This window comes from Lathyrus oleraceus, chromosome 7, assembly GCF_024323335.1.
Source record: "Lathyrus oleraceus cultivar Zhongwan6 chromosome 7, CAAS_Psat_ZW6_1.0, whole genome shotgun sequence".
In the NCBI taxonomy this organism is placed as follows: domain Eukaryota; kingdom Viridiplantae; phylum Streptophyta; class Magnoliopsida; order Fabales; family Fabaceae; genus Lathyrus; species Lathyrus oleraceus.
Window position 1 is genome coordinate 62,983,562 of NC_066585.1, and position 60,948 is coordinate 63,044,509.

General features: G+C 35.8%; 1 pseudogene; it reads right to left on the reverse strand.

Annotated features, from left to right (window-relative positions):
• Window positions 1-36,832: 36,832 nt before the first annotated feature.
• LOC127102033 (probable CCR4-associated factor 1 homolog 11) lies at window positions 36,833-60,573 on the reverse strand (annotated as a pseudogene).
• Between the last annotated feature and the right edge of the window lie 375 nt (window positions 60,574-60,948).

Here is a 60,948-nt window from a genome sequence, read left to right on the forward strand (position 1 = left end):
CTTCTTCATAAACTTGCAACAGTCAGATTCCATTGTCAGCCAATAGTAACCTGCTCGCAACATCTTCTTTGCCATTGCATGTCCATTGGAATGAGTACCAAAGGAACCTTCATGCACTTCGGTCATCAACAAGTATGCTTCGTGTCTATCCACGCATTTGAGCAAAACCATGTTGAAGTTTCTCTTGTACAGTACATCACTATTCAAGTAGAAATTACCGGCTAATCTTCTCAAAGTCTTCTTGTCTTTCAAATATGCCCCAGACGGGTAAATTTGACTTTGGAGGAAACACTTGATGTCGTAATACCACGGCTTCTCGTCTTTGATCTCTTCAAAAGAAAAGACATGAGCTGGCCTATCAAGACGCATCACAGAAAAATTGGGAACATCATTCCAATACTTCACTACAATTATTGATGCCAACGCTGCAAGAGCATCTGTCATCCGGTTTTCATCTCGAGGGATATGATGAAACTCAACCTTTGTAAAGAAAGTTGAAATCATCCTCGCATAATCTCTATACGGTATCAAATTGGGTTGATTTGTCTCCCATTCTTCTTTGATTTGATTCACAACCAAAGCGGAATCGCCAAAGACATCCAAATACTTGATTCTGAGATTCATAGCCTCTTCAATCCCCATAATGCAAGCTTCATATTCTGCCATGTTGTTTGTACACTTGAAAGTCAATTTGGCTGTAAATGGTAAATGCGTGCCTTGAGGAGTAATAATCATTGCCCCAATGCCATTTCCATATTGATTAACAGCTCCATCAAATACCATGCCCCAACGGGAACCAGGTTTTGGCCCTTCTTCAAGCAATGGTTCATCAGAAGCCTTCATTTTCAAGTATAAAATCTCTTCATCAAGAAAGTCATACTACACTGACTGATAATCTTCAATTGGTTGGTGAGCCAAATGGTCAGCCAAGATACTACCTTTGATCGCTTTCTGAGATCGGTATTCAATATCATACTCTGATAACAGCATCTGTCTGTAGCGGTGTATTCGTCGCTATATGATTTATTGGTTAAACCATAAGCAAAGCATACAATGAATTCGAGTCGCCACCGCACTTTTATTTATCCAAAGGACTGGCTAAAAAGCGAACAAAAGCCTAAGAAGTTTTACGCGTAGAAAACTAATAAAAAGATCAGAGAGTCTGGGTAAGGGGTAAATTACGCAATGGGAAGGTGTTAGGCACCCACTACGTCCTAGGTACTCCTAGGGAGCCCTTTTCACACTTGTTGTATAAAATTGTTATTTGTTATGACATAAGTATTGTGCAAACATGACTGGGATGATGAGAAAAGAATATACAATTTTATTGTTTTTGTGTTCGAACGGATGAACCCGTTGCCTACGTACCTCCCATCAAAGGTAAGGATCAAAACGCCGTAGTTCGGCTAAAAGATTTCCAAAGGTTTGTGAGTTCAATTTTAAACAATAGCACTGAGGCTTTTCATTATCAATGGGAGAAAACTCGACCAAGACCAACATCCACCATGCGAGGATAGCTTCGACGTACTAGAGGGGTTAACCCTGTTTTCAGTACGGAAGTCTTATAGTCGACTCACTAAGGATAAGGTGAGGTTTACATCAACCACAATGATAATTGAAACCTATGGCTAATGTGTGAAAAGATTAACAATGGACAAAGCCAAAACAATTGAATGGGTGAAGTTAATTGATTGTGATTATGAAAGTAGGGTCAAAGTATGATTAAGATTGATTCAAAAGAAGTGTTATGAAATGGAGTTTGAAAAAAAAGTCAAGGACTTGGGGTCCAGGTTTTTTGATTTGAAAGCATGAAGATGTTTGCACAATATCTATCTCAAGTTTGAAAGTAAGGTGTGAAAAGGTTTAGGACAAAATGGATGAATGGATGAGGATGGATTGTAAAACTTCCTAGAAGGTTCACTTCTTGAAATCATATAGAAGATGATTCACGTGTGTCCTTTGGAATAGGCAATGAACAATAGCAAAATAAGCAAACAAATGATACCGGATGCCACTCAATGGTCTTACTCCAATCTCACAAACAAAGTCGGATACCGGATACCAATAGATGGATTTACACCAATCTCCTAAACAAAGAAACAAGGATGTCGGAAGCCAATAGATGGACTTATTCCAATCTCCTAAAACAAAATGAAACTTGGATACCGGATGCCAATCTGTCTGGGCTTATACCAATATCCAACATATGATCATAGGAAAGCAAAGGCCAACTTGCAGGGACTTACAATTGCATCCTCACATAAACAAACAAAAGCAAAACATGGATGTCAGATGCCAATCTATCTGGGCTTACTCTAACCTCCACAGTATGGTCCTAGGAATACAAATGCCAACTTGCAGGGACTTACAATTGCATCCTCACATACAACAAACAAATGCATCAAGCAAAGAGAAGATGAGTGGCCAATGAGATGGTCTTATACTCACTTCCATATCATAGGAACAATGGCCAATGGATGGTCTTACAATCGTCCTCAATGGACAAACAACAAGGATATGTCACAGAGACAAATGAAATGATCATGCATTAATGAGCAATTAATGATGGTGAATGCACAAAGCATGCAAGCAGACATGTGTATATGAGATAAGCAATCAATCAATGAAGTCATTCAGCACACACTATAACCAAACAATCAGGCTCACACAAAGGGTTAGGAATTGAAGCCAACTGGAATAGGGTTAATGGTGCTCTTAACCTTGCCATTGAGGGGCTAAGGTGAAGCAGATGAAAAGATATGAGGGGTGTGCCTCATTGCTCTTATCCCTGGTCAGGGAGAGCATTTGAATGATAAAAGGTGTGGGAGTTCAGAAAGTAGGAACTCTCTCCACAGATTATTGACTCGATAGATCTTGGGTTTTTACTCACTATGCATCAACACAAGTAGTGTGAGCAAGGTGAGTGACACACAGAATAGTAGGAGATAGGTTGCATATCTCTTGGGTTCTACCAATTGCCTTATTCAAAGGACTTTTCCTGCTTGGGGCAAATGTAAACACACACAAGCATTGCCTCTTAAGGAGGACTTCAGACAGTTACCTGGCCAAGTAACAGGCCAGGTCTTCCAGACTACATGAAGATAAGGAATTATACCTCAATGCAAATTGCTATTAAGCAAAGCAAAGCAAGTTCTTAAAAGAACTGAGCAACTAAAGGTACCTGAAACCAGTCAAACAGAATCAGTACACAACTTAAAGTCAAATCAAAATGAGATATAGATCAACAGTCAACACAAATAGTTAAATGTGCAATGCACAAAGCTCAAAGCATGGGGGCCAAGCAACCTACAAAACAAACAAGTTAGTCATGATAATCAATCAAGCTCAATCAATTTGTATTGGTCTCTTTGGGAATTTGTTGCTTAACCTGAAACAACAAACTTAAACATGAGCAACATGACCACTAGGACAAGCCTAGGGTCAAAAAGAGATAAGAAAATCAAAACAGCAAGTGACAAGTGTCCAAAATCAAGTTCAAACAATCAAGAAACAAACTCATTTGGTTTCATGTTCATATAATTCGCCATCATCATTTCAGAAGCAAATTAGGTCAAGGCATGGCATATAGAAGCTCATAGAAGTCAACAGCAAGACTTAACTCAAAACCAATCATGAACATTTCAATAAATTAATAAATAATTCATGATCAAACATAATCCATAACATGATAAGCATATCAAATTTCAGCTCATTTGGATCAAGGGAAGTAGGTCAATGAAAATCAGAAAGGCAAGGCAAGTTCAAGCAAGCTCAACGAAGTCAACCAAACATACACCAACTTCAATAAATCATAAATCAGTGACAACATATTAGAAATGAATGGGATCAAAACCATGACAAAGCTTAAGATGTCTACTAATCACATGTCAAATTTCATGTTCATCCAATAATGCATGAGAATTTCACAAAGCAAATGAGAACATGTGTCACAAAAAGTCAACATATGACCAAACAGGGGAGAAAAATCCCAAACAATTGGGAAATGCCGTCAATAATTCCAAGAAAATTCACATGTAAACTAGATATCCACAAGTACATTCATGCAAAAATTCAAGCCAATTTGAGTTCAAGAAGCATGGTAAATAAAATCATGAAGTTGGACATCAATGGTGTGACACAAATTGTCACACCCTAATTCAAAAAATCATAACTCACAAACCAGCAATGATAAATTCACAAACTCTACACCAAAATCACCATGAATGTGTCTAGTTTAAGCACAAAAAATTTGAGAGTCATTGGATAAGGCATCATCATTTCACAATTGATTTGGCAAAACATACATAAAATGGACACATGAACAAAACCCTAGCACAATTAAACATCCACTCATCCAAAAAATCTGGAAAAATCATGTTAAAAAACTAGAGATCAAGATGAACAATTTGCAAAAAGTCCCATGAATTTTGGATCAAAAATGAGTGTGTTATGATTTTTGTAAGTTTGTGTTCAAAATGAAATAAATATTGTGAAATAACATGATTTAATGGGACAAATAGGCACGGCAGTGGCATTTTTGAAAATACTTGGAATTTAAATGGAACGCTGCGTTCCACTTATCCTGCGTGTCACATGCTGATACGCTACATGGCAATGGAACAGTAGTAACATGCAAACAAACATTTTCAAAAGCCAAAATACGATTTTATGGGTTTGCACTTAGGGTTTTGGTTAGCTACAGTACATCATCATCTTGTTCATCAATGGCTGATGAACTTTTCTCCCAGAATTTACAATCAAATACACCATTCGACTCAGCAAGCAACATACATTCATAATCTAACATCCATTTTCATTAAAACGAGCCAACAAAGAGGAATCATGCGAAAACATATTAGAACATCAAATTTCATTTCAGCATAACTTTCAAATTACTCAACCATTTTCATTGATTCAAAGCTCATTGTGACCAGCAAAGTAAGATCTATCTAGAGTATAACATGATTTGGCAAATAGAGAGATTCGAAAACTCACTTGGTTTGAAGTGCAGTGGTGATGCAGTAATTGTTTGGTCGTGTAAAGCTGAAACAGGTGCTCTACAAGCTTCCAGATGATGAATGAGTGAAGGAATTTGGCTCAACTACCTTGGGTTTTGCTCAAATCAAAATCTGCCATGGGAGAGCTTCTTCAAAACAGTCCATGAAAAAGGCTTTACAGTTGAGACGTGAGGCTGGCAAATGGTTCCAAATGGTTTGTATGTGATGGCACCAACAAGCAATGCACGAGTTCTTTGAGGTTTTCAGCAGAATTTTCAAAATGAAGAAATGGATGTTTTTCAGAACAAGAGAGTTTTGGTCTGTTTGTGAGAGTTGTGGCTAGGGCTTTTCAGCAGAAAAAGTGATATATGTACTCTGTTTAAGGTTTGTTAATCATGGTTAATGGAAAATGTAATCTCAATTTGCTAATTGGAGTGTTTTTGCTAATTGATGGATTTTACTCAAATGGCAAGGTGTATGTGCTGCAGCTGCGAATTGGGCCTTTAGACACATCCAAAATGTGATTTCTGAGCATTTTCAATTGGCAAAATATGTTGGAAAGGCTTAATTTGCAAAGTCACTTTTTCACCTCACTTAATTAAATTCAAGCCACTTTAAAAATGCCATTTTGCTTGGTTGAGTTTTGGTAAAATGTGATGAAAGATTTGGATAGAGCACATCAAATAGGACTTGTAGCAAAAAACCCCACCCAATTTGGCCAAATGGTTTGGAAGATATGCCACTTTGAAGTTCAAAAATTTTTGAGAATGATTTGATCATAACTTGCCAACCATAAATGAGAAATGAGTGTTCTTGGACTTTTTGGAAATGGGAGAACAAGATCTTAAACTTTCATGTTGGGCAAAAATTCATTTTAAGCTTGTATAATGAATTAATGTTGGGGAGAAGAAGTTTCCATTTTTGGCAAATTCCAATTACAGGTCAACTTTCTATTTTGGGAAATTTCTTGTCTGACTTTATTTTCTTCACTGTGGATGCTTGACATGTTATATGAGGCTTATATGGACATGAATGAGGCCTCTCAGACCAATTCCCACCATCAAATCACTGATTAAATGCACAGTTGACCAAGGTTGACTTCAGTTGACTTTGCTAGGGTTTTGCTTGACTGAACCATGTTCTGATGAATTCCAAGCCCCTACCACTTGATATCTTGATCCAAAATGATGTCACAACTCAAATGAACTCTTGATGAATGATCATGGTGCCCAAATTCTGCAAGAATGGCCACCATCTATCTTAATGACTAACTTTGACTGATTTGACCTAATTTGCTTCATCTGCAAGCAACATGGTTAGATGACAATATTTTTGCACTTTTGGTTGATAAACAGATGAAAAGCAATGATATACAAATGCAATACATGCTTGGTGATCAAGAACCACACTCACAAGATACCCACCCACTAGGAGGGAAACAAAGGTATGCAATGATCCTTGAGGCCATGATATGATATGATATAGGCCATGAGGGATCTTAGGGCCAAAATTGGGGTCTTACAGATGCCCCTATTTAAGGTCATTCTAGCCGGAGAAGTGAAGTTTAGAAATCTTCATCTCGACGCGGTAGAATGGGCTTAAATAACAGTAATGAGACAAATTTTGGTCCCTAAGAGACCTCATGATGCAAATGTATGCATGCCAAAGACACAAACTCTGTGGGGAATATGATTCACACAGAAGAAAAGGCGATCCATCGGAGTAATACACTCACCAGGCACAGAGACTCTAACAAAACTCTTGTTAGGGATAAACAAAACTGACACAGCGTGAACAAGACATGACTCTGATTAGGGAAACAGAAATCAGATTGGAGGCCTCACTGGGGAGTGAAGGACTCACACTGGGGAAAAGAAAATTCCAAAGGAGAAACATCCATTGGAGAGACACAAGCTGACTCCTGGGAAGAAGCAAAAGGAAATTCCACTGAGGAAGCAACAAAGAAAGAGATGTTACCGGTATAAGGGTAACAAACTCAGGAAGAATGAATATCTAAGACCGGTATAAGGGTGAGAGATATCAATCAACCAAACATCTGAGAAAGACCTGGAAAAGGTACATAAACTCAGGAAAATCTGACTCCACAAGGGACCGAGGTCATAATAGGGAGCAGAAAGGAAGGAACACCAAGGATACCAGGTTGTAGGTATGTAACAGGTGACCGACCAAAGCGTGAGTTGGTGTGTGTTCCAAAACACTCATCATCCTGAAGAGAGCGAAAGCAAACTTGTTTATAGGATGGATATTTGATTCTATAAAGAATGCAAATCTTACTCAGTTGGGGAAACAAACAAAGTGTTCGACAAAAGAGTGCATGAGATATATTATCTATAGCCGTCAAAACGTAGATAATGTACTCGCATGGAAAGTTATCCTGAACCGGGTTGTAGGTTGTTTATAGGATAAGATCCGAAATCGTGAATTGGTTTGTGTTCCAAAACACTCATCATCCTGAAGAAAGCTAGAACAGCAGACTTGTTTATAGGACGGATATTCGATTCCACAAGGAATACGAACCTTACTCTGCGGAGAAAACAATCAAGAGATTGACCCAAGAGTGAACGAGATATAATATCCATTGCCGTCAGAACGTGGATAGAATACTCACATGGAAGACTATCCTGAACCGGGTTGTAGGTTGTTTATAGGATAAAATCCGAAGACGTGAATTGGTTTGTGTTCCAAAACACTCATCATTCTGAAGAAAGCTAGAACAGCAGACTTGTTTATAGGATGGACGTTCGATTCCACAAGGAATACGAAACTTACTCGACTGGGGAAGATCAACAAAGGACTCCAACCAAAGAGCCCATGATACATATTGTTCATTACCGGCAAACCGTGAATAATATACTCGAAAGGAAGAGACACCAGAGATACCGAAGTATATAATAGGTGACTAACCAAAAAGAGAGACAATCGATACCAAGCATCCGGGTAAACGAAAGACAATCTCAAAGGATAAATTGCAAGCATCCGGCAATTATCCGACAACAAAGAAATATCCGATTCCGCAAAGGGAAAAAGCGAATCTTACTCGACCAGGGAAACACGAAAGGCTTCGACTGAAGAGTACATGAGATATATTATTCATAGCCGTCAAAACGTGAATAATAACCTCGCATGGAAGATTATCCTTAACCGGGTTGTAGGTTGTTTATAGGATAAAATCCGAAAAGAAAGGCATCGGGATACCAAACTAGGTATATAATGATGAACAATCAAAGGGAGCAACAGACATTACCAACAAGAGGGTAAATGAAAGAAGGCTCGCTGGGAATGCATTGATGAAGATTAATGATCCGGGGAACAGAATCACTGACAAAAGGTGAAAGGACCCGCTGGGAATAAAATTGCTAGCATACGACAATTATCCACAAAAGACTTGCTAGGGATATAAGTGCTTATCTGAGCAACTTATCCAAGCGAAAGGAAGATCAACATCAAGTATTGAATGAAGATAACCACAAAGAGGGGATTGTCATCGGTTGGGATGAACAACAAAATTAACTCTGTAAGTGGAGAAAACAGGGTTTATGACTACCGGTTCGTAGGTAGAAAAACCGCAAAGATAGGACTTACGACTGCTGGTTTGTAGGCAGAGGGCCAAACTCTGGTGAGGAACAGAGTGAGAAAAAGGATTTACAACTACCGGGTAGTAGGTAGAAGACCGCAAAGGTAGGACTTACAGCTGCTGGTTTGTAGGCAGAGGCCAAACTCTGGTGGGGATAACCACAAAATTAGGGTTTACATCTACCGAATACGGGGTAGAAAACCAAAACTACTCCGCTGGGGAACAACCCACTGGGAAGCACAAGACTTTTGACAAATAGCCAGTTCGGGAGCAATCCGAAAAGGCAGACTGAATCAAGACATGTCCTAATGAGGATGTAACTCAAATAGGAAAATTCGTCCCAATATATGTGTTGGGAGGAAACGGAAGAAACCGTCATCCACGAGGATATATCTCAGTGGGGAACTGCAGAAGGACAGACAACAGACACTTTCTGCTTACGGGGCTGACTCTATATGGAGAGATTTAGACACCCGACATCTGCTAGGGGAGATCTATTAGGGATCTGCATCACCCGTTGCAGGAGACACAACAATCAAAAGATATATGGCAAACAATGCAACATGAATATCTGAATGTTTATGAATATGCATGAATATGCGTGATTTATGTTTGATGAATGCTGACAAAACAGACAATTCTAACACAAACAGGTCCAGGAATCAAACGCCCGGTATTATACTTCCAGGGGAAAACCAACTGGAAAGCTAATCTGCTGGAGATCTATATGCTGAGAAACAAAGATCTGCGGGTACTGCTGAGGAAGCAGAGAATCAGAGATATCAGGAAACCAAATCTCTGAGTGACAGATCAACAAACAAACCGATCAGGGCACAGAAAGTCACAACAGGCAAAACAGCCACCAAGATGAATCTGTTGGAGAACAAGAGAAAACCCAAGATATCTGCAGGGGATCCCGGTGTCAACTGAGAAACAAAAGGTGCATTGCACAAGCACGAACTGCTGTAGAAGCAACTCCACATAACTCCGCTGGGGAACAACCCACTGAGGGAGAATGTACCACACAAGTAGATTCTGCAACAAGCCACTCTACTTGGGGAGAATACACAAAGCAAACTGATCGCAACAAGTAGATTCTGCAATATAAGCCACTCTACTGGGGATCACAAGCAGTCAGGAAATCAATCCGTTCTCTGAATGCTAGAGCCATCATCCGACCGTACTGGGGATTGAAGGGGTATTCAACAGGCGAAACTGCCACAACAAACGTTCTGCAGACTATGCCGAGGAAAAGATGGTTGAAATACTGGGATGTCAACCCAATCAACCACTGAATAAGAAAATAAATCCTGCTCTGCTGAGGAGAACAAACACTCTGATGGAGAGACAGCAACAACTCTACAGACGACTTCGCCGGGGAAAAGGTAAAGTACCGGGTATCAAACCGCCGACTTACCGAGTCTTTTAAAAGGAAAACGACCGTGCTGAGGAAACAGACAACTCTGCTGGCACCTGTATTGGGGAGAGTGACAACAACTCTGCTTGCGAACGTGCTGAGGAGACAAATAAAGTCTGGGGATGTCGACCCACTGGAGAAAGTGACGGGGAGCCAGGATGACAAACCAATCAACCGCTGAAACTCACAAGGGAACATCCATGCTAGGGAAGATTGCTGCTGGAGAAAACGAAGTCTTCAACAACACTCTGCTTGCGACTATACTGGGGGAACAACCCCAACAACAACTCTGTTTGAGGAACAACCCCAACAAAGATCTGAAGAAAGAAGATACAACCAAACCAGGAATATGAACAAATGTCTTACCTGTTGGAAATCATGCAACCCTCGGGAGAGCACTGAGATATTCTTGAGTATCCTTTCAATCTTGTGAATGTTCACTTCGTTTAAAACAACAATTTTGAAAAATTTGATTTGTTTAAAAATAATGATATTTTATCAATTTAAAACATGCAAAACATTTGTTGAATTGAAACAAATAAGAGTGCAAATAATTGGATAAAAAGCTCGAATTGATTTGATGGAATGGTAGCCTGCAAATGGCAAGACTCTATAGATCTGTACAAATTTGAAATCAGTGATATATATTGGAAGAGGGCTACATTGAACATAATGATCCTTTCTCTACCAATTTGAATCTCGATGTATCCGAAGCTTTGGTTGACGACGAATCGAGAATCTTCTGGCGAAATGACGACTGGTGAATAGAAAGTCTTGTCAGGATGCAGTTACTTGCCAAATCCCTAATTTTTGCCTAGATTGCCCCAGGGTGAGGTACTCAATCTAGCGGGATGCAAATATTCTTCTTTTTTTTTCAAGTCTCTAATTTTTGCCTGGATTACCCTTGCGGGTTCTCCACCGAGACGCTCATTTTTGCCTAAGCCGCCCTTTCGGGTTTTCAACTTAGTGAGCTATTCTGTTTTTCATTTGCATATATTTTTTTCTAGGCAAAGTATCTCTTGACTGCATCTGAATTCACAGGACGAGTGAAATCCTCCCCATCCATTGTTGTAAGCATCAAAGCTCCGCCTGAAAAGGCTCTCTTGACAACATATGGACCCTCGTAGTTTGGAGTCCACTTGCCCCTGGAATCGGGCGCGAAAGACAAAACTTTCTTGAGCACGAGGTCACCTTCTCGGAACACACGAGGCTTGACCTTCTTGTCGAATGCTTTCTTCATTCTCTGCTGATATAACTGACCATGACACATGGCAGTTAATCGCTTCTCTTCAATCAAATTCAACTGGTCATAACGACTCTGGATCCATTCAGCATCAGTCAACTAGGGACTTGAGGTATAATTTTTCTTTTTTCTTTTGAAAAATTTTGAAAAAATTTTGCTGATTTTTTGATTTTTTCATCTTTTTCACCCTCCTTTTTTTTTCTTCTTCTTTTTTTTTTTCGATTTTTTTTTCGATTGCATTTGCAATGCCCCAGTTTGACTGTTTTGCTGATTCTCATGATACAGCTGAATGAGCTTCTTTGGTGCTCAAGAAGGCGGGTAATCTCGTCAGGAATCCCCTTCAACATCATCTTCCTCTGCCTCAAATACAGGGAATTCAAAATTGGGAGATGACGTTGGATCATTATGTTCAATGGGTTTAGAAATCCCTGCATAATGATTCTGGATAATGAAAAGCTTTTGAATTTAAACAAGCAAATCATTTATGCAGATGAAAAAGTTGTTTTTGTTTTTCATGGTTTTTTTTTATCACTGATTTCATGCAAAAGCAAAAAGTGAAAACAAAAGGAAAAACAAATGTTTAACAATGCATTAATTGAATGAAAACATCATCGTATATATGCTGCCAACAATGTCCTCACTTCTCCTTTTGGCATGGGAGAAGGGTTTTAAACAAAATGAACAATTACTCTGATCTATGGATGACTGTAGGAACATCTACAGCGACCCAATTGTGGCAGACACCACCAGGAATGAGGAAATTGCTCAGGTCCTCTGTATCCTCTTCCAAGATAGCAGCAGCTTCTTCTTCAGGCTGATCATGATGGATGAATCCTCCACTCGTGAACAGACCTTGCTCATTACACGCCCCAGAACAGTAGCCAATGCCAGCCCGGGATTGGTTAATCAGGAATAAATCTATCAACAGCACTCTGTCTGACAAATTCCTCCTCTGAGTCCACAATTTTCTTGCTCAGGATGATCCATCAATCTGGCAGAGTTGGCTCTGGTATAGTACCGGCGAAGTGCGTCTTCAAAATAAATGAAGATCGCAGGGTCAGACCACGGGACGGGAGACCGGAACAAAACACCCGCTTATGCAAATGATGCATGAAGTGTTTGTGCATATGCTTGTTTTTTTTTATTTCAAAGGAACTCAAAGGTTTTATTTGCAAACTTTGAAATATTTAAGCATTTTGATTGTATATGAGAATATCTCATCAGATATATCAGGTGAAAAAAATTTCCCGGTTTTTTCATGTTTGAAATTTTTTGCAAATAAACTCCTTTGAGTTCCTTGAAAATTTCCTTTTTATCTGATGATATGGATGCGGATGAATGTATGAATGCATGAATGCAACGATCACACTCAAGGATCAAGCAAAGCACACCAGACAAAGGTCATGGGAAAGCTCATTATATCCCTAATATCAATCATCCATTTTGGTGGATTTAGGTTTTCACCTTATCAACACCCAAGTTCCATTGATATTAACGGTACATGAACCGGCTCTGACATCCTTAATATCAACCATCCTTTTTTGGGGGATTTAGGTTTTATACCTGATCAACACCCAGGTTCCATTGATATTAAGGTTGTCTGAACGACTCAACCACGAATCACGGGTTTGCTGAGAGTCACGAGCATGGAGTCTCGGTTAAGAACCACCCAAAGGGAGTGTACTAGGGTTTAAACCTGCCAGACATGTTCTATCAGAGGTTCCCATAATCATCGTTCCATCTTTCGAATATTATCGGAGGAACGAATACTCGTATTCCAAGAATATTCTCAAGAGAAACTCTTATGAGTGTAGTATCGCGTAACAATCGTATCAGAACTGACATCTGAACGATCTCCGCACTAGGTTCCTAAAAAATAGGCCAAGATGGGTTTGGTAAACTAAGGTCTTTGGCTTCTGCGGCACATGATTGAAAGAATAATGCCTAACCACAAATAACTTGTGTGACATTATTAATTCAACATGACCTCCACCAAGTGAATGGACTCGCAAGTCAACTGGCTAAGGAATACTCCACACCAGTCAACAAGACTACGCCATTCTCCTATCCTAGAGTGGGCTCGAGTTCGGGTATAGAACTCATCTCACAGAGATCACCAAAGCAAACAGCAATTGTATATCAAGCAATTCAGACATTACAATCAATACAGTTATCCCAAACTGTACAAAAATATGTCAAATAACAAATAATAATATAGCACAACAAGGGTGAAAAGTAGGCAATAACACCAAGGATCGATGTATCCCCAGCAGAGTCGCCACTTTTCTGTAGCGGTGTATTCGTCGCTATATGATTTATTGGTTAAACCATAAGCAAAGCATACAATGAATTCGAGTCGCCACCGCACTTTTATTTATCCAAAGGACTGGCTAAAAAGCGAACAAAAGCCTAAGAAGTTTTACGCTTAGAAAACTAATAAAAAGATCAGAGAGTCTGGGTAAGGGGTAAATTACGCAATGGGAAGGTGTTAGGCACCCACTACGTCCTAGGGAGCCCTTTTCACACTTGTTGTATAAAATTGTTATTTGTTATGACATAAGTATTGTGCAAACATGACTGGGATGATGAGAAAAGAATATACAATTTTATTGTTTTTGTGTTCGAACGGATGAACCCGTTGCCTACGTACCTCCCATCAAAGGTAAGGATCAAAACGCCGTAGTTCGGCTAAAAGATTTCCAAAGGTTTGTGAGTTCAATTTTAAACAATAGCACTGAGGCTTTTCATTATCAATGGGAGAAAACTCGACCAAGACCAACATCCACCATGCGAGGATAGCTTCGACGTACTAGAGGGGTTAACCCTGTTTTCAGTACGGAAGTCTTATAGTCGACTCACTAAGGATAAGGTGAGGTTTACATCAACCACAATGATAATTGAAACCTATGGCTAATGTGTGAAAAGATTAACAATGGACAAAGCCAAAACAATTGAATGGGTGAAGTTAATTGATTATGATTATGAAAGTAGGGTCAAAGTATGATTAAGATTGATTCAAAAGAAGTGTTATGAAATGGAGTTTGAAAAAAAAGTCAAGGACTTGGGGTCCAGGTTTTTTGATTTGAAAGCATGAAGATGTTTGCACAATATCTATCTCAAGTTTGAAAGTAAGGTGTGAAAAGGTTTAGGACAAAATGGATGAATGGATGAGGATGTATTGTAAAACTTCCTAGAAGGTTCACTTCTTGAAATCATATAGAAGATGATTCAAGTGTGTCCTTTGGAATAGGCAATGAGCAATAGCAAAATAAGCAAACAAATGATACCGGATGCCACTCAATGGTCTTACTCCAATCTCACAAACAAAGTCGGATACCGGATACCAATAGATGGATTTACACCAATCTCCTAAACAAATAAACAAGGATGTCGGAAGCCAATAGATGGACTTATTCCAATCTCCTAAAACAAAATGAAACTTGGATACCGGATGCCAATCTGTCTGGGCTTATACCAATATCCAACATATGATCATAGGAAAGCAAAGGCCAACTTACAGGGACTTACAATTGCATCCTCACATAAACAAACAAAAGCAAAACATGGATGTCAGATGCCAATCTATCTGGCTTACTCTAACCTCCACAGTATGGTCCTAGGAATACAAATGCCAACTTGCTGGGACTTACAATTGCATCCTCACATACAACAAACAAATGCATCAAGCAAAGAGAAGATGAGTGGCCAATGAGATGGTCTTATACTCACTTCCATATCATAGGAACAATGGCCAATGGATGGTCTTACAATCGTCCTCAATGGGCAAACAACAAGGATATGTCACAGAGACAAATGAAATGATCATGCATTAATGAGCAATTAATGATGGTGAATGCACAAAGCATGCAAGCAGGCATGTGTATATGAGATAAGCAATCAATCAATGAAGTCATTCAGCATACACTATAACCAAACAATCAGGCTCACACAAAGGGTTAGGCATTGAAGCCAACTGGAATAGGGTTAATGGTGCTCTTAACCTTGTCATTGAGGGGCTAAGGTGAAGCAGGTGAAAAGATATGAGGGGTGTGCCTCATTGCTCTTATCCCTGGTCAGGGAGAGCATTTGAATGATAGAAGGTGTGGGAGTTCAGAAAGTAGGAACTCTCTCCACAGATTATTGACTCGATAGATCTTGGGTTTTTACTCACTATGCATCAACACAAGTAGTGTGAGCAAGGTGAGTGACACACAAAATAGTAGGAGATAGGTTGCATATCTCTTGGGTTCTACCAATTGCCTTATTCAAAGGACTTTTCCTGCTTGGGGCAAATGCAAACACACACAAGCATTGCCTCTTAAGGAGGACTTCAGACAGTTGCCTGGCCAAGTAACAGGCCAGGTCTTCCAGACTACATGAAGATAAGGAATTATACCTTAATGAAAATTGCTATTAAGCAAAGCAAAGCAAGTTCTTAAAAGAACTGAGCAACTAAAGGTACCTGAAACCAGTCAAACAGAATTAGTACACAACTTAAAGTCAAATCAAAATGAGATATAGATCAACAGTCAACACAAACAGTTAAATGTGCAATGCACAAAGCTCAAAGCATGGGGGCCAAGCAACCTACAAAACAAACAAGTTAGTCATGATAATCAATCAAGCTCAATCAATTTGTATTGGTCTCTTTGGGAATTTGTTGCTTAACCTGAAACAACAAACTTAAACATGAGCAACATGACCACTAGGACAAGCCTAGAGTCAAAAAGAGATAAGAAAATCAAAACAGCAAGTGACAAGTGTCCAAAATCAAGTTTAAACAATCAAGAAACAAACTCAATTGGTTTCATGTTCATATCATTCACCATCATCATTTCAGAAGCAAATTAGGTCAAGGCATGGTATATAGAAGCTCATAGAAGTCAACAACAAGACTTAACTCAAAACCAATCATGAACATTTCAATAAATTATCAAATAATTCATGATCAAACATAATCCATAACATGATAAGCATATCAAATTTCAGCTCATTTGGATCAAGGGAAGTAGGTCAATGAAAATCAGAAAGGCAAGGCAAGTTCAAGCAAGCTCAAAGAAGTCAACCAAACATACACCAACTTCAATAAATCATAAATCAGTTACAACATATGAGAAATGAATGGGATCAAAACCATGACAAAGCTTAAGATGTCTAATAATCACATGTCAAATTTCATGTTCATCCAATAATGCATGAGAACTTCACAAAGCAAATGAGAACATGTGTCACAAAAAGTCAACATATGACCAAACAGGGGAGAAAAATCCCAAACAATTGGGAAATGCCGTCAATAATTCCAAGAAAATTCACATGTAAACTAGATATCCACAAGTACATTCATGCAAAAATTCAAGCCAATTTGAGTTCAAGAAGCATGGTAAATAAAATCATGAAGTTGGACATCAATGGTGTGACACAAATTGTCACACCCTAATTCAAAAAATCATAACTCACAAACCAACAATGATAAATTCACAAACTCTACACCAAAATCACCATGAATGTGTCTAGTTTAAGCACAAAAAATTTGAGAGTCATTGGATAAGGCATCATCATTTCACAATTGATTTGGCAAAACATACATAAAATGGACACATGAACAAAACCCTAGCACAATTAAACATCCACTCATCCAAAAAATCTGGAAAAATCATGTTAAAAAACTAGAGATCAAGATGAACAATTTGCAAAAAGTCCCATGAATTTTGGATCAAAAATGAGTGTGTTATGATTTTTGTAAGTTTGTGTTCAAAATGAAATAAATATTGTGAAATAACATGATTTAATGGGACAAATAGGCACGGCAGTGGCATTTTTGAAAATACTTGGAATTTAAATGGAACGCTGCGTTCCACTTATCCTGCGTGTCACATGCTGATACGCTACATGGCAATGGAACAGTAGTAACATGCAAACAAACATTTTCAAAAGCCAAAATACGATTTTATGGGTTTGCCCTTAGGGTTTTGGTTAGCTACAGTACATCATCATCTTGTTCATCAATGGCTGATGAACTTTTCTCCCAGAATTTACAATCAAATACACCATTCGACTCAGCAAGCAACATACATTCATAATCTAACATCCATTTTCATTAAAACGAGCCAACAAAGAGGAATCTGCGAAAACATATTAGAACATCAAATTTCATTTCAGCATAACTTTCAAATTACTCAACCATTTTCATTGATTCAAAGCTCATTGTGACCAGCAAAGTAAGATCTATCTAGAGTATAACATGATTTGGCAAATAGAGAGATTCGAAAACTCACTTGGTTTGAAGTGCAGTGGTGATGCAGTAATTGTTTGGTCGTGTAAAGCTGAAACAGGTGCTCTACAAGCTTCCAGATGATGAATGAGTGAAGGAATTTGGCTCAACTACCTTGGGTTTTGCTCAAATCGAAATCTGCCATGGGAGAGCTTCTTCAAAACAGTCCATGAAAAAGGCTTTACAGTTGAGACGTGAGGCTGGCAAATGGTTCCAAATGGTTTGTATGTGATGGCACCAACAAGCAATGCACGAGTTCTTTGAGGTTTTCAGTAGAATTTTCAAAATGAAGAAATGGATGTTTTTGAGAACAAGAGAGTTTTGGTCTGTTTGTGAGAGTTGTGGCTAGGGCTTTTCAGCAGAAAAAGTGATATATGTACTCTGTTTAAGGTTTGTTAATCATGGTTAATGGAAAATGTAATCTCAATTTGCTAATTGGAGTGTTTTTGCTAATTGATGGATTTTACTCAACTGGCAAGGTGTATGTGCTGCAGCTGCGAATTGGGCCTTTAGACACATCCAAAATGTGATTTCTGAGCATTTTCAATTGGCAAAATATGTTGGAAAGGCTTAATTTGCAAAGTCACTTTTTCACCTCACTTAATTAAATTCAAGCCACTTTAAAAATGCCATTTTGCTTGGTTGAGTTTTGGTAAAATGTGATGAAAGATTTGGATAGAGCACATCAAATAGGACTTGTAGCAAAAAACCCCACCCAATTTGGCCAAATGGTTTGGAAGATATGCCACTTTGAAGTTCAAACTTTTTTGAGAATGATTTGATCATAACTTGCCAACCATAAATGAGAAATGAGTGTTCTTGGACTTTTTGGAAATGGGAGAACAAGATATTCAACTTTCATGTTGGGCAAAAATTCATTTGAAGCTTGTATAATGAAGTAATGTTGGGGAGAAGAAGTTTCCATTTTTGGCAAATTCCAATTACAGGTCAACTTTCTATTTTGGGAAATTTCTTGTCTGACTTTATTTTCTTCACTGTGGATGCTTGACATGTTATATGAGGCTTATATGGACATGAATGAGGCCTCTCAGACCAATTCCCACCATCAAATCACTGATTAAATGCACAGTTGACCAAGGTTGACTTCAGTTGACTTTGCTAGGGTTTTGCTTGACTGAACCATGTTCTGATGAATTCCAAGCCCCTACCACTTGATATCTTGATCCAAAATGATGTCACAACTCAAATGAACTCTTGATGAATGATCATGGTGCCCAAATTCTGCAAGAATGGCCACCATCTATCTTAATGACTGACTTTGACTGATTTGACCTAATTTGCTTCATCTGCAAGCAACATGGTTAGATGACAATATTTTTGTACTTTTGGTTGATAAACAGATGAAAAGCAATGATATACAAATGCAATACATGCTTGGTGATCAATAACCACACTCACAAGATACCCACCCACTAGGAGGGAAACAAAGGTATGCAATGATCCTTGAGGCCATGATATGATATGATATAGACCATGAGGGATCTTACGGCCAAAATTGGGGTCTTACACTGTCAACGGGAAATTCTCCTAATTAAAGTAGGCTTCTCAAATATATACTTGATTGGATCCATTTTGGATATCAACCAAGTGGTATGATTCAACATATACTGGCGCAGACGCTTAGCAGCCCAAGCCAATGCGCAACAAGTCTTCTCAAGCATAGAATACCGAGTCTCACAGTCGGTGAAATTCTTATTGAGGTAGTAGATTGCAAATTCTTTCTTCCCAGTCTCATCTTGCTGACCAAGAACACAACCCATACTATCTTCTAGCATAGTGAAATACATGATCAACGGTCTTCCTTCAACAGGTGGAAACAAAATCGGAGGCTCAAGCAAATATTCCTTGATACTATCAAATGCTTTCTGGCAGTCTTTGGTTCAATCACAAGACTGATCTTTCCAAAGAAGCTTGAATATAGGCGCACATGTGGCAGTCATGTGAGAAATAAATCTGGAAATATAATTCAAGTGGCTGAGAAGACCTCTGACTTGCTTCTCAATTTTGGGCGAAGGCATCTCTTGTATTGCTCTGGCCTTGGCAGGATCAATTTCAATACCCTTCTCACTGACAATAAAACCCAATAACTTACCAGAACGAACACCAAAAGTACACTTATTGGGATTCAAGCGGAGTTTATACTTCCTCAAACGCTGGAATAGCTTCAACAAATGCTTAACATGTTCCTCTTCATCAATCGACTTAGCAATCATGTCATCGACATAAAGTTCAATCTCTTTATGCATGATATCATGAAAAAGAGTAGTCATTGCACTCTGGTAAGTTGCATCAGCATTCTTTAGACCGAAAGGCATCACTCTATAACAGAATGTTCCCCAGGGTGTAATGAATGTGGTCTTCTCCATATCCTCGGGTGCCATCTTAATCTGATTATATCCGGAAAATCTATCCATAAACGAAAAGACTTTGAATTTAGCAGTATTGTCTACCAACATATCAATGTGTGGCAGAGGGAAATCATCTTTTGGACTGGCTTTATTCAAATCTCTATAGTCGACACACATGCGGACTTTTCCATCTTTCTTTGGCACATGCACAATATTGGCCACCCATTGCGGATACTCACCAGTTACAAGGAAACCGATATAAATCTACTTTTGAACTTCCTCTTTGATTTTCACGACCATATCAGGATGTGTTCTTCTCAACTTCTGCTTGACTGGCGGGCATTCTGGTTTCAACGGCAATCTATGCTCCACAATATTAGAATCCAACCCAGGGATGTCTTGTTAGGACCAAGCAAACACATCTCAATATTCTCGAAGAAGATCAATCAACCCCTTCTTAGCATCTGGACACAGTCGAGACCCAATCTTGACTTCCTTCACATTATCCTAGGAACCCAAGTTGACTAGCTCAATCTACTCTTCAAACGGCTGAATAATCTTCTCATCTTGCTCAAGAAGACGAGACAATTCATCACTCATTTCTACATCACTTTCCTCCTCGGCTTCAAACACAGGGAATTCAAAATTCGGAGAAGGAGAAGGATCATTGTATTCAATGGGGTTAGGAACTAACCTGCATAATGATTTGATATTTTGATTTTAGAGAAGTGAATTTGTGACCAAATATTATGCAGATGAACAATTATATTGTTTATTTATGTTTTTTGTGATTACCATTTTCAGAATGTGGATGAATAGAATTAATTTTGTTAATGATCAATTTAAAATGCCCAACAATGTTCGCTTCTCCCTTAGGCATAGGAGAAGAATTTTAAAATATAAAAAGCAATTACTTAGATCGATGAAAAATAACAGGAATATCAACAGTAGTCCAATTGTTGCATGTCTGTCCATGCGTTACAAAGTTGGTGCAGTCTTCCTCTTCATTGTCCTCTAGCACAACAGTTAAGTGGTGTTCATTCCCATGAATGGACCCTCCGCTACGGAAGTTGAGTTGCATCTCTTCTGATCTAACGGCTGATGAGCCCTTCTGGAACCCCAAACCAGTTCTTCCCTTGTTGTCGGCGACCTCTACCACACGCCCCTACTGATCAACAGGTCCTTCTTCAACAATTTTCTGTGCATCTTTCAGAGAGGACATAGGTGCCCCAATTCTCTTCTCAATAACAATAGATAAGGCTTGGAACAGAGTTCCAACCTCATCCTCAGCTTCTACATATGAAAAAGATGACAGATGGCTGACTAACAGCGCTTTCTCACCTCCCACAATCACCAACTTGCCATTCTTGACAAATTTGAGCTTCTGATGCAGAGTGGAAGTAACACCCCCTACCTCATGAATCCATGGCCTTCCCAACAAACAGCTGTAGGCCGGGTGAATATCTATTACATGGAAAGTAATCTGAAAATCACTCAGACCTATCTTGATTGGAAGGTCCACCTCTTCAATGACAGTCTTGCGCGAGCCATTGAAGGCTTTGACAATTACCCCACTATACCTCATGGGAGCTCCTTGGTAAGATAAATTTGACAATGTTGATTTCGGAAACACATTGAGTGACGACCCAGTGTCAACTAACACATTTGACAAAGCATATTCCTTGTAATTCATCGAAATATGCAAAGCCAGATTGTGATTCCTTCCCTCCTCAGGGAGTTCTTCATCACAAAACCTCAAATTGTTGCATGAAGTGATGTTAGCTAAAATATGATCAAATTGAGCCACAGTAACATCTTGCTCCACGTATGCCTGTTCAAGAACTCTCTATAGTGCTTCTCAGTGCGCTTTAGAATTTAAAAGCAGAGACAACACAGAAATCTTAGAGGGGGTTTAGAGCAACTGCTCAACCACATTGCATTCACTCCTCTTGATCAGTCGGAGTACCCCATCATCATCACTATTGGTTTTCAAATTGCTCGATTCACCAGACTTATATTTTGAACAACCAACCGGATCTACATTAGGTATCTCCACCTTCTTACCGACAACTGTTTCTTCTCTATTCTCAGGGACAACCAGTCCAAAGACTCGACCACTGCGGGTCACCTTCGTAACATCTGCAATGCTTACCACTGAACTGATCGTAGGCAACATGACCTCTTGACCTTTCTCTATCATCGTAGCATTGTATTGATACAGTACAACCTTATCAGATGCATACGGGACTGGGCCCGCCAATCGTTTTACCAACGACGAAACTGATCTATTGCTAACATTCTGGATACTGCTGCTATCATACTAAATCACCAACCGCTCTGGTTGCCTGAAAATAGGAACAATGACATTAACATCGTCGTCTATATGATGAGGTTGAACAATCTGGATCATGCCTTCATCCATCAGACGTTGGATGTCCCTTTTCACGACTATACACCCTCTTGGGTTCACACTACAAATATCACAACCATCGTGATCATGTTCACAGTCACTCGCCAAACAGATATCTTTGTGCATCTGCACCAAAGATCTTCGGATAAACCGGACATCAAAGACTTTGAATTCACAAGGACAACCGTCCACCATATTCACTGAAGCGTTCCCATGAGCGGGCAAAGGGTTAGCTTTCATATTAGGCGCACGACCTTCAAAAGACACCATGCCACTCTTCATAAGCTTTTGCACCTCATAGTTCAGCGGATAACAGTTCTCAATATCATGCCCAGGTGTACCTTGGTGAAAAGCACAACGAAGTTCGGGTTTATACCACCAAGGAAGTGGTTCTGGTATTTGCGGCGGGTTCCTCGCTTGAATCAGATTTTTGAGGACTAAAGATGGGTACAGTTCTGCATATGACATAGGAATCGGGTCAAAAGAGACCTTTTTCCTCTCAAAATTCTGTTGTTGGTGATGATTGTTGTTGTTGTAGGTATTTGTTCTTTCTTGCGGTTGTTGTTGTTGACGTTGATTTTGATATTGATGTTGTTTTTGTTGTTGAATTGGTATTGTTAGCTGATTGGAAAATACTGGAATGACGAATGATACTTGATGATGATGATGTTGACGGGGTGGTAAATTTCTTCTGGTTTGAGTCCTCCTCTGCCTCCCACTACAAATAGCATTTGTCTCGCTATCCTTCCTCTTACTGAAATTGCTCCCATATTTCTTGCTAGTTGACGCCTCCTCTTTCGACAATCGTCCTTCACGGACCCCCTCTTCAAGTATCATCCCCATGTTTACCATCTCGATAAAATCACTGGGGGAACTGGAAATCATACGTTCATAATAAAATGAACTTAGGGTTTTGAGAAATATTTCCTTCATCTCCTTCTCCTCCAAAGGAGGAGTAATCTGGGCAGCCAACTCACTCCAACGCTGGGCAAACTCTTTGAATGTCTCCTTATCTTTCTGAGACATAGACCTCAGTTGGTATATATCTGGCGCCATATCCACGTTGTACTTGTACTGTTTCACAAAATCCTCTCCTAGATCATTGAAAATGCAGATGCTTGCACTATCTAGCCCCATATACCAACGGAGCGCAGCACCTGTCAGGCTATCCTGGAAGTAGTGAATCAGCAGTTGATCATTATTTGTCTGGGTTGACATCTTGCGGCATACATCACAAGATGACTGAGTGGACAAGAGTTCCCTTTATACTTCTCAAAGTCAGGCACATTGCATTTGACTGGGATTTTCGCATTGGGCACTAAGCACAGTTCGGCAACACTCTTCCCAAATAGATCTTTGCCTCTCAGCGTCTTCAGTTCCTTATGCGACTCAAGGAACTGATCCTTCATCTCATCCATCTTCTTATAGACATCTGGGCCCTCAGATGGCTCAGAGTGATAGATGGTGTCTTCTACACGTGGCAAAGTATGCACAACGGGAGGTGGCACAGACATGACCGAGCTAGATGCCGACATGGAAGCAAAAGTGGGAGCAAAACCCTCTGGCACAAAATTCGGTGGCATTCCCCAAGGGAATCCAGCAGGCAGATTCAGAGCGAAGTGGGAGGTGGCAGCAGGCACTGTAGAGGTAACCACTTCAGAGATAACTTTCCTCGCGAGAGGAGTTGCATGAGTTGGAGAAGCTTGGCTCTGGGCAGCAAAAACTGACTCCATCATGGTAGTCAGTCGGGAAATCTCCTCTTTCAAGTCTCGGTTCTCTTGCTCAAGGTGTTCCATGATCTTTGGACGATTAGCTCGAGTGTTGTACCGGTGAGTCAGCTTGGCTAAAGCACAAAAGAACACCAATCAGACACCTGGCAAAAACCTGCTTATGTAAATGATGCAAGAAATGCATTGCTTGATTATTTTTATTTTTCCAAGGAACTTATTATATCACTTGCAAATATAAAATTGAAATTGCAATAATTCGATATGACCAAAAATATCTTTTTATTTATATAAATTGGAAGGATTATACTGAGTACAATTTCAGAAACCAAAATAAAAGATACAAGAGAGAAGGGGACTAGTCATCCTAAAGATCCCTAACATAGTGTCAGAAGATCTGGCTGAAGGCGCGTACTTCCTTCAAATGCGATGAATCTCGATCTCAAAAAAAGCCTTCATCTGAGTCTTCTCGAGGACAAGTTGGTCAACAATCTTCTTCCAAGCAACGGAAGGCTAAGGCATGCTAGAAGATGAAACCTCTGGCTCTCTCTGTCTTTTCGTCACTCGGTCTTCAAGTAGCTCAATCAGTGCATCTTTGTCATTAGACTCCAATAGCAACTCTTCATGCTCTTTGCTCAAAGCACGGAAACGCTCTTCCCACATGTCCTTCTCTTGCTTCATCTTGACAAACGTGTCTTCCAACTCCTCTGCATCTTGGTTAGGGAGATTTAATGGCTCAACCATAACCATAGACATAGGTCTTTCACAAGGATAAGGCATCTTCAACTTCATAGCTCTCTTCTTCACCCAAAGAGTGTAAGCTTCCAAAGCTACACAATTGCACGGACCAAGCTCGGATCTTCCTTTCTTATACACATTATGCCAAGCATGCATAATCTTATGCTTCAAATGTTGGGGATCTTTACCCTCTTGATAGAAAAGACCTTCTAACAACATGTTATTAGGTTTGTCTCTCAAGGGGAACCCAAGTTGACGATGAGCCAAAGCAGGGTTGTAGCCAATTCCTCCTTGTGTACCAATGAGAGGCACATTAGAGAATTCACCACAACTATCAATAATCTCCAAACTGCTTAAAGATGGGTTATACCAAACAATATCATCATTAATGAGAGACATAAGTCTTTGAGACCACCTTAGACATTGTTTGTTCCCCATAAAAGCAGGCGTCTGAGGCAAGTGCGAAATATACCACTTGTACTGAAGAGGAGTGCAATAGACAATCGTTCCACCACCCTTAGAATTCCTTAGGTGCAAAGAGAAATACATATCACCCAATAAAGTAGGTACAAGATTCCCAATCAAGAAAAGTCTAATGGCGTTAACATCAACAAAACCGTCAATGTTAGGGAACAAAGCTAATCCATAGATGAGCAACGCAAAGATAGCTTCAAAAGAATCCATACTACCAGCTTGAGCAAAAGTAGTAGCTTCCTTGATGAGGAAAACAGATGGTAATCCAAATAACCCTCCTTTCTTCACCCAATGAGCCTCTATCTCAGACTTCTTCAAGTGAAGAGCTTCAACAATAATACTAGACCGGGGAATCTCCTCCAATCCACTAAAAGGCACACTACTAGAAACAGGTATCCCCAAAAGATGAGAATACTCCTCCAAGGTAGGCATAAGCTGAAAATCTGGGAAAGTGAAACAATGGTAGAGAGGATCATAGAATTGCACCAATACACTCAACAATCCTTCCACTACATCAACAGATAAGATGGACAGAAGCTTCTCATGACGTTGTTTGAAGTCCAAGGGATCTAATACAAAAGATGCTAGCTTCCTTAACTATTTTAAATCTGGACATCTGAAACTGTACTTCTTAGTGTTCCTTCGTCCATAATCCATGGTCTGAAAATATTTGCAAATGATACCTTAGATCCTTGAAATTTTGTGTGATGAATGTTATGATGCGCATGAAATGCATGAATGCAACAATTACTAATAAGGGATCACACACAAGGCAAACAAAGGTCAAGGGATGAATCAAGTCTTTGTCAAGATCAATCATCCATTTTGGTGGATTATGGTTTACACCTTATCAACACCCAAGTTCCATTGATATTGACAAGACTTGATTGGATCAACCAAGAATCAAGGGTTTGTTGCAAGTCACGAGCATAGAGTCTGGGTAAGAACCATCCCAAAGGAGTGAACTAAGGATAAAAACCTGTAGATCATGTTCTAAAAAGTTCTCAGAGTCTTAATTCCATCTATCGGATATTACAGGTTAAGATGACTGACTCATCGACCCATAATATTCTCAAGAGAAACTCGTCTGAGTGTAGTATCACGTAACAACTGTTATCAAGTCTACACATGAGCAGTTTCCGCACTACGTCCTAAGTAGGCCAAGATGGGTTAGGTGTTCTAAGGTCCTCATCTTCTCAGACCCAATTAGAAATAGTCATGCCTAACCATAAATACTTGTGTGACATTTCCAAATCCAAAGGAGTCTCCATTGAGTAGATGGATATCAAGCCAACTTGTTAAGGACTACTCCACACAAGTCGAACATGACTATACCATCCTCTTATCTTAATTGCACTCATGTTCGGGTTAAAACTTATCTCACCACTCAGAGATCACCAAGCACAATAAGCAGATTATATCACACATACATATATACAAACATCACATATATACAAATATATTCATGCAAAAAGTAGGCTAAACGCACTAGAGACTACTCCCCAGCAGAGTCGCCACTTAATTTCTGTAGCGGGAAATTCATGATCATTAAGCTATTGATAAGCTAAAGATCAATTAACAAGAGTCGCCACCGCACTTTTATTGTTTCCAAGGGAAAAGGGAAAAAGTACGAACAAAACCCAAATAGTAAGAAGTTTTCAAATAAAAACTAATAAAAGTCAGAGATCACAGATAAGGGGGTTGGTTACACAGAGGGAAGGTGTTAGCATCCAAAGTGTCCTAGGTACTCCTAGGGAGCCCTTTTTGTGTGCATATGTATTTGGTATAAAGTGATGTTTACAAACAAATAGAATGAGGGGATGAGAAAAGAAATCATTAATTGTATTTTTGTGTTTGACAATACCTTCGGCCTTGTGCCTACGTACCAACATAAAAATGAGGGATCAAAACCTCATAGTTCGTGCTAGAAATTTCAAAGTGAGTATGTTGGTTTTAACAAAATTTAAGTTTGAAAGGCACAAGGGCCTAAAATGGTTTGAATGAGTTAGTTATTTTTGGCCTTTTTGAAAGTTTAAGTCAAGTATAGTTAAGTCTATTCACAAGTTTGATTTAAGAAAATGAAGTTTGAAAATGCAATGGCATAAGGCCAAAGTTTCTATCTTTTTGAAAGTGGTAAAAGTTTAGAACAAAAATAGTTCACACAAAGAATGTTTTGAAAATGGAGGGAGAGATTTTGAAATTAAAGAAATGGGGAGGAGATGAAGAGACTACCCTATGTACAAAAATTTAAAAGTTTAAAGTTGAATAGATCTGACCAAATGGGAGCAATCCAAAAGACAAGTATGTTAATCGAAACCCAGAATTCCCTTGGACTTTTTAGAATCAAGCAATACAAAAATGCACAATTATATCAATCTTGAAGAGCAAAGGCATCAAATAAAGATGGCCTCATCCAAGCTTATCCACTTTAATGATCTTCTTCAAAATAGCCCATGTAACAGATGAAATCCACAAATCACAGGTTCAACATGACAGCTTAACAATGATCAACTTTGCAGATGAGACTGGAGAGGTCTAGAATGATGTATCAGATGAATTCAAACTTTCAAGCTCTTGGTTATTCAACAAATTGGCATTGGCCAAGTCCATTAGCAAAGGAATGTTGCCTAAGTTCTAAGTCCAATTGGGGCAAGATCAAAACAACAGTCCACTCAAAAGTCTTTTAGGGTTTTTGTTATTATTATGTACATTAATGGTCAAAGACCAATCAAACAAACAAAGCAACAAAGTATATCACACAATATGGTCCAAGTGGAAAAAGTGAAAATTGCATAATGACAAATGATAATAGAACAATAAAAAATAAATTGCATTAAAAGTAAAAGCTTGAAAGTAAAATTTAGTGGTTAGTAAGTTAATAGTTAGTTTTATTTTGCTTTTTTATTTCAAGACATTCTTTGGAGAACACTCAACCCAATTTCCACAAGCATGGATCCTTGAACCAAAACATCTTCCAAAGGAAGGAAAGAAGGCCAAGTTTCCACATAATACCATGGAAGAGGGGAGACTTACAATCTCACTAACTAGAATGATTATGCCTTTTATGTCACAAATTTAGCGCTATGTTAAGCAATCGTAATTGGACTTATGTAGAAGTCACAACTATTTTAGGCAGGGCAATAAAATTTTGGTGTTAATGCATGTTTGAGACATAACATTAAGAACTATGCTCATTAAACATACCACACATAAAAAATATGCAAAAGGTGTGGCCTAATCTCATTCACACTCATGCTAATCTTTCAATCAACTAGCGTTAGGACTTTGAGATGTCATTGGCCAATTGAAAATGAATGGATGAAGAGGGGGAATTAGATGAAGAGGGAAAGGGATGAATGAGATCACAAATTGGTCAAAGGAGGATTTTTACCAAATTAATATTATTCATTCATTTTGGGAGATGGAATGTACAAAATTTCATAATTTTTGGACACTTAAAAATATTTCTAAAAAATAGGTGATGTTTTTGGACACTTAAAACATAGGTCAAAGGACCTTGGATAAAAAAATTCATAATTTTTTACTACTTAAAAATATTTTTAAACAATTAAAAACAAATGAAAAATCAATTAATTCATGAAAAATATTAATAATGATCCAAAAAATAATTTTAATTCAGAATATGAAAGACAAAAATCTTTGAAATTTTTTGGTGAAAGTCTCATATTTTTTGGATCAATATTAAATATATTATGAATTATTGAAGAAAATGGAATTAAATGGAAAATCAGAAAATGCTAAAATACGTGGACCATCAAATTTCCCCATTAATTGAGGTGGCAGATCTGATGATCCACAACGCGCGTTCCACCAATGTCCTAGTCAACTGCGTGGCAAACATGGTATTAACAAGGAACGACTGGGATTATAATGTGGAGCAAGGATCACACGGTTTAGACCAAAGACAACTCATCACCGGATCCAGAGCGTCAGTTGTCTTCTCCGGCGAGCCTCGCCGGACTGGTCATCATGAACCATCACCAAAATTTAAAATAGGGACATGATTTTAAAGAGAAAACATCACTAAGCACGAATATCACCTCCATTTCTTCCAATTCCAACTATATTGAGAGATATGTGGAATTGAAAAATGATGTTCATGATTTGAGTTGCTTCGATTTGACCTCAAAGCAACTCAAACACCTTGCCTACATTGATAGGACTTCAGCCAACACAATAATCAATAGAATTGAGCAAGAAACAAGGAGAATAAAAGAGATAAAATTTTCTGCAAATTACCTTTAATGGAGGTCTGAGCTTGCTAGATCTTGATCTGAATCGTGCTTTGCTTCACTTCAATTGCTTACACAAGAGGAATGGAAAGGCTTAGAATCAATGGACTCCTGGAGAATTGAATTCCAAAACAGTGGAGATTCAAGCTCAAATTCAACTGAATTTTTTAGGTTTATCCTCTTAGTATGAAGGGTTTTCTGTGGGGATTCAAAGCTGGCGCAATGTGTGTGTTAATTCTGAGCATAAGCAACTGTATTTATAGGGGAATTGGATGATATTTGCATATTCACTTTTACTTTCCAAAATTGGCAAATGATACAAGCCTGGTGCATGGGCGCGCATAGGCCCATGAAATGATTGTTTGAAAGTCCAAAATAAAGTTCAGATGCATTGGAGATGGATTGGATTGCAAGGCAAGTGTGCATTGTTGTTTGAAGTTTGATCCATGACACATGATACTAGCCTATTTAAGCCATGCGCAGCCTATGCATTTCTCATCCAAAATGCATGAAATTTAGCTCTTTGGAAAGGTGAGATCAAAAGAAACAAGTTTAATGTTGAACACTTTTTCCTTTGGAGCTTGGAACTTTGATATATTTGAGGTGGAAGTTTGGAAAATTTTGACATATCAAAAACTTTCTAAGTGTCAAGCCATATGTCTCAATATTCCACCTTGCTTAACTTTTTATAGGAGATTCAAATGAGAAAAGTGTCTTCATAAAAATTGTAGCTCTCTCAAAGACCTTAAAAATGGTCACCAATTTCATGTCATTTGGATTTGAAATGATAGAGTTATGCATTTTTGAAGTTTGGCAAAATCACTTGATCAATGGTATAGGTCAAAAGTGACCTATAATGTAGCCTCATATCACATGTTCAAAGAAGTTGAATTAGACACATTGAATTTGATTGCGCAACTCGGAAATATTTCATCTCATAAAAATTGAGCAAGTTATGGCCTTGGGAAGTTGACTTTCAAATTAGGGTTTAGACAAAATGACCTATAATGTTTCAACATAGAAAATGATTTTCCAAGCAAAACTAGATCTAGGTATCAACATGAAAGTTGTCTATAATGTCATTTAGAGTACGTTTGATCTTGGAATCATTTTAATATGGTGAAAATTGTAGGAGATAGGGTCTAGGGAGACCCAGTTTTGATCAGATGAATTCATCTGGCCAACCACCATTAACCAACTTGCTAACTTCCAATTCTATTGACTTTCTTGGCTCATGGTTGATCACATATATGCATAAGATGATTATTTTTTAAGTGTACCTTGAGAATTTTGATCAATTGGTGAGATAGCTTGTTGGAGAAGTTACTTAAGATACCTAGTGAAACTAGGGTTTCAAAGGCAAATCACCCTCAAACTCTTGAAGAAAACTTGATCAATATAACATGTAGAGATCATTGGGACTCATATATGATGCTTATAACCATTATTGAATCAATTCTTGGTTGTGCTCTTTGTTCATGAGGGTCTCAAACCCTAGATGTGATCAATGAATCAAGGAGATCATGTCCCTACCTACAAAAGAATTAGATAGATACAAAGACATACTTTTGGTATTTTGGTTAGTAAAAATGATAATATACAAGTATGATATAATCACAAAATACTTGGTGATCTCTCCCAAAACAAACCGAATGAATGAGGGGTAAGGAGAATCCCAAGGCATGATCCCAATGCTTTTGATAAAATGTATGAGGGATCATAGGGTCAAAATTGGGGTCTTACAGAGATAAGTTCATTAATTTTTGTTTCTAGAGCTTTGTTGGAAGAAGAAACCTAAATCTCATTCACACCTTTTGCTTGGGCCACATAATTATCCCTAGTTGTGAACTATTGGGAGTTAAGTGACATGTTCCCAATCAAGGATTTGGTAGCATCTAGAGTCTTATCAACAAGTGCTCCACCACTAGCAGCATCAAAAATATTTATTTCCATTGGTAGCAATGCCTCGTAAAAGTATTGGATAAGTAATTTCTCGGTAATCTAATGTTAATGATAGTTGGACACTAACTGTTTGAATCTTCCCTAGTATTCTACAAATGATTAATTGCCCTGTCTTATACGACATATATCATTTCTGATTGATACAACTCTGGAGGCAGGAAAGTACCTTTCTAGGAAGACTTTCTTTAAATCATTTCATGTTGTAATAGAATTAGGCTCGAGATAGTATAAACAGTCTTTTGCAGCACCCTGAAGTGAGAATGGGAAGGCTCTGAACTTGATATGATCTTCTATTATTCCTTTAGATCTTAAAGGTGTAGAGAAAACAAACTGGAATTCCTTCAGATGCTTATGTGGATCCTCACCTGCAAGACCATTAAACCTTGCTAACAAGTGTATTAAACCATATTTCAATTCAAAAGGAACAACGCCATCAACATATTTGATACATAAACCATTATAATTAACATCAGGAGCAACAAGCTCTCTTAGAGTTCTTCGATCAACCATGTTAAACTCAATGGAAAAAAATCAACAAAGAATGAGAAATCAATAAAGAAAATTCAGCAATGCAATAACAAAAGCGAAAATGCCAACAATGTCCCTATTAGGCAAAAAAAAACGAAAGAAGAAATATGATTAAAATAAATTCATAAAAATACAATAACATGAAATTTAATCTAATTAAGTGAAATAAGAATTTTCAGATTTTTTTTTGTAACTTTTTGAAACTACGAAAACACTAGACAGTACAAAAAAATAGAAAAATGATGAATTTGTAATTTTAAGGGTGATGTTTCATAAATATTTCAAAGAGTATGGGACTTTGAAGCCTTATTATTTTCTACTAACTTGGCATGGAAAAAAGATCAAAATGAAAACAATTTTTTTGAAATCGGGTTTTTGGATCGGGTTTGACGGATACGAGCGATTCGGCCAAAACAACAAGATTAAAGGGGTGAAAACGTAAGGGGAAACACCTAAGACTCTAATATTGGTTAAAAACGACAACGGTGCCAATTTGATTCGCTTTTACACACGGGTCAAAAGTGAGTTTAGGAAAAATATAGTAAACATGAAGCGACACCTCGAGTCGTATCGCAAGGACTCTTGGCAAAATTAACCAAATAAGAAAACTAAATATGGGTTTGATTCGATTAAGAACAACTGATTATAAAAAGTGATTCTGAAATGTGATTATAAAATAAGATAATCTACTGATTCAATTCCTACCTATCATCGATTATAATAACTTCAATTCCCTAAGCGGATTCTCATTCCCATTCGATTACAGTAACAATCAATCATGTGCTAACGATACTATATGAATTATGTTCCTGTTTTCCGAATTAAGCATCTGGTTAGAGATAACACAAATTAACAAATAAGCTGAGTTAAAGCGATTAAAATTAGGGAACATTCATCAATCAAATTTAATAGTTTCTACCCTATAACAATAATCGAATTAAGAAAACGATTGTACTCGAATTAAGTAAAAGATTAATAGGAAGAACTTGAAAGGAAGTCGAAATTCAATTGTATTATTATAATAATCTCAAAGTTTTGGAACCTGAATACAACAGATCAACACCGAGAGTGTTAGTTCTCCATAGGTTCGTACAAAGCAATATTGTATCATGAAAATTCAGAGAATATGATTATTGTAGAAGCAAAAATCCTTATAAAACAAAAGGGAAATTTGGGCCCTTATGGGATCCGACCCAAAAATTACAAAAATCGGTCCAAACTAACTATTTTAATTAAGTTTGGAACTTGAGAGAATTATTTGACCCTCCTTCACTCCGAATCAGCTTTTGACTTCAACATGAAACTTGTAGCTGTTTCTCTTATACTTTCAACGCATATTAGAACACGTCAATCCGATTATCTTATCTCAAGTTATAGTCTACCTAGTGACAAGGTATCAAATATATGTTTATGGTGAAAATAAAGTACTAAAATAAAATAAAGCCAAAAATAAACTTAAATATAAAAATACACTAAAATATTAAAAATAGTAGAATAAACTATAGGGTTGCCTAAATAGAATAGTAGAAGAATATGCCTCAAAATACACTGATCAATAGTCTTTGTTTGGCAGTTTGAGCAGAAGAAAGGGAGACCTTTGAAAAAAGAAAAATATTGAGTGCAAACAATAAAAGGATTTATTTGAGGATTTTTTTTTATAGATTTATCTTTATTCAAAAAAAACAAAATCCCTTGATTTGGGGAATTAAAAAATTATTTTGGAATAAGGGTTTGGAGGGCTTTAAAAGGTTTGGACAAATGGTTAAATATGACAAGGGTCCTCATAAATATGTCAACATTCAATTTTAATCCCTCTAAAATTTTACTTCTAATAATGGTCCTCAAAAACTTTTCCGTATCTAAAATTAACCCTTCCCGTTAGTTTCCACTAACAGCGACTTATGCGACATTGCCAAATGTTTTTTTTATAAGTATGAACTTTATTAAATTAATATTTTTTTTATATTAGTTAAATTGTGGGATTATAAATTTCTCCTAAATGCCTTAATTCTCTCCAATATTTCAACAAACAGTTTCTGAACAATTTTTCAAGGATTTTCCAATTTCATCGTCTAGATCTTAGGATGTTCATAGTTTAGTTTCAGTGAGAAGACCTCTCCTCACAACCTGGTACTAGTGGTACTGATTCATCTCAGAAACAACAAAAGAATGTCAAGCTAATTCTTCAAAAAGGTTTCTTCAGTAACATTCCAAGACTACTAATTTTCCCATTTCTTCAAAAACATTTCAATTTCTTTATCATAAATTGATTGTTAAGTCTTTTATTTAGTTGTTGTGTGAGTCCCTGTAGTATAATGTAAGTTTATTCGTGAGTTTTGTATCAACCACTCCATGCCAAAGAACTAGCATTGTTAATTTGTACAAAAACACGTTCACACATTCGGCTGATGAGAATTTGGAACACTCGCTACATAAAGATAATGGAACTAAGCTGAATTCAATACAAATTGGATCAAGGTAATATTATCGTGATAAAAATATCAAAACCGACCAGTGTGTCGGTTGATTTCAGATTTTTTGATCTAGAGAAATAAGCTTTTATATGCTAATGTACTAATATGTTAAATTTCAATGTATAAGAATTGATAATTAGATATTAGATAAAATATAGAATAATTTGAGCTTTCAGAGAGGAGGGTTCTCAACCAATATTCAAATGTGTGGTATCATATCCTTCACACATATATCCTATAAATCATTCACATGGAAACAATAAGTGTCAATCATTTAGTGCAACCTCAAAGAAAGACTCCTAAAAAGAAAACATAAACCTTAAGTATTCCTCTCATTCTCTTTTATGAGTAAATTTTGACTTTTGAATTCATTGGATAATTTGTGTATCTAGTCTATATATAATCCAAATATATTATTTGATCAATCAACCTAAAAGTCAAAAATTATTTATAAAAGAGAATGGAGGGAGTAAATAAAAATAACTTCAACCCACGTTGAATTATCAGTTATAGATGTGCATTGACTTTTTTGTCTTTATGAGTTAAGATTTTGTGTTTTTTTCTTAAACTATTTCTTTTATATGTGTCACCTTCAATCTCACCTCTCAAAAGAAGAAAGAGAATTCACAAAGCTCTCTGAGATGCCTCTACTACACGAAGGATCCATTTAAAATCCAACAAACTATACTAGTGTCTCTAGTGGTGTATAAATCCAACCAATCCATAGAAAACCGCTAACTAAACCAAATCAAAACAAAAATCATATTTGGTTCGAATGTGTTCTTATGAGAAATTGAATAACATTTGAAATACGGATATAATTGTATGATTATTTATTGATGAATATATTTGCATATCATACTTGTTGTATTAAGGTGATGAAATTATTGATGTCTATACGGTCAGAAGTGTGGCCGATTGTGAATGATCATATTTGCATGTTGTTGTGGAGTCCATGCATCATGTTGTACGGACTCTGATTCGGTTGTGAGCTCTGGTTTAGAAGTGAGGACTAGGAGCGAGTAGCACTGGGGACAAGCTGTCTATATTTCGTTATTACATGTCTTGTTCACTTTGAAGTTGTTGAACCATTTTGTTATTCATTTTTTATTGGGAAATTATATGTCAAACTTTATTCTTTCCGTTGTTTAATTCACATAATTATATTTTATTGATTTTTATGTTTGATGAAACACGCGTGAAATTCTAAGTGTTGAGTTAAAATAGAATTATTTTACTACATATTGAGTCGGAAAATTAGAATATTATACAAAGATTGTTGTGATTCGAATCACACACATGCCTCATTCGAATCAGGCTGACTGAAGCAAATTTCAAATCTCCTCTTAATGTTTTAGTCTAATCACCAGAAGGTCTAATTTGAATCAAACTTTAAAAAACTTTATTTTAAGCTTTTTAATTTGTGATTTAAGATACATTCAATATATTGATTTAGACCAATTTGCTTAGACTAAAATCACATTGCCATACCTTCATAAACTAATTTATTGAAGATAAGGATAGCTTTAAGGTACAAACAAAATATAAAAAAATTCACATAAATTACAAATAGTGAGAAATCAAACTATACACATCAAATTTAATCAGAACATCAAAATAAAAAATATACCGACTCCAATTTCATTGGTGTTTGAAAATTTTGACTAAAACGAGATAACATACTAAGACAGTATGACAAATTTTAAAGCAAACCTATCATTGAGTATTGTCAAATATTCGTTTGCCACACAAAAGGAATTTCCACCAAAATTCAAAGGGGAAGCATGATACATCTTAACATTTCCATTAACAAAAGATGAAGAAGAGGACTCTTTAGGAAAATAAGTAATGTCAACCTCTGATTTTGACAGTCAAATTGAACTTTCTTGTTATATTTTGAAAGGTACATCTCATGCACAGGCTTAAATTTTTTTTTCTTATATATTATAATCAATGTAACAACAATGTTTACTTTGAAACCATTTTCGCCAATTGCTTAGTCAATACTAGATTCAGCCATACACGGGCATTTATTATATATTAGCAGGCAACAAAAAGTTTTATATCTTACTCTGTTAATAGAAATTGAAGTTAAACTAAGTAGTTGTTTTCTTACTCACCTCACCAAATTTTAGCCTAAGTACTTTTAGTTAATGTAGTAATAACATATTAAAAAATTGACGCAGTCCCTCTAAAACAATGACGTGAATAGAATTCAGAAAATAAAAAAATAAAAAATAATCAAAGAATGATATATAGATTCAATAAGCTTCAATTTCCAATCCAAACAGCACTCCAGCAAGCTTTGGAGCCTCAGTTTCAGTCTTAAAATAAATGTCCATCATTTTCTTGAATGCAAGCCTCAATTTCAGTCTTAAAATAAATCTCCATCATTCCCTTGACGGCGGAGCATATTAATGGAACGTTGATCACAAGGGTCATGATTGACATCAAAATCAGAAAAGTTAAATTCCCATACGTAGCTCTTATTGCTTCCAAAATCAGGCAGATTTCCATTCGAATCGGAAAGGGTAAGACCAATCTGAATGAGTTTAAGAGCATCAACATTGGCCTTCAAACAACTATACTCGCGAGAGGATCGATCATAGCGACAGTCGATTTTGGATGTATGAATTACGCCTGGAAATTCGGTGTCCATTGAGATAAATGGATGTTCATGGACAGCTTGTTGGATGAGATTGAATTCATCCTTTAAATTGTGTGCCCAAACTTCACGGATAATCACTTCCTTCAACTTGTTCATCTTGAGTTTCTTGAAGAATTGATTTTGAAGTTGAATTGAAAGAGAGAAAAAACAACTGCAAGTGAATACTAGGATTGTGTGTGATGCTATGATATGAGAATAGATTTGGCTTTTTTATATTAAAACTAAACCCTAAACCCGGAAAAGATATTCCTTGAAAAGTGGAAAAACAATTAAATAAATTATTTAATCATATATTTTTATTAGGTTAGTTTTTCAAAAATATTTTAATAAATATTTCAAAAATTGTTTCTAATTTTAAAGTTAGATTTTTTTAAAATAAGATTTTATTTGATTTTATAAACAAAATTAGATTTGGTTTTATAGCATTAATTATAAAAAATTATATTGAAATTTACAGTTTTCTTTTTAATTGGTTATAATTTTTATATTTTTTAACCTTTCTAACTTTCTTTATAGTTTGTTATCTCTTTTATTTTTAACTTAAATTCAAATTTGATTTTTATATTTTCAGTGAGCTGTGATATTATTCATCTTATTTTTAATTTCAAAAAATAGTTCATTAAATTTCCACAATATTTTCAGATACGTTGAGACTATTTATGGTACAATATTTTTAGTTGATTAATGAGTTGTTAATTCACATAGTGATGTAATCGACAATGTATATGTATATGTAAATTAAAGCTTTTTTTTGACATGATATAGAGTTTAAAGAAAAACTTAAAACTTACCTATATAAAATCCTAACAGAAATATAAATTTTACAATATTTGTGAGGCAAGTTTTACAAAGAGACTCTAAAACTAGAAAAATATAAATGGTATCATAGTGTTTGCTATAACTATTATTGTGATGTTAAATGTCAGTAAAATATGAAATGAATTAAATAACATAAGTAATCAAGATTTATTATTTTTTATAAAGAAGTTGTATACTTTAAATATAATATATATTTTTAAATCTGAGGTGAAGGGTGAAGAGTATATTAAAAAAGAAAAGAAGAGTATAATAATTAGATGTCTTTCTGGATGAATTTCTAGAGCTTCCAAAAAGAAAGACATCGGAGCTAATGGGAACAATGCTAGTTTTGCCGTGGATTTTGATGTTATTAAACCTGAACTGGTTTCTAGCATACCACAGATGATTGAATTAAATAAATGGGTTTTAAAATTTTTTTATAAAAATTATTGATTTTATTTGGCCAATTTTAAAAAAAGAAGAGATGAAACATAGTTTTAAGTGCGAAACATAAATGGCAGAAAAAAAAGAAAGATATATGATATTGCCCACGAGAATTTTTCCTGATTCAACATAAAAGAATTTTCCTTTGAGAGATTTTCTATCAATTTGAACCACTACGCCAAAAATGACTTTTAACAGCGCATCTTAGACAGCGCTTTTAAAAGAAAGCGCTGTCTAAGGTTAAAATTAAAATAAAACACGGAAAATGTTCCAAAAAAATAATGAAAGCGCTTTTAAATATAGACCTTAGTCAGCGCTTTTGATAAAGCGCTGTCTAAAGTCTTTAAATTATAAAAAAAATTAAAACCAAAAGCGCTGTCTAAGGGGGGGTTTAGAAAGCGCTTTTGGAAAGCGCTGTCTAAGGCATACCTTAGAAAGCGCTTTCCACAAAAGCGCTGTCTAAGGTCTAATTGAAGTTAAAATAACTAAAAACCTCTCTGAAATTTCCGATAATCACTTTCTTTTTTCCTCTCTCTAAATTTCCCTCTCAATTTTCCCCCACTTTCTCGTTCTTGCTCGCACCTTCAACAAACCCTAGCGCTTTTCTTCCCCACCGGCGACACACGGAGATGTCAATGGAAGATTTGCGCTTTATTACAGGATCAACCCGCAACCTTCATACACACTACTTTTACCCATGTTTAGCTTGCAACCTTGATAGAAAAATCAATATTACATAAGAATGAAACTATTGATTTAAAGTTATAACATAATCCGACTCAAACAACAATTACACATCTCTTACCTAAATCTTTGGATCTCTCAATACAAAAATAATATTAAATGTATGAAAATGCTTCTAAAAAGATAACGAGTAACAGAAAAGAGTAGAACATCAGATTTATTGTGTTTTAGAAGTGAACACAAGCCGAAAAAAATTCCAAAAAAAGAAAGAAAAATGATTCTTAGCCTCTCCCTAATCGATTAGCCCGCGACTCTAATCGATTAAGACCAAGCATTTTAGAAAGGAAAGTTGTCAACTTCGGAGGCTAATTTATTAAGAGAGTTCCTAATCGATTAAGGGGAGAGTTCACTCACAAATTCTCTAAACATGTGTTCTAAAAAACTAGAGAGCGATTTTTTGCTTCCTAATTGATTGAGTATGCTTCCTAACGGATTAGATATGGGGAAAAGTTTATTTTAAAAACATTTTGAATTCATACGAAGTTTGAAAATATTTTTAGTATGAGTGCACGCGCGCGTGTGCCTTTGTGTGAAATATATTAATACTTTGAAAGCTAGACACATTTATTACAAACTAGTGATCCTATATAAATGAAGTAAACTAAGGCACAAGATCACATGCGAGCTTGCATAAACTAAGACACAAGATCAAAACCATCTCACTTTTTTATTTACTCTGATCATTTTTCTTCACTTGATGATGTTTACGATAAATTACATTATTTATTTGTCATCATCAATACTTGTTACGCACATAAAGCCACATTCTCAATATTTTCAATTATGAAAAAGCATATCTTAAAGAGGTTTTTGTGACGCAAAAAATTACCACGGGCATTCACACGCTTGAGATGATAATAGAGTTACCATCGAACTTCATTTATTCCAAAAGGAAAGGGAAAGTATTCATAATACCCTTAAAAAAATAAAATGATCGTCACAACAAAATTTGAGTTCGAGAGTCAGTTATGCAAGAGAAAGATATTAGTACCTCTCACATCCGTTGTACTGAACGGAAACCATTTAGTTAGATTTACGAATAGAATATTAGCTTAAGTTATTTATTTTCTTCTAGTTATTGAAAATTAAAAACGAAATAGAAATGGGCGCAAAAACGTTTTTATATAGGGTGTTTGATAACATCGTGAGTCTTACTCCTACGTATCCTCAGGTGTCATGAGGAATTCAAAGCTACGTAGTCATGGGAAAGACAAAGATGTTTTTGAGTTTTTTGTTATAGTGCTTGAAGAGATGTTGAATCTCACTCCTACGTATCCCCGGGTACGATAGGGAACTCAAAACAACATATTTCTTCGTAGAAAACCACATATTTGATGGTTGATTTTTGTGAACGAATACTTAGGTTGCATTCTAGCGTTAAACATTTGCTTGTATGCTTCTGGGGGAGGCCTAAGCATTTTTTTTGTATTGCTCTTGGGGGGTGGAAGGGGGAGAAAATATATCTTTGATTAGTTGAGTATGTTTTTAGGAGGACAACAAACGTTCGGTAAGACAAAAATGCGTGCCTCGGGGTCGATTATTTGAAGTTTCAAGGAGTGTGTACCAACATTCCTTTTTCATCCAAAGTGTTTATTAAAATTTATTTTTGGAAGACAAATGTTCAGTAAGACAAAGACGTGTGCCTCAGGGCCGATTATTCGAGGTTTCAAGGAGTGTAAACCCCGATGTTCTTTTTTCATCCTAGTTTGGTTTAAGTGTTTTATAAGGGGCATAATTCAAGAAAAATAGTTAGAATCGTGGAAAAATTATGAAACGGGTAACAAATCTTGTCTTTTACTCAACTGAGTTCTCAAGGAGAACTCTAAATAACTCTAAAACAAACTCTACAACTCTAAAATAACTCTAAATGACTCAAAAGTACTCAATTGACAACTCTAACATAATCAAATTGACTTATTTATGCTAAACACCTAAAAACTCATTGAACTCAAGATTGCTCAAAAACTCATTGGACTTAAGATTGCTCGAAAATTCATCAAAGTGAATCGTGGACTCGAAATTTCCTAAACGCCGCCGACCCGCCGAAGCGAACCACAGTCGACGCGCAATCACATGGCCACAACTTCCGCCGCCACCACGCTGCACCCAACTTCAAGTGGCTCCGCCGATTGTCGGCGGGACACCCCATTTTCCGTCACCTTCTGGATCACTTCTCCGCACGGCCTTCGACTTTCAACAGCTCCACCGCCCGCTGTTGGAAATCGCCATCACAACATTGTGGATCGTGGCGGCTCCGCCGCTCGCCGTCGTGTGACATTATTCACGACTACCGTCAATTACCGATGCGCCCTCCCTTGATGTCCAATTTTCCCTTTGTTATCGAGTTTTTGATTTTTGATCATTTGTGATTTTTTTAATGACTTATCATGAATCGCTGAAGAACACTAATCAATATTCACAAACATACTCAATTATGGTAATTTTCCCCAAGGGCACAACCTTGGATCAAACGTGCAAAAGTTGTCAAAAAGGTACATATCATACATCTACAATCAAAATATTACAAGAGAACAACTCATATATCCATATCAAAACATTACATGGATTTAGAAAAACAACTCAATAATATTCAGAAATTGAAGGCAAAAAGGGTTAAGGTAAACCCTATTGCCACATACATAACCACATATAACTAAGAAGGAGAAGAAGAAGATACGAGGGTGAGGACCCCTCACTAACCGACTGCTAAATCACCCATGAGTAAAGAGTTTCCCCCTTACCTTAAGGTTTGAAGATCGTTGAACTTTTTTTGGCTTTGTGATTTTTCCTCGCTCTCAAAATCCTCCTAGACCTGCCTCTCTCTTTCTGCCCTTTTTTTCATCTTTTGCACGTAAGTACAAAAGTCTCTCATGTTATCTATTTATTTAACCTAAAAAACCTTCTTCTTCTCTCACCCCTCAATGCTACTCACACCCTCCCTAAAATTCTCTTTTTATAAATAAAAAATCTATTTTTCTAATTATTTTAATAATACTTCTAAAATAACTATTTTATTTTTAATTCAAATAGTTCTCTAATTACATTTAAATAACATAATTATCTAATTATACCAATTAAACTCAATAATTTTATTTTCAAAATTTTAAAATGCCACTAATTCTATTATTAAAAAATAACAATAATTCAAGCAAACACATATATCCGTTAATCAAATTAAATAAATTAAATTAAATAATAATGAACTAAAGTTGGGGTATTACAACTCTCCCCCACTTAAAATATTTTTGTCTATGAAAATTACCTAACTCAAATAGTTTTGGATAAGACTCTCTCATCCGGCTCTCCAGCTCATATGTCACGCTACTATAAGAAGTTTGGTTCTACATCTACAAACCATTATGTTTTGATGATAACAAAGTGTAGAAGAACAATTTTGTACACTAACTATTTTTTAAGTGTGCAGATACTCAAAGATCATAATGGAATCTAAATGAAAAGATTAAATGCTTATTAAAGCATATTCTGATTTAGGAGCTTTAATTGCTTGTTTGGAGACAACTATGATAGTTGAAGACTCAGAAAGAAGTCAACTATGATTTTCAACTCAAAAAACAACAAAGGCGAATGGAAAGAAAACTTTAAATCAAAACAAAGTTTGAAGCAAGGTCTGAATGACAAAAATCATAAAAGCAAGACTCTGAAGATAGATATTCCATTGAAGAAATCAATCTGTATGCAAATGAAGTCTAAAGAAAGAAGAAAACAGGTTGAAGAAAGGAAAAACACACATTTAACAAAGGAAGAATACACATATGTCTTTTCAGCAAGTCAAGCTAAAATATTATCAAGTCAACGTTTCTGAAAAGAAACCATCCAAACATACTCTGATAAAGCTCTGACTACATGTGTACAGGTCTCAGAACCTAGTACTCAAAGGAATTTGAAGTCTCTTAATGTTCTGAAGATAACTTATGAATTCTACTCAAGCTTCGCCAAGTTATATTTGAAACCTCTAAATTGAAATTGGTAAGCAAAGGAAATATTCTCTTACAGTCAACACATATGAGAAAAAGAAATGCTTCTACATTTCTTGTTCACATTAACTCTATATTATAGTACGTTCAAGTCTCACTCTAAATAGACTTTGTTGTCTACATTATCTAGGATCTGGACTCTGATCAAGCTTCACTTCATCTATTGTATGAAGCCTCTGATTATGATGAGTAGGATACTCAAGGAAAGTACAATCAAAAAGAGATTTCCTTATAAAGTCAGATTCCAATCTCTACTCAAGCTTCAAACCACTTTCATAAGAAGCCTCAAACTAGTAGGTTTGAATTAAAGGTCTCTATTGTTTGATGTGACAGAAGTTAAGAAAGCAAATCTACTTTTTAAGTAAAGAAGACTTCTCATACCCCATCATCAAATAACTCACTGCTGCAAGCACCACTCAACTACTGCACATGAGGCGACATTCATACAACGAATACTTCAAAGGTAAATTCATATTCTACCCTCTAATGGATCTATTCTCCAACGGATATATTCATCCTCTATATATTATGATGAATATGGATGGTGAAAGATATCGATGCTGCTTAAGATAGCCGAAGAGAGCGAGCTTTAAAGAGAAATGAAAGAAAGGAAGAAAGAGAAAGTGGAAGCAAGCATGTATGTGGATGTGTGTGAATCTTAGCATATAACCTTTTGAATGATTTTGGTTTTATTAATCAAGTTGTTTATTTTAACTTGTTTTAGTTTAGTTTAATTTCAAGAAATCTTAGTTTTTAGCATATATTTGGATTTTTTTTAGTTTATTCCAAAGAATTGTCTTGATTAACTTTTAGAGGCAAATATCGATGATTACAATTTTGAAAGTGTCAACATGAAAATGTATGGTGATGATAATAGCTTGAAAAGAATGTTACAAAAGTAAGGTACATGTTATAACACTCTGTTTTTCTAGAAATTATTTATATTAATTAATTATAATTTTATGTGTGTATCTAATTATTATTTGTGTGATAATTGAGATGTGTTAGGGCAACAAAGGTGGATGACCCTTAGGTAGAGAGTGTGACGAGTAATTAGAGGTTGATATATTTATTTAGAATTATTTAATTGATTAAATAATGTTTTAGTTTTATTATTTAAATGAAGTAATAAAATAAAAGGAAATAATGAGTTTGGGGTGGAAAGTGCGAATTATGGAGAATTAAAATAAATAATGTAAGTTAGTAATAAGTTAAGCCTTAGTAGAATATTAGAAAGATAGATATTATGTTTTTGATTTATGAGGAGAGAAATGACGTGAAACTTTTGGAATTGGAGAAAAAGAGGCAAGAGAAGAGAAAAGTAAGGAAAATCCGAGGAGAGCTCTATGGAAGAGAATCCAAAGTCAAAAACTTGGAATTATAAGGTAAGGGTGGGAATTTGGTCCAATAATAGGGATATGAATGGAAGGGTAGATGAATTCTTAATTCTTTTTGGATTGATGATGAATGTTGAAATTTGTTAAATGAAATTTATGTTCCAAATTATTGATGTATGTTCACCATTAATGACGTTTGATGTTTTTAGGGATTTATATAGTATATAGATCCATATTTATATGAATATAAGTAGTGATTGATATATGTATATTTATGACTGAATTTAAAACCATAAAATATTTTTGGTGATGATATCATGGATGTTTTTGGGATAAGAGAAGATGAAAATCATGCTGGAAATTTCAGAAAAACAAAAACTTTTTAGTAACGCATTCATGCACAATTTGGATCATAATTTTCAACTCGTAAATCATTTTGGGATGGGATTTGAAGCGTTGGATAGGATGTGACGAATATGGACGAGGTCCGTATTTATAAATTATTTGATGAGTTGTGAATGATTTGGATGGTGTGTTTGATTATATTTGTGGTAGTCCAGAAGGGTGAATTATGTTATTCATGGTTGCAATTGTGTGATCGATTGTGGACCACTAAATATTATTATAATTATTATGTTAATTGCATTATTACAATTTCATATATTCATTATTGATATGTTGAAGGAGATAAGCCATAGGTCATAAGGGGGATGAAAGACTTAACAGGAACTCAAAAGGGGGAGTTCGGGATTTCGAAGGGGGAATCAGGTTCGTAAGAAGAACCAAATGTTAAATTGGTACCACATGCATATAAGTTGCTCTCGTTGTCCTGAGTCGCATAACATGAATGAATTATATGCATGAAATATGACTATGTGTGATGATGGTGTTGTTGTATGTGATGTTGATGATGATTTGGGCATGAGAATATGATATGTTATTATGTATGATTGTGTAGATGTTGTACTCAATTTTAGATTCTATGTTGTTATTACTGAAATGAATTCTCACCCCTTCTGTTTGAATGCTGCCTTTACATGGGCATCATGCAGATACTCAAGAGTAGAGACGCTGTTGTGAATGGAAGTTAACTCCTGAAGAAATTTGTTTTAATTTACTCGTGTTAGCTTTGGTTATGCTTTGATATGTAACACTGGGGAGTGAATTATTTATTTTGTCTTGAAATTTCCTGAGAGACAATGCATTCTCTCGTATTTGTTTTATGTTTTGGTGTGATAGCACTTAGAGAAGACTCACGAGTCGGTGCTTTTAACTTTATTATGAAAACTATTATGATATTTCAAATTGGTATCTTTTTTTATTATGATTCCGCTGCGAAGATATTTAGATGAGTTAGATGTCGTGTAAACATCCTAGGTTCAAATGTATGTAATAAAATGTTTTATTGTAACCCGTGTTACGGAGCAAGCTGTGATTGTTGCACTACGCCAAAAATGACTTTTAACAGCGCATCTTAGACAGCGCTTTTAAAAGAAAGCGCTGTCTAAGGTTAAAATTAAAATAAAACACGGAAAATGTTCCAAAAAAATAATGAAAGCGCTGTCTAAGGGGGGGTCTTAGACAGCGCTTTTAGAAAGCGCTGTCTAAGACCCCCCCTTAGACAGCGCTTTTAGAAAGCGCTTTTAAATATAGACCTTAGTCAGCGCTTTTGATAAAGCCCTGTCTAAAGTCTTTAAATTAAAAAAAAAATTAAAACCAAAAGCGCTGTCTAAGGGGGGGGGTTTAGAAAGCGCTTTTGGAAAGCGCTGTCTAAGGCATACCTTAGAAAGCGCTTTCCACAAAAGCGCTGTCTAAGGTCTAATTGAAGTTAAAATAACTAAAAACCTCTCTGAAATTTCCGATAATCACTTTCTTTTTTCCTCTCTCTAAATTTCCCTCTCAATTTTCCCCCACTTTCTCGTTCTTGCTCGCACCTTCAACAAACCCTAGCGCTTTTCTTCCCCACCGGCGACACACGGAGATGTCAATGGAAGATTTGCGCTTTATTACAGGATCAACCCGCAACCTTCATACACACTACTTTTACCCATGTTTAGCTTGCAACCTTGATAGAAAAATCAATGTTACATAAGAATGAAACTATTGATTTAAAGTTATAACATAATCCGACTCAAACAACAATTACACATCTCTTACCTAAATCTTTGGATCTCTCAATACAAAAATAATATTAAATGTATGAAAATGCTTCTAAAAAGATAATGAGTAACAGAAAAGAGTAGAACATCAGATTTATTGTGTTTTAGAAGTGAACACAAGCCGAAAAAAATTCCAAAAAAAGAAAGAAAAATGATTCTTAGCCTCTCCCTAATCGATTAGCCCGCGACTCTAATCGATTAAGACCAAGCATTTTAGAAAGGAAAGTTGTCAACTTCGGAGGCTAATTTATTAAGAGAGTTCCTAATCGATTAAGGGGAGAGTTCACTCACAAATTCTCTAAACATGTGTTCTAAAAAACTAGAGAGCGATTTTTTGCTTCCTAATTGATTGAGTATGCTTCCTAACGGATTAGATATGGGGAAAAGTTTATTTTAAAAACATTTTGAATTCATACGAAGTTTGAAAATATTTTTAGTATGAGTGCACGCGCGCGTGTGCCTTTGTGTGAAATATATTAATACTTTGAAAGCTAGACACATTTATTACAAACTAGTGATCCTATATAAATGAAGTAAACTAAGGCACAAGATCACATGCGAGCTTGCATAAACTAAGACACAAGATCAAAACCATCTCACTTTTTTATTTACTCTGATCATTTTTCTTCACTTGATGATGTTTACGATAAATTACATTATTTATTTGTCATCATCAATACTTGTTACGCACATAAAGCCACATTCTCAATATTTTCAATTATGAAAAAGCATATCTTAAAGAGGTTTTTGTGACGCAAAAAATTACCACGGGCATTCACACGCTTGAGATGATAATAGAGTTACCATCGAACTTCATTTATTCCAAAAGGAAAGGGAAAGTATTCATAATACCCTTAAAAAAATAAAATGATCGTCACAACAAAATTTGAGTTCGAGAGTCAGTTATGCAAGAGAAAGATATTAGTACCTCTCACATCCGTTGTACTGAACGGAAACCATTTAGTTAGATTTACGAATAGAATATTAGCTTAAGTTATTTATTTTCTTCTAGTTATTGAAAATTAAAAACGAAATAGAAATGGGCGCAAAAACGTTTTTATATAGGGTGTTTGATAACATCGTGAGTCTTACTCCTACGTATCCTCAGGTGTCATGAGGAATTCAAAGCTACGTAGTCATGGGAAAGACAAAGATGTTTTTGAGTTTTTTGTTATAGTGCTTGAAGAGATGTTGAATCTCACTCCTACGTATCCCCGGGTACGATAGGGAACTCAAAACAACATATTTCTTCGTAGAAAACCACATATTTGATGGTTGATTTTTGTGAACGAATACTTAGGTTGCATTCTAGCGTTAAACATTTGCTTGTATGCTTCTGGGGGAGGCCTAAGCATTTTTTTTGTATTGCTCTTGGGGGGTGGAAGGGGGAGAAAATATATCTTTGATTAGTTGAGTATGTTTTTAGGAGGACAACAAACGTTCGGTAAGACAAAAATGCGTGCCTCGGGGTCGATTATTTGAAGTTTCAAGGAGTGTGTACCAACATTCCTTTTTCATCCAAAGTGTTTATTAAAATTTATTTTTGGAAGACAAATGTTCAGTAAGACAAAGACGTGTGCCTCAGGGCCGATTATTCGAGGTTTCAAGGAGTGTAAACCCCGATGTTCTTTTTTCATCCTAGTTTGGTTTAAGTGTTTTATAAGGGGCATAATTCAAGAAAAATAGTTAGAATCGTGGAAAAATTATGAAAAATTAAACATGGAAAGGTGAAGTCAGAAGCTCAAAGTGTCCTAAAGATGTGCTTAAAAACATTTGCAAAGATGTTCAAACAATTCAATCATTTAGGCTATGCATAAACAAGTGATCACACAAAGCAATTTTCAAGAATAGGTTCAAAGATGATCCAAAATTGATAATTCAAAGACCAAATGAAAGCTCAAAGAACCTATATACATGTGTCTAAATGTGTACAAAAATTTGACCAAAATTAAAAAGGGAAGACCAAGAATTAAACTCTAACATTTAAAACTAGCTCAATTAAACGCATCTAATTATAAAATTCAAAACAAATAATAAAATAAATCAATTTTTTTTTAAATGGAAAATTAAATAACATTCAAAATATCAGTCATGAATTATTTGAGAATTTTTGGACAAAAGAAAGTAATTTAAATAAAATTAAAAAGAGCAATAATCAAATAATAAAGAAATGAAAATAGGGGGTGTGCATTAGTAAAATGAATAAAAGGAGATTAGTTGGACACGAAAATGGGCCAGAAAGGGGGGGGGGGGTGTGGAGAAAACATATACACATGCGGCCCAGTTCACACATCCATCAGAAAAAAGAAAATGAAATAAAATGGAATGTCGCGTTTTAATTTATGTGGAATATTTCATCAACCTGTCTGTCACCTTGTCACTTAAGCGCAAAAAGACAAAATAAGGCCATGACCAATCACAAAACGACACCTTTCCATCTTCAACCTTGGCCATGCATAAAAAAACTCAGACAAACCCTAAAACCCAAATCCATCATACAATCTTCTTCCTCAAATAACTTTCTCAATTCCCCACCAAATTAAATGAAGTTTGAAACAAAATTGTAGTATGCTAATAGTAGAACATCATGGCATATTCAGTTTTCACAAATAAGGAAAGGATCATGATGAAAAGTAAGCAGGAACATACGGGTTCAAACATATGTACACATCATTCAAACCAAACTGTAAATTAAAATATGAGCCTAGCTCCATGATCTACTCAAGAGTAGATCTTCCAAATGCATATGCATGAGCTTAAGCATGGTGAATGGCTAGTATGAAGAAGAACAAAGTGAGGAGAACTTACCTAGTGGAGAGTGTGCATTGTATCTTTGGTTATTGGAGAAGGAAGAAGAGCAAGACCAGTAGGAAGATGATGAGAAATGGTGAGTCAGGTAAATGCTCAAGAGAAGCTTCAAAAATGGAGAAAAAGTAGATGAGAGTGAAGGATGTTCAAATCTGCTATGCGTTTCTTCTGCCTCTTTCCCACACCCTCCTTAGGTTTAGGGAATTAGAATTAGTTTTATATGAGTCGTAGGTGAGGGAAGAAAAGTCAACACATGTGGTAAAGTTGTTATTCCAATTTTGGACAAAATGAGAGTGAGAGAAAATGAGACTTGTATGCTGCGTTTTGGATGGGATTGAGGTGAGTTTTATGTCGTTTTTGGGAGTTGAAATGGAATGGAAGAGGTCCAGAACTCGTGAGACTTGGGAGAGAGTGGAAAGAGAAGGAAGGGAAAATGGAACATTTCCATATTTGGCCAATTTGGGGCATCATGTTCATGCATGAAAAATGTGTGTTGTTTGGTCATAAAATGCAATGAATGAGGTGGGGCATGTGTGTGAAAAGGCCATGCTGCAAGAAAATGGTGATAAGATGCATAAAACCAATTACATTCATGATATTAGAAATTAAGGACGAGCCATGTTCAAGCCATCATAACTCCATGGTTTCTTGGCCAACTGAAACAGACTTGAGCTTTTTGGAAAGAATGAAGGAATTTTGGGAAGGACAGTTGGTGTTGCTTTTTAATTCCATGTTGAAATTGTTTCCTGGTAAGTTGAAGTCTAGATGGTCTGGACCATTTGTGGTTCATAAAGTGTTCCCTCATGGAGAAATCGAGCTAAAAAATGAAAAGAATGGGGTCACTTTCAAGGTTAGCAGAGAGAGATTCAAACCATATTATCAAGGACAATGAAGTGGCTTGGTAGAAGCTTTTTGATCCGTTGGATAGAACAGTAAGTCGTCGAGCTATAGACGTTAAAAAGAGCTTCTTGGGAGGCAAACCAAGGGAGGTATTTGCTTATTTTAAATTATGTTTGGTGTTTCTTTCTTATTTTGAGTCATGTTGTGCCACTGGCAAGTCGGGTCGGCAGAGTAGGGATGAGAAAATGTGAAAAGTGAAAATTTTGAAAAAAAAATCACATGACTTGCCCAGACTCTAACTCACTGAGCATTACACGTATGGGCCTGCAAAAAATGGGCGCCTCTGCTAAAACTCGTAGCTTACCCATACTGGGCCCATACGCAATATGCGGTTACGCGTAAAGGGAGGCAATACGCGTAAGTTACACGTAGTTGAAGCATTATCGATTTGTTACCCGATCTACAATTTCTCACTTAAAAAGCATCTTGTATCGTACGCGTAACTCCATCTCGATACGCGTATCGCCAGTGTATGTTACATGTATTACCCATCTTTCCAGATATAAATACTTTTTCCATACTCTCGTGTCATTTCTTTCAACTTTTGTTAGGCGAATTTGTTTGTATCACCCTTTTTCTCTGTGTGTTCATCTTTGATTCTACAGATCTTTTTCATTTCTTCATTGCTATCCACCCTAATGGCTTCGCCTTCTAAAGAATTTCAACAGTTCACTTCAGAGAGACATGCTCAACGTTACAGAGACATCTATGCATGTAACATCATTGAAGAGAAAGCTTGGGTCCTTAAGCATGGTGAACTCTTGGAACTCATTGTCGTGCTAAAAAAGCAGAAACCTATTCATCTAAATGCCCATATTCAATCGGTAGCAAGGGATTTAGTTTTGGAGTTCTTTGCCAATGCTTATAGAGCACCATATAACGAAGCTACGGGTGATACCCAGTTGGTATCCTGGGTTCGGGGTAAGCAAATTGATTATAGTTAGCAAAACATAAATAGAGAGATAAAATGCAAATTCAGGTAGTCCCATTGCAGTTTTCACACTATGAAGCGGTCTGATCGATCTGGCTGGACATTTGAAGAAATGTGTCATTTGTTAGCCTGCCCTGGTAAAGATTGGCAGGGAACGTCTAAGTGAACTCCTTCAAAAATGCTTGTGGTAGAATTGTCCCCAATCCCGAAGGCATAGGCCTATTACATGCACCACACTTTTGATACTAACCAGGGTGTTTCGAATTTGATTGTTGAGAGAGCTTTGGCATTATATATTTTTCTGAAGAATAAACCTGTCAATATAGGAAGAATCATCACGAGTGACATAGACAAGATTGTGTAATCATAGAAGAAGGCCTTGGGGCATGCTACTCTGATACTATTATTATGTCAGAAGGCGAGGGTCGAGGAGCTGGATGGTAGGAAAATGTTAAGATCATCATTTTGTTTGGGTCCTTCTTGGCTAAAGGAGAAGACTGTTGCTGTTATGAGCGAGGATCAGAGACTACATCGGCCTACATATGCATCTGAGGCAAGAACTAGTGAGCCACCTAGGCAGGCTACATCTGATGGAGTGCCGAGGGCATCTCTGCTTGTTAAGGACGAGGACTCCCAGGAACATATTGATCGTATGCCACAGTTTTGTTTTATGCAGGACATGTATGCATACATGGGGGCACCTGGACTCTACCTGACGCACCAGAGCGTCACGTGGGCATCTGCTCAACGATTCATGGACCGATTTTCAGAAGAGATGTCGACTACTCATTATGGCCGTTAGAGATATTCTGGGATGGAGACTCCAATCTAGTTATGAGGGTCAATTTCTCAACAGCTGCATAAGGGCCCATTTCGGCCTTCGCCTTTACAACAACCTCAACAACATCAGACCCCTCAGAGGCACTCTGGTTTGATGTCTCCAATATCCGCTTTTATGCATAGGGACCATGGGCCTGATCCGGCATCATTCATTGACTTCGACACAGATATACAGGAAAGGGATGTTAATGATACAATCTAGATATCAGTTGTATTTTTGTTTTTATTTTTATGTGGTGTCCTTTTAATATTTAGTTTTGTAAATTTTATTTCATTGTATTTGAATGTATGTTTCATTGTATTTTTTATTTATTTTAGCATGTTTGTAATTACTCCATGTGGGTTTATTTTATTAATGAATTTGGTTTCACTTGATACAGTGAATTTGGTTCTCTTGTTCGAATAAGTGATGAATTCTAGTTGTAGTGGTTGATAAGATGCACTCCGACTCAAGGTTGATGTCTCCTCTATTTAGTGACCCCTAAGTGTTGATACTTTCGCAAGTAATTGGCTGTGATTTACTTGAGTTCTACTGACAGGGACCGACGTAAGTCATCATTCAAAGTGACGCTGCATCACACAAGAGGTACTATGAAGTCTGTCATCCTACCTACCATGGCGAGGTCAAAAAAAGCCAAATGCATTATTCATCATGAGAGAATATTCAAGTATATCTCTATCCTTATAAGTTTGCGTATGTTTATTTTCGAATGTTGATTGCATTATTACACACACTGAGGCATGTTGTTTGTTTTCACCAATGAGCCTTACTATTTGTCCTTTTTATTATTATCCATTGTTAACCCCATTTGAGCCTTTACCCATTTGTTTGTTTAAACACCACATCAAACCCATGGCGCAAAACACTTCCCCACCATATTCAGAGTATTTATATGAGTTATCACAGCTAGGTTCATTCTAAGTTTGGGGTTGTTGTTGGAATAACAACTTTTAAGTTTGGGGTAGCTGTGCAATATTAGTATAAATGAGGGCACCTAATAATTGGAAGAAAAAAAAGAGAAGAGAAAAGATGAAATTTTGGAAAATCAAATAAAAAAAAGTAAAAAAAAAATAATCATCAGGACACTTGAAAGAAGGAGAAATTGGCAGATGTGAAAATAAAGACAAATCCAAAGGTGAATCCCCGATAATAGTTTATCCTAAAGGACGAGTGCAAGAAAGAATTATAACACTAATCCATCAAAATGAGCTTAGTAAAGATAAAAATCATATTTACTTTGAACCTTACCCTATTGTTCCAAAAATTATCCTACCTTAACCTTAACCCCGTTACAACCATAAAGACCTCAAAAAGTGTGTGTGGTGTGTATTTTGATATGAAAAGAGAATTTATTCAAGCTTATGATTCGGTATTATGTACCGTGAATTGAGAGTATAAATACTTTAACCTTATAAAGCCTTGGTGAGAGTCTGAAATAAGTTGACAGATAAAAGAGTACTTCGAAGTGGAAGTGTGGCAGAATAATCGAAAGTGGTAAACAGAGAGAACTGAAGGTAACAACGAGAGTAAATCACGAAAGATCGCATAAGTCATGTGGTGAACTGAATCTTCAGAAATTTGGGGGTGGCATGATCCTCATAGGTCTTGAACATTTCTTGAGGACAAACAAAAAGCCATGTTTGGGGTTGTGATCAATCATCATTTATGCTAGAAATTTCACCATTTATGTGACAAAAAAACCAGGTAAACTGTAGTATTGTGATATGAATTCCTGAGTTTTTGAATTAATTGTGTCATGATAGTATTTTCTTGGTTTGAGTTTTTCTGGGATATTTTTACACTTTTGGTATGTGAAGTGTATTGAATACAGGTATGAAAGTGCAAGGGATCGCGGATCAGGCGCAAAACCGGGCTAGAACAAGAAGACGGAGAAAAGTGCACAAATGTTGGCAATTCGTGTAATGCCTAGGCAATACACGTAATGCTTCATCCCTTTCTCGTACCATACGCGTTCCAGCAGAAAGGACAGAAATATGAGTTGCTGCCCTTACGCGTAAGGACATGCTTGTACGCTTGCAAGGGGGCTTACCCGTAGAAGATAAGGCATTGAACAAGGTATTAGGCGTAACAAAGAAGGCGTTACGCGTAATGACATGACTGTACGCCCGCAAAATTTCTACTGAACAAGGAATTATGCGTAACACATAGGGTCATACGCGTAATGAATCCGCAAAACTCTGAAAGCCCAAAACATGTCTATTTAACCCTGAAACGCGGTTTTTCGAGGGTTGGACGATTTGAGGGAACGAAGACTCGTACTAAAGGTTGGAGAACTCATATTTTTAAGGTGGATTCAGATTTTCAAGAGCTTTACGCGATTGAAGACCAATTTATCTAAGATTTATGTAATGACAAGAAATCTTTATTAAGTTTTCTTTTCTTTTTATGAGTAGCTAAACCCGCTATTTCTAGGGGGTGTCCCTAATTCAGATTTGTAATGATTTTGAAGTACTTTATGCAATAACAATAATTTTTATTATAATTGATTTGTTCTCATGACTGTTCTTATTGATTTCTCTGCCGGACAAATGGAGTTTAATGTATGTGAAATAATTCGGCTGGACCACCATTGTTCATGATCTTCTTGAGAATATATCATAGTAGATATCACCTAGGACTGAGAATACCCTATGATAACCGGATTATTCTGAATATAATAATGCTTAATTTCATTCGTGATTTCTATTGGCATAGTAATTAGGTTGAATGAATAAAGGTTTTCTCACTAAAGACTTAGGAGTAAACACTCTTAAGAACTGGAAATCAATTATCTAAAATGCGTTGTTGCACTGTGCGATCGGAATTGTTAAATGATTGAATAATACACCTTCCCTAGCATATTACTCATATTTGTTTTAATCGTTCATGTATTTTATTTATTTTCTTTGCAATTTCTTTCATAATTTCACCAAATTATCCCGACCCCACAATCTTTTGTTTAGTTGAAACTAATCCAGAACTCTGTATCATCAAGCAGTCCTTGAGATCAATACTGGAGATTTCCCCTCTTTATTACTACAGAGGAAAAATAGTACAATTGCTATTTTTCCAATCAATAGCTCTAAGGTACAAACAAAATTATAAAATTACACACAAATTACAAATAGTGAGAAATCAAACTATACACATCAAATTTAAACAGAACATCAAAATAAAAAAAGACACCGACTGCAATTTCATTGGTGTTTGAAAATTTTGATTAAAACAAGATAAGATACTAAGACATCATGGAAAATTTTAAAGCAAACCTATCATTGAGTATTGTCAAATATTCGTTTTCCACGAGAGGAGTTTCCACCAAAATTCAAAGGGGAAGCATGACACATCAACATTTCCATTAACAAAGGATGAAGAAGAGGACTCTTTAGGATATGAAGTAATGTCAACCTCTGATTTGGACAGTTTGATATTTATAGAGGCCACGCCAAGTTGAACTTTCTTGTTAAATTTTGAAAGGTACATCTCATGCGCAATTAAGGCTTCCACTTTTTCAAACTCTATTAACTCAAATTAACTTCTAATTAGTGAAATACCATATCAATAATCTTTTGGAAGAGCTTCAAGAATCACATCAGTGTGTTATTGAGAAGGAATTGGATCACCAACAAGAGCAAGAGAATCTATAAGGACTTTGATTTATGTAAGATAAGATTCGACATTGCAGACAGTTAAGGTAGTGGAACACAATTCAGCGTGCAGTTTGCATGCACGAGCACAAGTGAGTTTTTAGAAATGATCATGAATTCGTGTCCATAATTATCATGAATCAGCCCGACCCTCTTCTTGTGCAGGCAGTGCTTTAGCATTGGGCCTCACAATTATAGGGGCCCATATTTTTTAATATTATTGAATATAAAAAAAATACTAAATATTGGAAAACAAAACGTTTGGTCTCAGAATTTTTTTTGATCTTCTCCCTTTTTCTCTTCTCAGAACCGTGAAATAAGAAAAGGAAAACAAAAATTTCTCTCTAAAAACCTTCTCTCACCCACTGTCACGAAACCTTCGTCGCACCACTGTAACAAAACACTGCACCACCACCGCACCAATTTATGACGACATCGACTGAGATACGACAAAAAGAAAATGACGTGTACTTCTTTTTTCTTTGCAATCCTCTCCTCTATCAGGTTTGTTTCTTGAAACACTTTCTTTCCATCCATTTAAAAAATTATTTACTTTTTGCTGTGATTTGATTTTGACGGTAGAAAAAAGAGTAATTTTAATATGAATAAGTTGGATATTTAAATTGATTTTAAAGGTATAAAAAGAGAGTAATTATAAAAATCTGCATATGAAAAAAGTTTCTGAAAATGCAGATTTTTTTGGTCTGGCAAAGTGGTATAGTAGTAGTACTAATTGGATTTGAATATTATTCTATTAATAAATTGGTGGATGGGCTTGTTAGAAAAACAAAAATGAATGGTATACACTGCACTATTAATTGAATTTGATTTGGCACACTAGTATTTTGTAGATCTCACATTAAAAATAATTAGTGTAGTAGTAGTATTTTATGAATAAGTATTATTTGAATAGTTATTTTAAACAAAAAGAAAAAGAAATGATACAGTATCAATATTTTCAGACAGTGCTTTAACAATGGGCCTCACAATTATAGGGACCCAAATTTTTTATTATTATTGAATATAAAAAAATATATATTAGATATTTGAAAATAAAATGTTTGGTCTCAGGAAAACTTTTGATCTTCTCCCTTTTTCTCTTCTCAGAACCGTGAAATAAGAAAAGGAAAACAAAATTTTCTATCTAAAAACCTTCTCTCCACCACTGTAACAAAACTTTCGCCGCATCATTGTAACAAAACACTGCCCTACCGCCACACCAATTTACGACGACATCAACTGAGATATGGCTGAGATATGGCATAACGAAAACAACGGTACTTCTTTTTTCTTTTCAATCCTCTCCTCTATTAGGTTTGTTTCTTGAATCACTTTCTTTTCATCGATTTAAAAAATTATTTTATTTTTTCTGAGATTTGATTTTGAAGGTAGAAAAAAGAGTAATTTTAATTGGAATAATTTTGATATTTAAATTGATTTTGAAGGTAGAAAGAGAGAGTAATTGAAAAAAATCTACATATAAAAAAAGTTGTCGAAAATGCATATTTTTTTTGGTCTGGCACAGCGGTACAGTAGTAGTACTAATTGGATTTGGATATTATTCTATTAATAAATTAGTGGAGGAGCTGGTTAGAAAAACAAAAATGAATGGTATGCAATGCAATATTAATTGAATTTGATTTGGCACGGTAGTATTTTGAAGATCTCACATTAAAAATAATTACTTTAGTAGTACCATAATATGAATAAGTATTATTTGAATAGTTATTTTTTATAAAAAGAAAAAAAAAGTGATACAATATCAATATTTTATTTTATCGATGAACTTATATTATATGAAATATTATTATATTAATTTACTTTTTAAACTCATTTTTAATTACTAATTCTCAATGTGTTTTTTATGATTAATGTATAATTTCCTTTATTTAAATGTAATTGGCTTTCTATTTTTCTTGTTACTAATATAATAATTTAAGGTAGGGACACAATTTCACATAGATCAACAGCAAACATAAAAGAAATAGTGAGATATTCCATATTTTTTTACTATGCCTCCTAAGATGCCTCATTAGAATAGGAAGCATGAATGTGGAAATGATAAGCGTCAGAAAAAGAAAAGAATTGAAGGGTTAATAAAATCTCAAGTAGGAGCTCTTGATAAATTTTTAATCAAAGAACCACAAGTTTCAAATGAAAGTCATTATGTTGATAATATTGATGTTGAAATTCTTGATGGTGTGCCCATTGAAAATGATAATCTTGATAGTGTGCCTTTTGAAAATGATAATCTTGATAGTGTGTCCATTGAAAATGATAATCTTGATAGTATGGTCATTGTTGATGAAGTTAATAATGATGATGTTGATAATCTTGAAGAAATTAATAATGATATATGATGATAATGTTGATTATGATATATTTGATCCAAAAAATTGGGATCGTCTTCAACCTAAAATGGTTGATTTATTAGTTGCAAAATATCCTAAAAAAGATAATTCTATTGTGAAGGATCCTATAGATAGTTTGAATAGACGTTTTACGGCTAATTTGTATATTAGAGCTTTAGCAAATGTAGATATGTGTGATAGAGATCGGATTATTAATTCGAAAGAGCTTGATAGATTATTTTGTTTTTGCTGTTTAGTTTTTAAAAATGGAATTTACAGGGGACAATTAGCAAATGAGGGTTATAGTGATTGGATACATGTTGGCGCAAGAATTAAAGAGCACGAGTTAGGTATGGAACATGTTAAAAATATGACTATTTGGTATGAGTATCATCAAAGACTGCAAAAATTTCAAACTATTCATAAAATGACTCAAAGATTAATTGAGAAAGAAAAGGATCACTGGAAACATGTTTTTATAAGGCATTGCTTAACGTTAAGGAAATTGCGGTGGAATTGAATATTGCCCCAACATTTCCTCAAAGGCGTATAATTAAAATAAAAAGATAATTTGATGAGAATTTGAATATTCCAGAAGTTGAGCTATCAGAAGAAGAATCTTTCAAAGTTAATTATTTTAGTTACCTTGTTGATGAAGTTGTTGTTTCTCTTAATAAGAGATTTGAGCAATACCAGGAGTATGCAAGTATTTTTGGATTTTTGTTTACTTCTCACAAGTTACCATCATTGGATGATGCAACTTTGAAGTCTTATTGTAGTAACTTTGAACATGTATTGAAACATAAAGAGTAATCTGATATTGAAGGAAATGATTTTTTTGCAGAGTTGAAGTTACTAAGAGAAATGTTGACCGAAGAAACCATAAGACCTACTTATATATTATTATTTTTGAAAGGCTTGGATTGTTTTTCTAATAAAGTTATTGCATATAGAATTTTATTGACTATTCCTGTAACACTTGCTTATGCAGAAAGAAGTTTTTCAAAATTGAAGTTCTTAAAGACTTACTTAACGAATTTGTTTCAAAAAAATGTTCGTAAGAATGCTTTTTTTAAGTAATTCTTTACTTTAAATTGTATGAAATGATTTTATAGTTTAAACAATACTTTGAATTTTTAGTACTTCATTTCTTTAATATATAATTTTATATTTTGTTTGTCATTTTTAATTATTAAAATTATATATTTTTAAATTTAAATTTATTTTTAAAATTAGAACACGTTCTCTGAATTGATTCTCAATTGTAGTGTCTGTGACGGAATCAATGATGTATCAATGTGGAATTTCATGATGTGTCTTGATGTTATAATAGAGTTTTGCACGGGACTAGTTTCATATGAACAATTTCATTGTATTTTTAATACCAATTTCATACTCAAAGGTTTTCTATAAAGGTTTATAGTGTAGGATTCAAAAAAGTTGTTCTTGTATATTATAACCAATGTAACAACAGTGTTTACTTTGAAAGAGACTTTTAGTTAATGTAGTAATAACATATTAAAAAATTGACGCAGTCCAAACAATGACATGAATAGAATTCAGAAAATAAAAAAAATAAAATAATCAAAGAATGATATATAGATTCAATAAGCTTCAATTTCCAATCCAAACAGCACTCCCGCCAGCTTTGGAGCCTCAGTGTTAGTCTTAAAATAAATCTCCATCATTTTCTTGAATGCAAGCCAGGTCAACAAACTATCAGATCCAGCTTGATGCGACTTTCCAACCAGCCGCCTCACATTAAGGATAGTAGCCACGGACTCGAGACCACCGAACAAAGAGTTGCAGAACTTCATCATGTGTTTCATATCATACACATTTCTTCCAAACAACCCTTGTACTACATTTAAAAAATCCTCCAAACTGTTTGGTAAATTCTTTCGAGTCAAAATTTTCACCAAATATCCGAAATCATAAGCCCCGCTAAATGTAATCCAAACAAGTGATTTATCATTAACAAATCGGGATGATAGAAATAATTCAGCAAAATGTACTGAATCCACACCATCACGAAAGTTTCGATCAAAGTCAATCCCTTGACGGCGGAGCATATTAATGGAACGTTGATCACAAGGGTCATGATTGACATCAAAATCAGAAAAGTTAAATTCCCATACGTAGCTCTTATTGTTTCCAAAATCAGGTAGATTTCCATTCGAATCAGAAACGGTAAGACCAATCTGAATGAGTTTAAGAGCATCAACATTGGCCTTCAAGCAACTATACTCGCGAGAGGATCGATCATAGCGGCAGTCGATTTTGGATGTATGAATTACACCTGGAAATTCGGTGTCCATTGAGATAAATGGATGTTGATGGACAACTTATTGGATGAGATTGAATTCATCCTTTAAATTGTGTGCCCAAACTTCACAGAAAATCACTTCCTTCAACTTGTTCATCTTGACTTTCTTGAAGAATTGATTTTGAAGTTGAATTGAAACCAAGAATTAGAGGGAGAGAAAAAACAACTGCAAGTGAATACTAGGATTGTGTCATGAGAATAGATTTGGCTTTTTTATATTAAAAGTAAACCCTAAACCCGGAAAAGATATTCCTTGGAAAGTGGGAAATAAATTAAATAAGTTATTTAATCATATATTTTTATTAGGTTAGTTTTTCAAAAATATTTTAATAAATATCTATTTGGTAGGATTTGAATTAATATTCAAATAAATATTTCAAAAATTATTTCTAATTTCTTAATTTATAGTTTTTTAAATATTATTTGATTTGATTTTATAAACAAAATTAGATTTGATTTTATAGCATTAATTAATAAAAAATTATATTGAGAGTTTTCTTTTTAATTTGTTATAATTTTTATATTTTTTAACCTTTCTTAT